The 72,089-nt window shown below is 39.0% G+C and overlaps 1 protein-coding gene across 1 annotated transcript; it reads right to left on the bottom strand.

The window, feature by feature from the left end:
- Positions 1–22,601: 22,601 nt before the first annotated feature.
- On the bottom strand, positions 22,602–26,449 carry Nr0b1 (nuclear receptor subfamily 0 group B member 1). The gene is made up of 2 exons (XM_038315667.1): positions 25,285–26,449; positions 22,602–22,846 (listed from the first exon to the last, which is right to left on the bottom strand). The coding sequence occupies exons 1-2, from the start codon at positions 26,447–26,449 to the stop codon at positions 22,602–22,604; spliced, it is 1,410 nt and encodes a 469-aa protein (XP_038171595.1).
- Positions 26,450–72,089: the final 45,640 nt, after the last annotated feature.

Genomic DNA, 72,089 nt, shown 5'->3' with positions numbered 1-72,089 from the left:
AGCATGGCCACCATGGAAAGGTGACCTTGGATACCAAGCTGATCTCAAGTGGCTGCCTAGACCCCTGGCATGGGCATGACCTTCAGTGGTCTCAGGAGTTATGGACATCAAACCTGGCTGCTATAGGGTCACAGAACTACACATGGCCCCCAGCAGAAACCCTGGCCCAGATGACACCGTGACCCCAGTTACAGTACTGGCCACTCAACTCAGCGTGGCCCTGGGGGTAGCATAGCCCTCAGGTACCAACATGGTCACAGGTTGTGGCCTAGACTCTGGGCATCCATTTGGCCTTTGGTGGAACCATGGGCCACTGGACATCAACACAGACCCTGGCTGTGGTAGGACCACAGACCCAGTCATGGTCCTCGAAACCAACCTAGACCTGGATATCACCATGGGCCCCAGTTGCTAGTGCGGGCCATTCAAATTGACATGGCCCCTGTGGCAGCATGGTCCTTGTTCACCTGCCTGGCACCAGCTGACAGGTGTCCTCTGCATGGCTCTCAGTTGTGACAGGACCCATAGACATCAACTGGTGCCTCATTAGCTGCTTTAGGGCCTTGGACCAAGATTGGCCCTTGGCAATAGCCCAAGTCAGGGCATCACCTTGGACTCAGGTGGTAAGCAGGCCAGTCACTTTAGCCTGTTTCTCATTACCCTCACCTCTTCAGACCTGCCTCTCTCACAATCTTATGAACCGCTCCACCACTCTTCTCCACCTCCCAACCCTGTACTCACTCACTATAATGATGTCTGACTGTCCAGCATCATAGGTGTCAGGTGGCACTTGGTTGAGTCATGGCCTGGCCAGATGCATGGAATGGCTCAGAGTTGTTGCTGTTACTGTGTAGCAGACTGGGGCTAGAGTCCCTGGACAACTCCTGTTTGAGTTCTGTCCCCTCCAGTCTCAAGTCATGGTGGGGAGTTGTTTCTGCTCTTCTTATCCTTATTTAAACATTACATAATGGATACACATATCAAAATATCACAATCTTGTGTATCATGTTTATATCTTAGATACCATTGAGAAGTATGTAAATGAAAAAGAAAAATGAATGCTGAAAACATATGAAATACTCCTGCAGTGAAGAGGGGAGCAGGCCTGCTTTTCATCCCACCCAGCTACCGCACAGCTAGCTTAGCCCCAGAATAATTACACAGAAACTGTATTCAGTTAAGCACTGCCTGGCCCATTAGTTTCAGCCTCTTATTGGCTAATTCTCACATCTTTCTTTAACCCATATTTAGTAATCTGTGTAGCACCACGAGGTGGTGACTCACCGGGAAAGATCTTTTTTTTTTGTTGTTGTTTAGTATTTTATTTTATTTTTTTCATGGTTTATTTTATTTTATTTTATTTTATTTTTTTTTGGTTTTTCGAGACAGAGTTTGTCTGTGGCTTTGGAGCCTGTCCTGGAACTAGCTCTTGTAGACCAGGCTGGCCTCGAACTCACAGAGATCCGTCTGCCTCTGCCTCCCGAGTGCTGGGATTAAAGGCGTGCACCACCACCGCCAAGCTTTGGTTTATTTTTTTATATTTAAAAATTTCCATCTCCTCCCCTCCTCCTCCCCCTTCCCTCCCCTCCCCTCTACCCATACCCCCCTCCCTCCCTCTCCAGGCCAAGGAGCCATCAGGGTTCCCTACTCTATGTTAAGACCAAGGTCCTCCCAACTCCCCCCAGGTCCAGGAAGGTGATCAACCAAGCTGAGAAGGCTCCCACAGAGCCCGTCCATGCAGAAGAATCAGAGCCCAGTGCCATTGTCCTTGGCTTCTCAGTCAGCCCCCACCGTCGGCCACATTCAGAGAGTCCGGTTTGGTCGCATGTTCCATCATTCCCATTCCAACTGGAGTTGGTGATCTCCTGTTAGTTCTGTCCCACTGTCTCCATGGGTGAACGCAACCCTCATGGTCCTGACTTTCTCGTGTTCTCCCTCCTTCTGCTCCTCATCAGGACCTTGGGGGCTCAGTCCAGTGCTCCAATGTGGGGCTCAGTCATTTTCTTCATCTATCGCCAGGTGGAGGTTCTTCTTATTAAGATCTTAACCTGCATCCGTCTCAGAGAGGAGAGGCATGGCGTCTGCCTCATTGCCTTTTTCCTCCCAGCAGTCTGTTCTGTCTACTCCACCTATCTAAATCCTGCTCTATCAAAAAGCCAAGGCAGTCTCTTTATTTGACCAATGAAAGTAACACATAGATAGAAGACCCACCTACATCATACTCCATTATAGATAGATGCTTATAGCAAAAACACAGATGGGCATTTCATTGAATAAATTGGATTTTTTAGGTTGAAATTGCAAAATAACTTTATTTTCCTCTTATCAATGACCTTCAGATGTTCTATATTGTATCCTTGCTTGGATAAATTCACTTAAGTGCATTTCAAGTTTGCTTTCACTTACCCTTCATTGGGAAGAGCTTCAAATCCAGGCCTTGAAAGTCCACCCCAGCCTAACTCAAAATCTGAATCCAAGGAGAAGAAGAAAAAGGAAGGGGGAGATAAAAAGAAAGTGGAAGCAGCTCCAGCAAGCAGTCTGCACTGTGCTTGGAGGCCTAGGCTTGGAACTCTTACACGTTCACTCACATGCCAGTATACTGGCCAAAGAGCAGTACAAGGCCAATTTAGTTCAACGTTGTATTATAAATGGCTTTGGTACTTGGACATTAAGGAATTGGGCACACAATGCAAGAAGTCTTCTGCAAGTGATATGTTGCTGCTTTGGTGGGATGCCCTCAAATCCATCACAGTAATCTTAGTATTTTCCCTGATGCTGCCCTTTCACAACACTTCATTTGCTGAGATTTACATGTTCAGTGTATTACTCATTAATCCAAACATCAGTTTTTGGGTTTTTCAAGACAGGATTTCTTTGTAGTTTTGAGGCCTGTCCTGAAACTAAATCTTGTAGACCAAGATGACCTCAAACTCACAGAGATATGCCTGCCTCTGCCTCCTAAATGCTGGGATTAAAGGCATGTGCCACCACCAATGCCCAGCAAAAAGTTTTCTTTTACTGTGAATGGTTGATACATCAAAATTGATATGTATTGTATCAAACTTTAGCTCATGTTTTATTGTCCCAAAGCAGATGAATTAAATCACACATTTGGGAAATATGAAAATAGATTGCTATGCAGAACCATATATGTGTGTATGTGATATATATATATATATATATATATATATATATCTCCACACCCCCTTTTCTCTTGGGAATGTAGATATTGTGTTCTATAGACGGCTTCCTACTGAATGTGTGCAAAGTATTTTTAGGGTCCCAGAGAGAAAATTTGAGATGATGACCAAGTCCTGCGAAGACCAGTCATAACCTTTGTTGATAGATGTTACTTGTCAAGTTTCAGGAGGCCTCTCCTGATTAAACCAGATCTAAATCAACCTAAAAATAACTCATAGCCTCTTATTTCCTGTGGAACCAAAGGAAAACCCCTTCTCAAAGCATTTTTGATTTCCATTTGACAAATACATTTTTGACTTTTTAAAAGTTAAGGCATTCTTAAAATATCTAGGCGGTTGTGGGACATGCATTTAATCCCAACACTTGTGAGGCAGAAGCCGTTGGATCTCTGTGAATTCAAGGCCAGCCTAGTCTACAAGAGATAATTCCAGGACAGGCTCTAAAGTTACAGCAAACCCCTCAAAAAACTATCAAACAAACAAAAAATATCTCAGCTGGTTTATTTTCACACTCCCTCTCTCAATTCCAGGTTTCTTAGTAGCTGTTTAGAGGTTTTTTTCATCTACACCTATTTACTGTGTATCTTTTAGCCTTTTTTGACCTTAACTTTAGACTGTTAAGCTATGCCTGGATCCTCCGTGTGCTCTAGCAGCTGGCTCTGTCCACTCTCAGGCCGAGTCCAGAAAGCCAAACCCGAAGCTTGCAGCTTGCAGCCAGGTTGGAGATGCGTGACCAGGAACTGCATTCAACTTTCCTAGAGCCCTAGAATGCTGATGCTTATGCTGTGGCAGCCATTTTTACTTCACTTTTTTGTTACTACTTAATGTATTGTCAGCTCAAGGACTTGCCAGTAGGCACAAACTTTTAAAGGAGCTAATTCTTTTTCAAGCTTTCGTGGCCTCTAGATAGCCCCAAGTTGGTACACCAAAATGTTGTAGGATATTTGACTTTTTTGGCTTTTTGAGGGGCCCAACACCCAGCTTCCAAATAAATCATGTGGAGGCTTATTCCTACTTATGAATGTCTGGTCTTAGCATGGCTTGTTTCTTTTCAGCTTTTCTTAAATTATCCTGACTACCTTTGGCCTCTGGGCTTTTAACCTTCCCCATTTCTGTATACTTTATTATTTTCTCTGTGGCTTGCTTTGTAGCTCTATTTCTGTATACCTTACTTTACTCCTTTCTCCATAGCTTGCTGTGTAGCTGAGTGGCTGGCCCCTGATGTCCTCCTCATCCTTGTTCTCTTGCACCTCTTTCTCTCTCATCCCAGATTTCTCCTATTTATACTCTCTGCCTTCTAGCCCCACCTATCCTTGCTCCTGCCTCACTATTGGTCATTCAGCTCTTTATTAAACCATCAGGTGTTTTTTAGACAGGCAAAAACCCCACAGAATTACAGAGTAAAACAAATGCAGAATAAACATAAGTCACATACCTTAAAATAATATTCCCCATCAGGAAGAAAGCATCATGTCAGGTCCTTCTCGGGAACTTCCTGGACCTGTGTCTTAAGTACATATGTCTTCAGCAACAGGAATTTTATTTTCAAGTGATCCTTTATTGAAGTAGCTCAGTCTGGCAGCCTTAGATGTCTTATGTAGCCAAGACTGGTCTTGAACTCCTGCCTCCAACTCCCAAGAGCTAAGCTTATGCAACCAAGCCCAGTTTTTCCTTTGTATTTTATGACTATCTGGGTATCACAATGCACTCGTGTTGTGTTCATCTGTGATACCATTATACTTGAAACCTGTACTCTGGACAGTGCCAGGACTTTAATATTAATTTGCAGAAAGTTCTTTTGCAAAAGATTGATGCTTCAACTATTGTTAATTTTAACAACATCATCAAACATGGTTGCTCCATAGTTTAAAGTGTTATTTTTCTTTATTTCTGTCTCATGGAGATTCTTTGAGGGCTTTTGATGATCATGGCAGAATCAAAGATAATTTCTTAGTTTGGACCTGTTTATCCGCAGTAGTCAATTTTACTGTAACTCTTAGATTCCTTCTTTTGCTTCCTACCTGAATGTGTCATCATAAACCTTGTTTTGCAGACAGACCTAGAGACCACTCATGGAGTCCACATTAGACTGGACACTAAACCTACCTCTGACGTAGCTCAAATATATTCCTTTGATGTCATCGGAGCACAATTTAGGCAGCATGATGAAGGCAACTTGTGTTGGATAAACTTGAATGCACGATGACTGAAGCAATGTGAAACATCTCCTCCTACAATTTTTAGAAGCTTAAAATAGGTATTAAATGTATAAGGATGAGAGATACCATCTGTTTGCTCCAGAAAGCTCTCTTTTCTATTAGTGATTGAAATTTCAAATTTAAGAATATTTCACATAGAATTTCAAAGCAAAATCATATTGAAAGTGATTACTGGTATTTTACTATTTTATCCTTTTCTTCTATATACTACAGAAATTTTAAGTTCTCTGTAAATGTGTACTTCTTTCATTAAACCATCTTTACTAGGTGCCGTACTTGTAGGGTGGTTATTCTACTCCACTATCTTTTAGGGAGGTTTTTTTTAGTTTCCACAATCTGTAGTTGCTAAATAGATATTCATAACTAGCTAAAATGCTAATACAAAATAACAGGTTTTTCAAATAAGCTATACATGTAGTATATTATTCAGTTGTTTAATTTATATGATCATCACATGAGGAATGATTGTGACAGGTAAGGATAATGTGTATCCTAGAATTTATACATGTAAAAGCCTGGATACTATGCCTCAACATGCATCACTTTAGGATGCTTTAAAACGTATTAATAAACTGAGTGATGATGGCACACACCTTTAATCCCAGCACTTGGAAGGCAAAGGCAGGTGGACCTCTGTGAGTTCTAGGACAGCCTGGTCTACAGAGCTAGTTCCAGGACAACCAGTGCTATTACACAGAGAAACCCTGTCTTGAGAAACCAAAAATGTAAAAATAAAACAGTAGTATATTTTACTCTCTCTGATTCCTAGGAACCTTTTCCAGGAAGATTTCTTCTAAGGACTCACTGAGAAAAGGGCCATTATGAGTTCATGATTATTTATCTTCTTAATTAATTATTAATTTTTAAATTAATTAATTTTTAACTTTTTTTAAGACAGGGTTTCTCTGTAACTTTGGATCCTGTCCTGGAACTAGCTCTTGTAGACCAAGCTGGCCCTGAACTCACAGAGGTCCACCTGCCTCTGCCCTGGAGTGCTGGGATTAAAGGCATATGCCACTACTGCCCAGCTTATTTTTTAAGATTTTAAAGAGCTTACCTGTGGCCTTTTGCACGCATTATGTTGTCTCAGTTTAGAAATAGTTTACTGCATTAAAGAGATAATACTGGATGACCCACAGCAGAATGGAGAAAAGATAGGTTTCCACAAAGCTGAGACTACAAAAGCCCTGTCAAGCAACAGACAAGGAGCAACACATTATTTGGCAGCAGTTTTCCAGGGATTCGGAGAGCAGTTTGAAAAATCAGAACTTGAGATATGCAATTCCCAGCCTTGATAGAGATTTTTATTTCAAGCATAGTGGATGTGAAACAAAGAGGAGTTTCATGATGCTAAAGTGCTCATAAGTCACTATTTGATATAGACACTCAGGTCCAAGTTGGTGGTTTACATTTCCAAGGGCTGTAATGAAGAGGTACAGAAGTTGAGCAGTGAGGACAATACCAAATCGATTCCACAGTGAAAGACTTTTGATGGTAAGTCAGTTAGCCTCTGCCATTTAACTGGGACTTTCTCATTAAAAACTCAACCCCAGCTAGACATTTTCATGTGCCATAAAACCACCTTTCATTGCATGTTATCCTATACCTGACAGTGTTACTATTGAGTATCTATAGCATATATGTAATTAGCACTAAGCTGATCAATGAGAGATATCAAGAAAACACTTGTAGCTAAAAGGCTCCTGCCCCAGAAGATTTATCTTAATCAGACCGTTAAAGGAAATCATACTACCTGCAGCTACCCTGGAATACTAACAGCTAACATGTTTGGATTGGCAAAATCTCTGAAGTTTTTCCTCTGTACCCTAAACTTTCCAGGCTTTTGAAAACTTAATGCTTATAGCATCTCTATGATGTAGATTCCATTATCATGTCTATTTTGAAAATAAGGATACTGAGTCATAGTGAGTTGGAAATACTATTGCTGGGACACTTGGGAAAGAAGCTACAAGAGGAATGGAGCTCATGCTCTCTTAATATAATTTCACTACTACAATTTACTAAGTCTTAGTGGACTTAAAATTCTATGATAAAATCATCACTCATTTTTGTATGTAGGTTATATAGTAAAGGATAAAGAACAGAAGACTTAGGGTCTGGGTTTGTGTAAGAACTTAGTCTTTTACTGAATGTGTTATCTCACACATGTTATATAACTATAAACATTCCTTTGTGAAAAAGTCAGTAACGGAGATACTACAATACCACTTTCAGGACTCAAAGCTTGTTAGCAGATTTGCATAATGCCAGTTCTAGTGACCATTCATATTTGGTTAACTAACCAAATGGCTGGATCTTCAGCTGATAAGGCAAACCACAAGATGGAATTATAAGCCAAAGGAAAGTAAAACTAAGGCAGATTTAGTTCAATTGAGATTGCCAAAAGGATCTCTATATACACTAAATACAAAGCATATCAACCAAATATTCAAATTTTGAGGAAATGTGCTTGCCAAAAATACCAGAGATGAAGAAAAATTTTAATGTGGAGAAGATTTCAGTTATAAAACCTGATCTTAGTAATGATATAACAGGTAAATCTTTCTTTTCACAGTCTCTGGAAGCTGGGGAAACTGACTCCAGGTTTCTAGTATTAAAAGGAAAGCCACTGTGTGTACATTGCCAACATGTCTTCTCAGATTTGAAGAAAGACACCAGAAGAAACTTGACACATCCCAGAAATTACAGCCCAGGAGCCAGAGAGGCTGTTCTCCTGTCAAGGGAAACAAAGACTCTCCTGCCTGACAAGTTGCAGCTGCTGCCTGCTCACTCTGCTCTGAGAAGACCTGGGAAGAGCTGTCCATGGGAGGCTTGGAGAGCTGCCACTATACAGAAGAGGAGAACCCAGCAAGCAAGATGGGCATGGCTCCTTATTTTATACTCCACAAAGGAGGAAAGCATCCCATCCTTTATTCAGTAGCCCTAAACATAGCATGAAGGCAGATAGTTCTGTGTGTAAACCTCTGAGGTTTTTCACTTTCATGATTTTGTAATGAAAAGTTTGTTTTGGCTTCATTTTCAAAGCAATTTAAAAGACAAATTACACTTATCTTGAGGAAGTATAGTCCCTGTTAACCTCCTTTCTTCCTCTCATTAATGGCAATAAAGCAATTTGATATCTTCCTGTTACATTAGTAAAATAACAAACACCAAAACAGAAAAAGGTGATTTAATTTACTCTTAGAATAATATTCTTTGATGTTATAAAAGTTTAAAAACAAAGCATAGGGAGAATGGTGGAGGACATGAAGAAATTATCTTTTAACATATAAAACTGTTTCTTAGAGAAAATATTATCTCAAATGACCTTCAAAATAGACAGAATTTTAATTACCAGATTAAATTTAAGGAAAATCAGGAAACCCAAGGAAAATATATGAAAAACATATGAATGAAAAAACATTAATTTTTTAAAAAAAGTATTAGATTTTCTTAAAAGATGATCTAAATTGTGACTAATATCATATGACTACCAGAAATATTTACTAGTTTGTACTAATTTGGTTTCAATAAACAAATAATAGAAAATATTCTTATTATTGCATATAAATTATACAGTATAATTAGTTTGTATTGACATTTTCAAACATGAATAGAACATATATGAGTAATAACTGCACTCCCTTAGGGTAACTGTTGCCTTCCCAACTATTGATCTCTTTCTGCTTTTCTAATAAATCCCCTTGTACTTTTGTGATGTACCTTTCTGTTTAGATTCCACGTGAGAAAGTTTTGTGCGATACTTGTCTTTTTTAAGTCTGTCTTATTTCACTTAATGAGATGATGTTCAACTCCAACCATTTTTGAAAAGTACATTGATTGATTACTTCTGAATGAATAATACTCTACTCTGTAGTGAATACACAATAATCTGCTATATAAGATTACCATATTTTCTTCATCTATTCATTTGTTGATGGGTGCTTAGGGTGAATGCATAATTTAACTATTGTTAATGCTGTACTCATAAGCATAGATATGCAAGTATTTTGTGTGTGTGTGTGTGTGTGTGTGTGTGTGTGTGTGTGTGATGTTTACATGTATGTATTCAGGTGGAAGCCAGGGATTGAAGTTGAATGTCTTTCTATCTATCTTGACTGTAGTTCTTGATACAGGTTTCTCACTGTATCTGGAGGCTGCCATTTTAGCTAGACTGCTTGGCCAGCAAGCCTCCGAGATCCTTCTATCTCTATCTCTGAGATGATAGGTGTATGTTGCCATGACAGGCTTTTTTTAGGTCCTGAGGATTCAAACTCTGGTCTATTGGCATGCATAGCAAGCTCTTTATCCAGTTAGCTATCAATCAGTCCATATTCACATTCACATATCTATATTATATGTTTGTTTTTATTTTTAGGGGTATATATCAGAGGATTGATGTAACTAAATCATATGCTAGGTAGATTTATATTTAGTTCTTTTACTGTCTCTATGCTATTTTTCATGGTGTCTAGACCAATTTGCATACTGCCAAAGAATGTGTAATGATTACCTTTCCCTTAGATCATTACCAGCATTTGTTGTTTCTTTTTAGTTTAGTATATAGAATTTCAGCATAGCCTGACTTCCTTCTCTCCTTCCTTCCTTCATTCCCTCCGTTCCTCCCTCGCTCCTTCCTTCTTTTCTTCTTTGTGGTTTTATTTTGCTCAGTTTTTTTTTTCAGACACAGTCACATTATATAGCCTAGGCTAGTTTCAGACTTACAACTCTCTTGCTTTAACCTCTCAAGTACTAGGATTACAAGCATTTACCAAACACAATGCAGTTTGAATGTAGTTTTGATTTGCATTTCTCTGACATCTAAAGATATTGAACATTTTACCATATGCATAATAATCACTTATATTTTTCACTTGAGACATGTCTGCTCAATACCACTGTCTAGTTACTTTTGAATTATTTGCTTTGTTAGTGGAACTTTTTTGTAACAGGAGAGGGCTACTTGTTCATCCAGCTGCCTGACTAGCTTAGCCCCAAAATAAACACACAGAAACTGTATTAATTAAAACACTGCTTGACCCATTAGCTCTAACTTCTTATTGGCTTCCTCTTACATATTAATTTAAATCATCTCCATTAATCTGTGTATCACCACGAGGTTGTGGCCTACCTACCAAGTTCCAGCATGTCTATCTCTGGTGGCATGTCCATAGCATCTTTCTGACTCTGCTTTCTTCCTCCCAGAATTCAGTTCCATCTTCCCTGCATACCTAAGTTCTGCCCTATCAGGCCAAGGCAGTTTCTTTATTCATTAGCCAATACAAGCAACACATAGAAAGAAGGACTTCCTACACCATTTCCCCTTTTCTGTTTAAACAAAAATGAAGGCTTTAACATAGTAAAATTCTAGCAAAAATACAGTTACAATATTTATATCTACTTTACCTTTTATCATAACAAAGGAAAACTATAACTATCTATCTATTCTTCAACTCCTTTAAAGACTCCAGGTGGATATAATATTACCTAAGTAAACAGGAAGTCCAGTGTAAGCAACTTCCCAAACTCTAGAATTGAAAGAGACATCTCACTGCCTGGACAGTTACCCAAAGTTTTTCTGTACCTTTGGGGCATCCATTTTTGGCCTTCAGGCCCATAGTACCCAGCAGGCTTTTTCATGAAGCAGGAAATTTCAAAGACAGTTCAGTCACTTTCTTCTGTATCCTACAAAATGTCTCACAGACTCTTTCATGGAGCAGGAACCTCGAAGGATCATTTCACCTTTAGGCAAGTTTGGCAGTCATTGCTCTGTGGGTTCTGCATGGCCATTATTTACAGCATACCATGAAGCAGTCCAGGCAAGAGCAGTTTCTTGCCCAAATGGCTAATCAACTCCATAATAAGTCTCTTTGATGCCCATCTTCCTCTTGAAGTAGATTGGTGCTGCCAGGAGTAGATGTATCTCATTGTCATGAAAAGTTTTAACTTCTTAAACATTTTAAATGCCATATTCTGAAAGTTTCTGAAAGATTTGAAGAATCCCTATCCATCTGAAATACTTCTCTGTACATCTAGAAAATCTAACATGACTACAAACTTGAGTATTATAGATGATTATCCATTAACCTGTATTTCTTAATTACACATTACATTTTTAAATGAACTGCACAATCACACTACCTTAATCAAGAGCAGAAATATAATATAACAAAATCGACCTTAAATTTGTATCAATAAACCAAGATCCATACCAATGCACATTATTCATATCTATATCATATCCCTCTTTAAATGTAAAAGAACATTTATAAACAATGTTTGAGAATATGGGCATAGTTTTGTTTATAATGCTTCCTGCTGTTTGAGGGCTCTGTTAATTAGGTCTTTCATGGTGTATTCTGTGTGCTAGGTTCATCTCAGTCAGCAGTTGGGTGAAATAATTTTTTGAAGGTGTTCACTGCAATCTTTCAGGGGCCCGTGGTCTATCAAACCATATTAGCCTATAAAAAATCCACAGGTTCTCATCTTCTGTCAGAACAAAAGAAGAATCTATTGTCCAAAGCAACATATCCTTAGACCCAAATTTGGAAGTCATGATACCTTTATAATATACATGCTGGTTTAGCTTAGCAGCCAATACAATGAAATATCTCTCTGTCCTTAGCTCCTTCACAGTCAAAAAATTCAAAGAAAAAATTATACATAATCCAGACTCTGTGAGTTTTCCATTTTTATGTGGCTTATTTTTCTTTATTCCTTTTCATCTATGACTCTCTGTACTCTGTCTCTTTAAAGACTTTTTTTAAAGCATTAACTTAATTTTATGACTCTCTATACTCTTTTTCTTCTCTCTCCCAAGCTTTTCGTACTACATTTATCCAACACTGTGACCCGTTTAGAGTTCTTTTATATCTGAATCTGTCCTATTGTGAATCTGTAATTCTTTACTGTCCAGCTAAGCACTTCTTAAAATCTTAAGTTGTACCATTATTGGAGGTAATACAGTACCACCTGTTAGCCTTCCCAGTCTAAAACTTAATCTGCACTATTACTATGATAATGGCAGAGCCTCTTGTGCTTCTGAACTTAGCACACTGCCCCACTTCTAGGCACACGGCAAGTCCATGTTGCCATCGCAAGCCGCAGCACTCTGCTCACAAAACCAGTTCAAATACTCTGTAGCTGAATCTCCTGCCTGAAAAGAGTCAGAGGTTGCACTGGCTTCCTGGCCCAGAAAGCCTGCATCTTTAAAAACATCACGGCTTTTTTTCTGCTGTTGCTGCTGCTGCTGCTGCTGCTGCTGCTGCTGCTGCTGCTGCTGCTGCTGCTGCTGAGTCAGTAAAATCTCTCTTAAAGGAGCTATGGCATGCCACCCGCAAACAGCAAAAAGCTGTTTAAACTCTGTATTTTTGTGTTTAAAATTAAGCTCTCTCAGTTTTTTAAGTGGATTTAGTCCATCACATTGGTGTCAATTATAACAGGAGAGGGCTGCATGTTCGTCCCGGCTGCCTGACTAGCTTAGTTTTAAAAATAATCACATAGAAACTGAATTAATTAAAACATTGCTTAGCCTACTAGCTCTAACTCCTTATTGGCTAACTCTTACATATAAATTTAACCTATCTACCTTAATTTTTGTTTCACCACGAGGTTGTGGCCTACAAGCCAAGTTCCAGCACATCTATCTCTGGTGGTTCCATGGTGTCTCTCTGACTCTGCTTTCTTCCTCCCAGAATTCAGTTCCATCTTCCCTGCATACCTAAGTTCTGCCCTATCAGGCCAAGGCAGTTTCTTTATTCATTACCTAATACAAGAAACACATAGAAAGAAGGACCCCATACACCAGCTTTTTATTGTTCCTGTTCATGATTTTTGTTTGTTCCTTATATATTCTGTATATCACCTGTGAGATACATAGTTAAGATCTCATTTTCATTCAGTAGGCTGTCTGTCACTTTGATAATTGTTTCTTTACATGTGCAGAAGCCTTTCAAATTTCAAACAATCCTATTTATTACTTTTTCCCATTATATGTTGCCAGCATCTTATTCAAATGTCTTTGCCCATGCCTGTATCTTGAAGTATTTAATTTGAGCAGTTTCTAAGTCTCAGGACCTACATTGAAATATTTTATCCATTTTGCCTTAATCTTGGTGAGAGATAGTTAGAGATAAGCATCTATTTTCCCAGAAGCACTTGTTTTAAAAGGCTGTCTTTCTTCCCCTATATTTTTGCCACTTTTGAACTGAATCAGAGACCATATCTTCATTGGCTTAATCCTCAGTGCTCTCTTGTATTCAATTGGTTGATATGTCTGTTGAGGGCCTGTTAGAGCCCATGGGCCCCAACATAGATAACTATTCTCCCTAACTGAACTGGTATGGAGCCACAAGGAATAACCAGACACAGCTTACACGGTCATCATGGAAGGGCATCTCAGGCTTCTCTCCTGAAGATCTCCCCGTGTTTATTATCAAACATCTCTTAACCCCCCCCTCAACCCAGGTGGATACCTCATTAATATTCTCTTTCCAGGGAATGTGCAGCTAGGGACAGCACCTGACATTAAGTCATCAGCTTCAGCCAACTCCTCTCCCCAGGTGATCTACATTTATAACAAAAGAGAAGGAGCAGCACATACTGGCTATTGTTGAGGCTGTCTGCAGGTCTATGTGACTCTCTTAGGTGGGCCTATGGCTTCAGAGCCTGGCTGCCACACCATAAAGAAATATGGGCCTACAAGGGCCCAGTATCATGCTGGATTTGTTATTATGGTTCTATATTGTAACTTAAAATCCCGTATGATACCTCCAGCATTTTTCTTTTTACTCAAGATTTATTTGACTACTTGGGTTTTTCTGTACTTCAATATGAATTTTAGAGGTAATTTCAAGACCAAGCAGATGGAGTGAGTATGTCATGGGACTTTTTTAAAATGCAATTTTCAAAATATTTTTTGCTGCCCATTTTTATCTATTTTGTACTTTTTCTTGATTTGGAGATTTATTGGTTTTATTAAATTCTAAGTATTCAACCAACTTTCCTTGAGACAAATTATCTGTTTTGGTAGTGATCTACAGCTTACTGATATTAACATGGTGGTAATGGGGGAGCTGGCAATTATAGGTGTGGCATATTCATTTTCTAGTTGACTTAAATAGTATGATGGGTCCATGAAAGACATTGGCCTACCCAATGACTCTGGGTAGATTTTTTCTTTTTAATACATTTTTAATTTGAGAGGGAGGAGTTGGAGGGGAGAAATGGAAAGGGGAATATGATGTAATTATGTTTCAATCTGCTTATTTTTAAAATTTATAAATTTAACTTGCTTACAAAGTAGCAGGTTTTCTTATGGAATTTTTGTGGGAATGATGAGGATACCTTTGGATCTTTGTAGATTGCTTTCAGTAATATAGCCATTTTCCTTATATTAATTCAGTCAATCCATTTGCACAGGTCTTTCCACATGGAGTTCTTTCCATCTTCTAATATCGTCAGTGATTTTCAATGCCTTATAGTTTTTGTTGAAAAAGACCTTTCTCCTTCTTAGCTAGGTTTATTTTGAGATATTAATGTTGAATACAATACTTTTCTCTTTTTTGTTTTTGTTTGGCTATTACACAGGTTTTTGTTTTGTTTTGTTTTGTTTTGTTAGCTCATGCATCAGATATAGATCCTGCTCCTACTGCCAGGTTCCTCATAGATAGTCCAAGTTTCACCACTGTCTCCCACATATGGAGGGCCTAGTTTGGTCCTATGGAGGCTCCATAGCTGTCTGAATGGAGGTTATGAGTTTGCATGAGCTTGGTTCAGCTGTCTCTATAGATTTCTCCCTCATGATCTTGACCTCCCTTGCTCATATACTCCCTCCTCCTCTCTTTGATTCGATTCCTGGAACTCGGCCTGGTGCTTGGTTGTGGATCTCTGCATCTGGTTCTCTCATTTACTGGATGAAGGCTCTGTGATGACCGTTGGGGCATTCATCAATCTGATTACAGGGGAAGACCAGTTCGGGCTCCTTCTCCATTATTGCTAGGAGTCTTAGCTGCTGTCATCCTTGTGGATTTTGGGAATTTCCTTAGCTTCAATTTTCTCCCTAATCCCACAGTGGCTCTCTCTATCAAGATATCTCTTTCATTGCTCTCCCACTCTGTCCTTCCCCCAAATGGACCATCCTGGTCCATCATGTTCCCTTTCCCACATCCTCTTCCCTCTACTTGCCCCCACCCCCAGCTTACCCAGGGCATCTCATTTATTTTCTCTTCCCAGGGAGATCTATCCATCTCTCTTAGAGTCCTTATTACCTAGCTTTTCTGGTATTGTGGATTGTAGCCTGATTATCCTTTGCTTTACATCTAATATCCACTTATGAGTGAGAATATACGGTGTTTGTCTTTCTGAATCTGGGTTATCTTACTCACGATGGTTTTCTTTTTTCTATATATTTTGCCGTGTTTGCTCTGCTATGTGTTACTTTCTTATTTTTGTTTACTTTTTAATTTTGCTTTCTGTAGACTACTTTGAATCTTTCATTAATAACTTAAAATATCTGCCAGAACTCTTCATTTTTCTTCTCTGAAATTGAGTATATGTTTTGATATAAAGGTTTTCTGACATAATGTTGCCACCATGAATTCATCCCATGAACATAATAGAAAAAAAGTCTACTTTGGCTCTGTCAGTTTTTAAAATATTTATAAACTTAATGAACAAACATTTGTCCAACCCTCAGATATTAATACTTTAAAACAACAAATGGTAATATTTTAAATTGTTATTGTAGTTAGAAATTATAATATAATTTCACCATTGTCTCCCTTTCTTTTCTTTCCTCCATACCCTCCTCCCATGTAAATCACCCTTGATCTCTTTCAAATTCATGGCCACTTTTTCTTACCCATATGTGTGTGTGTATGTGTGTGTGTATACATACATACAAGACAGAGATAGATAATGTGTATATAAATTACAACCTACCTGATCTATATAATGTATGTATATGTTTTTAGCGCTGACCATTTGGTATTGTATAACCAATTGGTGTGCTCTTCCCTGTGAAGATCTATTTCTCCCACTCTCAACATTCCCTAATTGGTTGTAGTTCTTAGTGTAAGGGTGAGGCTTCTAGAGCTTTCTGTCTTCAACATTAGCATATCCGTAGGTGTCCTTTTCAGGTTTTGTTTAATCAGTCCTGTTGATGAGACTTTGTGAGTGTAGCTTTTCAGACTTTCTAGGAGATATACTTTCACAGAAAACTCCCTGAACCTCTCTGGCTCTTTCTGTCCTCACTTCTGTAGCGTACCATGAGTCCCATGGGCAAATAGCCCATGACTATCAGCAAAGGTAGGCAGCAAGATATGACAGTAAGAATAGACAAGCAGAGGACTCCATGGTTAAGAGTGTTTGCTGGTACTCTGGAGGACTGGAGTTTGGTTCTCAGAACCCACATCCATGCTTTGCAGCCTCTTCTAACTCCAGCTTTGGGTATCTGACAGTCTTCTGGCTTTTGTGGCTACTTGCACAAGACACATACATGTAAGTAAAAGTTAATCATTAAAAATCAAGATTAGAAGTTCAAAGTATGGTGGAATGGATATGGTTAGAATCCTTTGGTGTCCCATTGTAGTTAATTATATTTATGAACAATCATATGAGAAAAAGTAGCTATTGAATTTCGTAGGTTCTACGTCAATAATGAGTGTGCTGCCCCACCAAGAAGATGGTAAATAGAAGTCAGGGATTGAGTGAAATGAAGTTAGGAAAAATAATAATATTTTAACTATCCTTCAGTTTAACTATGCTCTCTTATCCTTCAATTATAAATGTAGGTAATATGGCACAACAGTCTTGGCAGAGAATACCATATCAGGTCTAAGTATGCACAATCTTGCCTTGCATCTGGGAACTTCTTTGGATGTTCTCTTCTCCTTTCCTAACTCATCAAAGTGATTCACTGTGTCTGGACTATACACAGGTGGTTTGCACGGAGCACCTGCTTGTTTTCTGCCTATTTGGAATTTCGATACAAGACAGAGAATGCCAATGTGGTCAGCCTCAATAAACCACTCTAACCTCGGAATCTCTAGTGATTTCACTGGACAAACTCATCATTTACAGGTTGATGCATTTTTGTTGCCAGGGGAAGAGTTCGCTCTGTGTGACCCTGCAATGGGCAGGAGAGTAAAGCAGGATGCCTGCACGCGAACTCTTCTGCATTCTGCCTCTCTTTCCCTGATATGAGCCGGCAGCATATTCTCACACTTCTGTAATGAATCTCAGGTCCGAGTAGGAACAGCTGTGAAGCTCTGAAATTCTCCTTATTAACACATGCTAATGTGAAGGTGCTCGCAGGGATAACCACACAGTGATAACAGCACTGGTGGTTTGTAGAATGACCCTGTTTCTTTAAATACAGCTCCAGTGTCATTTGAGGATTGCCAAAGGGGAAGAGCTTGCTGAAACCCTGGGATATGAGGAGTAGTGCGGAACAGCAGCAGATGTAGTGCCTGTGGCCAGAGGTACAGTTTACTTATGAAATTAGAAAAAAAAAATAGAACCATGCCCTGGAAAGTTGGCACTCTGGATCCTTCAAATGATTTAGTACATAAAGAGTTAACTTCCCCTAAAGTAAGGGGACGAGGAAGAGAGTACAATCTGAATGATGAGTTTATCCTTTTTGCTCTTCTCTTTCTCTGTACACAAGGAAAGAAAGGCTATAGAAAATCTAGGCACCTTTTCAGTGGATGTCCCCACCCCTCCTTACCATTGCAGCTTGGCGTCATCACTGTGTCTGAGCCCTGTAAATGGCAAATGGACCACTAGTGACTTGAGTCAGCTTTCTTGAAGAAAGGTGATTTTCATTTACACCTTTGTATTTCTGACTATTGCATCTGAATATTTGATATAAAATGGCATATTCTTTTAATTTCCTACAAGTTACATGAGACATTTTAGTCAGAGAAAGCCACAAAGAAAAAATATCAGAAAAATATGATTAATAATAAAAGCAAAATATACTTTTTAGTCGTGTGTGTGTGTGTGTGTGTGTGTGTGTGTTGGTTTTTGTTTTTTGAGACAGGGTTTATCTGTGTGGCTTTGGAGCCTGTCCTGGAACTTGCTCTGTAGACCAGGGTGGCCTTGAACTCAAAGAGATCTGCCTGCCTCTCCCTCCCAAGTGCTGGGATTAAAGATGCGTGCCACCACTACCCGGAACATGCTTGCAATTTCATCATAATGATGTTATCTTTTAATTTACGGCATTCAACATCTAAGTATTAACTGGGGACTAGTTATATCTTGGAAGAGCACAGAGCACAGCCTACTGGAACACCTTACACTTGATGATTTCATGTTGTCACCAAATCCACTTCATGTGGATGTCTATCAACTGAGAAAGTGCATATGCTTTACGGAGAAAAATCTAAGTATTCAATAGCTTCATCAATTTTTAGCAGTCTTGGCAAAGGATAAAGGCAAAAATAGATAACTCCTAATAGCCACCATCTACTCATTGCTCATATATGTTCTGCCTTTAAAAATTCCACTTAATTTTATTTTATTCATGTGCTGATTCACTTCACTTAACATTTTCAAAGCTTATTTATGTACTACAAATGAATTATACTTGATCTCATTAATTTTAGGAGGTGGACCTTTTTCTGGAACTCAAGCTAATTTGACAGTGACTATGGTGCCCAGTTTGGCTTCAAATTTGCCATTTCCCATAGCTTCCAAAACTTTAGGATTACAGGTACAAGTCACCATTCCCAGGATAGATTTTCCTTTCCTAAAACACCAAATACTATTTTAGCGTGTGTTCCCACACTGTATCCAGTCATCATTAAACACAATTCCCTTGTTTTGTGCCACAGGTATCAGGGCTTTATAAGTATACTTAGTATTTTGTATATTAGAGGCACTATCAAACTGTAACCCACATTCAGGTGGAGGCACATTATCGAAACTCTGGAAGTACAGTTCAATGGCGTGTGACTTGTTTCTTTCTAGAAATACGCTTTTGTGAAATCAGATATGTGATGCTCATAGGCTCAGAGTTTTCTTCCCTGATATGCACAGTTTTGCAAGGGACAACTTAGACAACATAGATTGGTAGGGTAGACAGTAATTAGGACTTGACACCTGACTGTTTTTTTCTTATGGTGCCTAGTGTCCACGAATGCTGAAGAAAAACCCCTAGTTTTTCTGGATCACTGAATTTACAGATCCTATTTCCTGGCCTGAAACCTGGTATTGTCTACAATGGGCTAGTTCAGTTTCACCACAGAAGGGTGCTAAATGAAAAGCAGATATAGGCTCCATGGAAACAATTTGTCACTAGTTAGAGATGTTGCTCAGTAGCATCATATGATCAAAATGTCACAGATGCTAGAACTTTTGGTGGACTCTGAATAGTTCGCTCAACAAACCAACTGCTTTTCTAACTCGTGATTCCTGCTGAACGCTGCAATTTGGGGCAGAGTGCGTGACAACTCTATTCATGAGATGTGTCATATTCCAGTTGCACTGAAATGTTATTTGGTAAAAAAGAAATTTTCTGTCTTCCACACAGTTCATCTAAATGAAAAGGCAGGGTGAACAAAGCCTAAAACAGTTAAGAAATACCACAAAGTTAGGAGTATTGAATAGGACACTGATACTATAAAAACTAAAAAAAAAAAAAAAAACAAAGAAAAAAGATGTCTTAGAGGTAGGCATTGAGGAGTAGGACTAGGACATTAATGACTTTTAAAGTACTCTGGCAGGAAATTTATTTACCATGCTGCCTTTGTGAGCTGTGATCCTTATGAACTCTTGGGGATTATGCATTTTGCAGGTGTTTCATAATCATCATGCTATTCTCTCAGCCTTGGAAGATGCTTAGGTCAACTTCAATTTACTGGCCACAGATGAGAGGGATCAGGTGAGAAAAAGATTCAGAAGGAAATAAGGATAGAAGCTACTGGTTATCTTAGACGGAACTTGAAGTTGATGGGATTCACTTCAACTGCTAAGCCTGGGCTTCCTAACACATGCTGGCATCAATGTTACAGGTGTTCTCATACTACTGTGTAGTTCCACTGCACTGCTTAAAGACATCCTGACAATGGCTCATAGGGGTCGAATACACACAGGAAAAGAGTGAACATAGTTACCTGATTGCTGTGCATGGAAGGGCCTGCTGAAAAAGTAAGCTCTTAGCTGACAGCTGAGAACATTGATTTAGGAAGCATTCTCACTCTTTTCGAACTCCTAAGGGTGACATGGTGCCTAAATCAATTTTTGCAGTGATTCATACTGACCACTTTTTCTTCTATATGTTTGGAATTTTGTTGTATGCTAGGTAGAGGGAGCCTATATAACTAATCACAATCAAAAAATAAAGTAAAAATAACTCCCTTTCTGAATCTTATGTGGGGGAAGAAATATTGAAATATTGCAGATATGCTTATGAATTTCCATTGCTATGGGGAGAATATACCGTGGCACTTCCTGGGAGGTAGAGAGCAAAAGGAGGCATTCTTGTGAATTCTTCCACATTCTGCCTATATCCCTTTCCCCTTATTACCAATCTATACATCCTATTATCATTTGCATAATTCTTAGCACTGAATAGAACTATGTGCTGGGGTACATATTTTCTTATTACATTAGAAGTGTAGATATGTTGAAATTACAATTACACTGCCCATTGCTTTAAAATTACGTCAGATAGTACACCTGCTGCCAATTTCTTATCTAACATCTTGATAATAAGTACATATGTGTATTATACCTCATGTAAAATAATTATACATTTAAATATTAATATTGTTCATGGAGATGATTAATTTCCTTTGAAATCCTAAGTATTTCAGCTGTTACATTACTTTGAGTGCCTGACCCTGACAAGTTGCCAATAAGATTCACCAGATTGCCAAAGAGATCTTCACATAAAGATGTTTAAGACTCCTCTTGAGGAGGACACAGTGACATACACCTATAATCCCAAAGCTTGGGAAGGTAAGCAGGAGTAATTCCGGGAGTTAGAGACCAACCTGGGATACATTCTGAGTTCAGGCCAACCTTAGCAAGAGAGGAAGACCCTGTCTCAATTTTTTAAAAAGACCCCTTTAAATGAATTATTATGTTGGACCAGGTTAGCTGATTACTAATAGGCAATGTGTTTCTTCAAAGTGAATAGACTTATATAGTCTTGAATTTTATCTACGACAAGGAAGAAATAGTTCTATAGATTATATTTAAAGGAGTTGCTGGAGGCAGCTTCATAATTACATGTCAGGATTGTGTAATTTCATATTTACCAAACAGTGTACCTAAATGGTGGGATATAATTAGGGTTTTATGGTCATGTTGAACTTTCTGAAGTGATGATGCCCCCCTGACAGACTGTGGGTCTATTATGGAACTTTAGTCCAGACCCATAATTGTATATAGAGAAATTCAAAATTCAAGCTATGAAAATATTTTTTCACTTTCAGAACATAAATTACCTTGTGAGTCTCAAGTAGGAAAAAAGACAATCTTTTATATAGTTAATGGAGGTAGAAATGAGTCTAGACAACATAACTTTTCTTTGGCACTGACAAACTGTTTAATCTCATGAAGTTACTTATAAAAAACATACCTTCAGTTATGTTAGCCACATTAAAAAATTGAAGATGAAGCCAGGCGGTGGTGGCACATGTTTTTAGTCCCAGCACTCAGGAGGCAGAGGTAGGCAGATCTCTGTGAGTTCAAGGCGAGCCTGGTCTACAAGAGCTAGTTCCAGGACAAGCTCTAAAGGTACAGAGAAACCCTGTCTCGAAAAACCAAAAAAAAAAAAATATTGAAGATGCATACACCAAGAACACACTCTCTAATCAACTTAACGGTTAATACTTCAAATTTTATTAAAACTTGCTGTTACAAATTTGATTTGGCTGGGTCAATGGAAAGAGAAGTTACATTTGTGAAATTAGCTTGTTAGCATAGTACTGCGATCTTAGAGATATATGGAGTTATGTTATTGTTAGCAAATGTTTTCTTTTATAAGGAACCAGTGTGGAGCAGAGGGGGGTTTACATTGTCTGTAACTAAAGTATTTCTTCAATCGAATACAAATATACTATGCATGTAAAAAATACAAGAAAGTTTTGTTTTCACAATACTTAGCACTCTTCTGCCTACAGCTACCATTTTCTTCTTCTATGGGAGAGTGCACTTAGTGGCCCACATGCCTTCACAACTTTGCGCAGAGCATTTCCAGCATCATGTCATCCATGCTGACTGCGCCAATGATGGGTCTGAAAAAGAGTTCAGTGACAGCGTCAGTACTGATGAATCTCAGCAGGAAAAGGGCGCTATTCAGTTCAGCCGATCTGATCTGGTATTCTCTCTGCATCATCCTGATGTGCTCAGTGAGGATCTCCTGGGTTCTCCACTGAAGGCCCTGGATGTATTTCACGCACTGCAGGCCAGGCAGATCTGGAAGTAGAGAAATCTCATTATTTCAAATAGCTCAACACAGAGATCTTACGTTTTTATTCAACATTAGATTTTTTTGTCCCTTTCCAGTGCTCAAGCTTCTTGATTAAAAGTGTTTTCTGGGGGCAAGAATAACATGCTAAAAACAGACCTAAGTTTTCAGAAACAACACTTCTAAGAATGAAAGAACATGCACTGATTTCTGTTGAATATGCAGTAGGTGTGAGCACACACATTTAGACAACACTTGTGGTGAGCCAACAAAAGCACACTTAGAATATAACTGAATGCACCACAGCTTCAGATCGTGTTCTGTGAAAAGATAAAGAAACTGATGTTATTTCAAGAGAAATATAGCCATGAGAAATATACCAATTGATAATGATATGAAGTTTTGCCAGGTTACAACTATTTACCATTCTTTTCCACAATTATACCGACTCCTGTGTTTTGTATTATTGGATTCCAAGCTGATATTTACTTCAGAGGTTCATAATGAATTAAATGCTAAGGATTAATATTTTACTAACTGTGCTTTCCAAATTGGAAAAAAGTTTTAGAAATATGATTCTAATTCATGTTTCAAAGGGTCCTTATGGAGAAAAGTACTAACAGAAAAGTCTTTTTGAAAGCATCTCCTTAGTGGTACTAAAAGGTTAAAAGATAGACATAAAAGCATCACAGAGTGTAAGGTGATTTGAAAGTAACTTTGAAACAGATTTAGTTAAATGATGATATAATTTTCCTTCCTTTTGCTACAAAATTTAACAAATTCAAATTTAAAGCATGATGCTTTAAACATCAAAATCATGACAGAAAAGAAATATTCCTATTATAGGCACATATCAAATTATAAAAAGCAATACAATAAACACTTATCTAGATTACAATTCTAACAAGACAGTCTGCGTATTAACATCCTCTTTTCTATTCTGTCCTGATACCCAAGCTTTAATCTACATTTGATTGTGTGTATATCCCACTGACAAAGCTTCTCTAGGTCTACTTACGGTTTGCCAAAGCTTCATTTTGTGCAGGCACCCAATCACATTCCACAGCACAGTCACTGGCCCTCGCCTTAAAGTAACAAGTTCTTTTTCTTTGCATTAAAAAGTCTTTTTAGGGTACAAACAGAGGTTTCCTTATGATGTTCTCATTTGTACTGTTTTGGTTGGCCCTTCTTTCCAACTCCTCTTCACATCTTCCTGCCCCACCCTGCTACTTGTACCCTTCTACCCACACAAAACTTACCTTCAGTGGAGATAGATAAAACTGCTGGACTCCACAGTTTTAGCTCCTTAGCTTTTACTTATCTCCTTATGTTAAAACCTAGTTACATGTTCGTATATAATTTAAAACCTTGTGTATCTTTGTTATATATAAAGTTTTGAACATTAAAACAAGGGGATACAGAAAGGTAATAAGGAAAGAGGCCCCATGTTCTATAGACGTCACACTGTGCACAAATGTGGGTGCATTATTATTTAAAACATACAATTTGGTGGGATAAACTCCTATTGAGAGAGGACTCAAAAATAGAGGGAGAATGTGAGTGAGGAAAGAGGGAAGGAGGGAGGGAAGAGGAGGGAGGGAGGAGGGAGGAGGGAAGGAGGAGGGAGGAGGACTGAGGGAGGAGAGAGGAGGAGGGAGGGAGGAGGGAGGAGTGAAGGAGGAGGAGGGAGGGAGGAGTGTGTGTTAAGGGGAGGCAAAGGCTGTGAAACAGGGTCAAGGAAAGTGGGAAGCTGCTGGAAATACAGACTTCTGAAAGCTGAGACCTTGGTCTCCACTTTGAATCTCAATAGAGCAGGATTAACAGTTGCTGTAAAGAGTGAGAAAACTGTTTCTCATGTGGTCTCAAAAAAATCACCTGAGCTACTTGTGTTTTGCAGACTTGCAGAATCCGGGCTGTGCCAAACTACTAACTCCTGAAGAGGAGGAGCTTGGAAAGACTTGTCACACACACCCCACCCCACCCCACCCCACCCCACCCCCCACCCCCCACCCCCCACCCCCGCACACAACACAAGCTCTTCTTAAAGGCAAATTTGGAAAACAGGACTGTAAGCAGAGCTTGTGTGAAATGAGCAAAAACGGTTTGTTGTTTTTAAAAGTTATGTTACTAAACTTCAGGGGCCGCTAAAGAGGGAAGAGAGAGCTATGTCCCACGAAGGCAGAAACTTGTGTAGCAGCAGATAATAAAAGTAGGGGGCCAAGTAAAAAGCTTACTCCTCACCCAATCCATCTAGTATGGAGTTTCCAGCAGAAGCTCACCCACTTGGCAGGGTGTTCAGGATGTGTCCATCAGCTTCGCAGAGTCTGTCAGGAGGCATCACGTGGGCTCCAACATCCCTACAGCCACTGGAAGTTCCTAAGTGCCTGTGTGTAGGAATGGTGCTTTTCTGACCTGGAGAGACAGTGCACAAGGCTGTCATGCTTACCTGGGTTAAAGAGTACGGTCCCCTTCAGATAGGCATACTCCTTGGTATCGATGTTCAGACTCCAGCACTTGATAAAGAAGCTCTTTATGGCTTGGACTGCAGCAGCTGAGGGCAGGTGCTCAGCCTTTGCGGATAGCTGCTCTGAGGTCAGGTTATCTGCAGGCTCCGCGCCCTCGGCCTCCTGCTGCCTGGTGGTGAGCATCTTCTGCAGCACGCTGGGCTCAGAGATCTCCATCATCTCGAAGTGCAGGTGATCTTGGGCCAACTCAAGCATGAGTAGGGGTGCCCAACAGCTCCGCAACAGCACCAGCTGCTGATCCAGGGGCAAGATCTGGAAGCAGGGCAAATACTTGACGAAGCGCAGCGTCTTCAACAGGCCAGCTGATGCTGCCTCGCACACCACCTGTGGATTTTTGAGTGCCAACGGACGCTGCACGCCAGATGAGGCGTCCCACAAGGGGGCCCTAGGCTGCTCTTCCGGAGCGACGGGCATTTGATCCGCGCTCCCGGGCGTGCCAGAGACAACGCTGCTCTGCTGGGGCTGCTCTTCACCGCACACGTAGCTGCGGTACAGGACCGCCATGGCCTGTGCACTCTGCAGCCCCTCAGGGCCATGCACGCTCTGCGTACAGTAGGACAGCTGCCACCACTCGCCTCCGCGACGTGCCTCGGGAGCTTCCGGAGCCACGTGCGTCTGCTTGGCGCTAGTGAGCAAGCTGTACAAGATGCTGCCCTGTCTTGGGTGCTCCTCTCCGCAGAAGCAACAGCGATACAGGAGCGAGGGGGCCCGGCCAGCCGGCGGCCCCTCTCTGCCCACCAGGGGCTCGGCGCTGCCGCAGGCGCAACCCCAGCACGGAGCTCCGAATCGCACTCTGGGCGCCTCGGTCACTGCACTTGACTGCTTGGCGCTGGTGAGCATAGAGTAGAGGATGCTGCCCTGGCGCGGGTGGTTCTCCCCGCAAAAGCAGCAGCGGTACAGGAGGGGCATGGCTTGCCCGCCGGGCAGTCCCTCCCCACCCACGACGGACTGAGAGCCACAGGCGCAACCCCAGCACTGAGCCCCCAAGCGCACCTTGGGCTCTTCCGAAGCTGCCTGCTTCTGCTTTGCGCTCATCAGTAGATTGTAGAGGATGCTGCCCTGCCACGGGTGGTCCTCACCCGCCATGGCCCGAGGCTCCTGCTGCCCGTTCTGCCCAGTGGCCGCCGCCTGGGACTTATTTATACTGAGCGCGCACGCAAGCACGTCCGCCTCCTCCGCCTGGACAAGGGCGCAGAGGGGGACGCGCCTTTGCGCTTGAATGTGTGCGCTCCTGACCTCAGAAGTTCAAAGGGACAAACACTCCTTAGAAGCTGGAAATCCAAGGGGAGCTTGTGGACCCTCCCTTCCTTCCTCACTCTATCCTTTTCCCCCTACCTGGGGAAGAGTAGTGAACCTGGGGCAGCGAGTTAGGGCTCTGTTCTAACTCTTGCCTTTGGACGTCTAATCTATTCCCTTTATTGGGGGAAGAAGTGCTTAAACGGGAAAATAGTCCATTTCTATGGCATCTTTATGAACTTTTATGGAACGATCACAATTTGTATAACTTACATTTTGTAAAACGTTTGGAGTGTGAGCTCTCGTTTTCTAAGACCTTGAAAAGTGTAGACCCTAGACCAGTAGCGTCAGCATCATACACAGAGGCTAAAATGCTTTCTCTTCAGTCCCAGCCAAACGACCTGCATGTGAGTTTTAATGAAATCCATCCCCAGACTGCACATATGCACTTTAAATGTGAAAATTATTGGTGGAGCAGTCAATAACAAATGTTCAATTTAATTCAATCACCGATTGTGTCCTGGATGCTTGGGTCAAGGAGCTGGGGGCAGGGGTTTTGAACAGTATGCACTTGTAGCTGAATCGTAGGAACATAATAATCGCAAGGTTGTTACTGTGGGAACTTCTCATTCTTTTGTAGAAGCAGAAAGCTGATTACTGTCCCTGTTTCAAACCATCCTAAGATACTAATGACAAAAACAAGATTCAGAAAGCCTGAATGCTGGGCATTTGTCAGGGAGACTCCTTTCTTTAGTCTCACATGAGAATAGGGGACTCTCTTTTTTCAACCGTCTGGCTTTGTGTAACTTGCCAATTCTTATACCCACGAGCCCCCCAACTTTAAGAGTACCAGCCTTCGGCGTTACTGAACAGGAAAGGGAATTAGAACACAGCAATTGGTATCGGACCTCTCGCTCTGGTTTCCATTCTCTCTCTTTGTCTTCTGTTCCCTCCCGGTTCAGTTCTGTGGGGCCACCGAAACATAAGAAAATTGAGGACACCCTCAGTTTTCCCTGTTGTCATCTTGACAATTTCATACATGTGCAAATTTACTGTGATCATATTAGCCCCTATTACCTTCACTTAGTCACTTTCTGCTGATTTCCTTCTCCTCTTCATCCCAATTAATGTCCCTCCTACTTCCTTGTTTTTATTATTTATCTATTTATTTATTTTTATCTTGTTTAATGCGGATCTTGTATGGGTAGCCATAACTGCTTTGTGTTCAAGATGGCAATGGTTTTGTTTTGTATAAAAGAAAGAGTTTTGTAACATTCTTCTCTTACAGTCTTTTTGCCATAGCTTATGTAATGCACCCTATGTCTTGGAGGCTTGATATGGATGTCACATTTAGGGCAGAGTACTCAGCAGTTAATTTGTTCTCTGTCTTTGATAGGTCCTACGTCACAGAGGTTTAATTTCTTGCCCCTGCATCTAATGAACTCCATTTAAGTCCTGGTTCTGTTATTTTGTAGTTCCATGGTCTTAGGGAACATACTCCTTACTATTGCTATAAAATTTTTTACCACCAATGTAGTAGTTTAGAGCAACACAAATAACATAAATCTATCATATGACAGTTTGAGGAGCCAGAAATCTAAAGTCAGTTGTACTAGACTAAAATTGAAGCACCATTTATTTCTGGTGGTTCAAAGGAAGAATCTATTGCCTTGCCTCCTCAGGCTTCTGCCTGCATTCCTTGGCTCTTGGACACATCAGTCCCTCTTCTGTCTCCATATTAACCTCTGACTTTTTATGAAAGTTTGCGATTGTGTTAAATCCACCTACAAAATCCAGAAGGATATTGCCATCTTAAAATCCTAAACTTAATTACATCTACAAAACCTCTTTCACTCCATAAATAAATTCACAGCTTCTATGACTAGGGCCTGCACATCTATGGGGGCACATTGTTCAACCTACCATAGGAAAGTTCCTTTGCATTTATTCCTCAGCACTTTACATGTAAATAGTGGACAGTAGTATCTGGAATATAGTTCTTATATATGAGTTCATTTGTTTAAATAGTTAGAAGACTATTAAACATGGTAAGTCCCAGTTTTAGGACAGCAGGGCATACATTATGGAGCAAGAAGTAATACTGAACAGCACTATCATAACACTGTCTCTCTTGCTGAAGCTCCTCATTCTCTATTCCAGCGTTTGTTCCCACTTATCCTCTGTATCCCCATTTCCAGATTCAAACTACTCAGGGGTATAGCACACATAATAAAAACCCAGACACAGAAACTGGGCTTCAACCTGAAGGTCAGAAAAACAAAACAGCCACTGGCTCTTACCTCTCCCTCAGTCTGAAATGGCAATCCTGCCTCCAGGAGTCTCAGAATGAGGCTGAGACTGAGAACTGTCTCCTCCTGTTTTCTATTCCTCTTTGGGGCTGGGATTAAAGGCATGTACCACTGGGATTAAAGGCATGCACTGCCCAGTTTCTATGGCAAACTAGTGTGATTCCTGCGATTAAAAGTGTGTGTCACACTGCCTGGTGTGAAAGGCTGACCAGTGGGGCTGTTTTACTCTCTGGTCTTCAGGCAGGCTTTATTTATTAAAATACAAAGGAAATATCACTATACCTGGGTTGTGTGATGTACAAGAAGAATTGTTATTGACAATGTTAACTCATTGCCCATTCCATTATTGTCATTTTGAATATTCAAGCTCCTGCATTAATTATACTTGATATTGCTGCTTAACAATCTTTTTTCTTAACCCCCAAGCAGCCTAGCTAAAACACAGGCTACCCAAGGCTTTCACCTTAAGGTCAAAATGCTAGTTATAATTTTTTTCCAGACAAAGTTTCTCTGTCTAACTGCCTTAGTTGTCTTGGAACTCACTCTGTAGACCAGGCTGGTCTCAAACTCAGAGAGATCCACCTGCCTCTGCCTCCCATGTACTGGATTAAAAGTGTGCACCACCACCACCTGGCACTAGTTATAATTTTATTTTCTTCTCAGCCTCGGATGATCTGTTTACTTAGTTAAACGATGCTTAGCATTTGTCTCGCTTAATCCATATCAAAGATGCTTGCATACAAGGAATCTGTCACTCCATACCTACCAGTTAGTTTAATGTTCTACATAAAGTAGATCCTCAAAAATGTCCTTGTTGGGCAACTTTATCTTTGGAAAGAAAGAACATCATAATCTGAGAACATAAAGGCAGTCTGTTCCTACACAGTCGCTGTGTTGCTGACTCTTTAGGGAGGAAGCAGACATTGTTAGATTCATAGCTCCTGGTACAAATGTTGTTACAATCCGTACAGCAAAGCAAAAAGAGAACTGAGTTAGCAGTTAAAAATTAGGACTCCTTTGTTCTAAAGATATAGTGGGCTTTCAAAGTGTTCTTTGATTATTATTATTATTAAGAGATGTGAATTATATGGAGTCATGGCCTTCCTGAGAAAATTTTGTTAATGTACTTAATGTATTTTATCATGCCCACTCCCCATATTACACTCGTTTGCTGTCCTTTCTTCTCAATTTCATACAAGAAAGAAAATGTGGCAATCATCATGGCTTATTCTGTCTGACATGTTGATTTCACTTCCATTCTTTTTTTCTGCAAACAATATGATTTCATTTTTCTTTATTTCTGAATAAACTGCGCTGTGCATGTGTGCTACACCGTCTTTATTCATTCATCCAGTGATGACACTGACACTGGTACCATAAGCGTTATTATTACTAGTGCCATGGTACGCATGGGTATATGGATCTCTGTTTCACACTGAATTTGATTACTTTGGGATATACGCCTAGTAGTGACAGAGCTGAATTATTTGGAAATTCTATTTTTAGGTTGTTTTTTTTTTTTTTTTTTTTTTTTTTTTTTTTCAGGACCTCCATACTGATTCCCATAGTGGTTGAATTAATTGTCACTACCACCAACCCTTATAGGTTAGGTTTTTCCTGTAACCTTGCTGGCATTTGCTGTTTTCTTTCATTATAAGAAACATTATTACTGGATGAAAGAGAGCTTCAGGGTAGATTTAGCTTGCATTGTCCTGATGTCTAAGGACATGGAGCTTTGTTCACATATATTTATTGTGTTTCTTTTGAAAACTGTCTGTTTGGATCATTTTTTTTTCATTAATTAATTGGATTATTTGGAGCTTGGGTATGTAAAATTTTTAATTCTTTATATAGTTTAGATATTGAGCCACTGACAAATGCATAATTCAATTCAATGAATCACCCTTAGGTTAGCTTTCTCTGTCATGAAATTTCTATAAATCAATATTTGACATGATATTCTCCTCTGTCTCTGCCTACTTTGTTAAGCCTTTAAAAGACTCTTATGTCTTTTTCTCACTCTGACGACTTATAGAAACATTTGCTGCCCCTTTGTTAACTACAAATGGGAATATAGTAATCTAAATGTATATTCGTTTGTGTCTGATGTTCTGCGATTTAGCAGAGTAGTACATAAAACATTGCAAACTATTTTTTTCCTGTTTGTTTTGTTCTGAAACAGAATCTGATATATCTCAGGCTGGCCTCAATCTGCTGTGTAGTCAGGGATGACCTTGAACTTCTGATCCTCCTGCCTCTGCCTTTTGAATATTTGTATTATAGGCATGCATGACTACAATAGGTTTGAGCAGGACAGGGGACTGATCCCAGGGGCCTCAGGAATGCTAGGCCAGATGTCTGACAATTAACTTACAGCCCTGGCTGTGAAGTAATTGTAATATGTACACCTTAACTGAATGCCTTTCTAGAATTTCTTTCAGAATATTTTATTTTATTTACTATGTTTTAAAATAGCCTAGAAACTTAAACCCATTTTGTTTTACTTTAATCATAGAGAACTCTTACGTATTTGGTGAATGAGTCTGGATTTTAGGTTAGTGTATGTGACTGGAACTTGAGAGAAAGGTTAATTTGTAATGTGCTCATTGTTCCTGTTCTTTCTCAGTAGCTGAGTCTTCTAGTTTTTTTTTCTTGCATTTTCCCTTGAAGTGGTGATCTGATCTTCTATTTGCAACTCTGAAGGACTTTCTGAGCTCTTTGGATTGACTGTTTCTAAAGAGAGATTGCCTGTTTGTCCTTCAGAAGTATTCATCCTTGGAAATGTCAAGAGAAAACTGACTTCATATTTCCACTCTCCATTTTTTTCTCGAACAAATGGCCCTTGGGAAGCAAAATCATCCAAACACACCGGTGTGTTTTGCTAGCCTGCTGGGTACTACAGGATTAGCAAAGACATAACCTTCTAAGGCAGACATAGAATTTCTCATTTGATTTGTTCCATAGTCTCAGGCCACTATGATAGTAAGACAAAAGGACACTTATCAAATTAACCTGTCATATGCTGAGTCTGTCCCTAAGTGCAATTCAGATATCAACACCAACTCATTGTATGATGACCTTGGCCAGTTAGACACCTGCTTTGTGGAATCCATTATCTGTTCCAACTCAAGGTGGGAGTAAAGCTGTCCTGCCTGCCTGAACACAACCTTCGACTTCAAAGTCATGCAGCTTTCACTAAAGGATGTAGGAGTCAAGTCCAGGTGGGGATAAGATTGGATAAAATTGTAAAACTGACCTTTGCCGGTGAACTTTGTGACCTTAGAAGACAGGCTGATTTGAAATTTGATCCAGTTTTTAAACCTGGGCTTATCAGATTGGATGCCATCGACTTCAGTCCTTTTAGTAAATGGGTGACAGGGAATATCAGTGGTATTTTCTTTATTTTTTTCAAGGGGAGCATCATGTGAACAGTATTATAGAATTAGAGCAGTTCATAAAACCCATATTACCTTCTAGATGAGCTATCAAAAAAGTAATCAACCATTTTAAGAGTTGATTGCAGTTGCTGAGTTGGAATTAGAACTTTCCTAATCACTGTGATCCTGAAATATTCTAAAAGCAACTTTCTGTTTATTGTTGCTCTCAGTGATTGAGGGAGCCATTATTGAGCTAGCAAGAAACCTGGCTGTAGAGAAAGTCCCATGAATCCACAAGGATGACCCCAGCTAAGACCCTAAGCAATAGAGGAGAGGGTGCCTGAACTGCCCTTGCCCTGTAGTCAGACTGATGAATATCTTAAATATCACCATAAAACCTTCATCCAGCAACTGATGGAAACAGAGACAGAGACCCGCATCGGAGCACTGGACTGATTTCCCAAAGTCCAGTTGAAGAGTGGAAGGAGTGAGAATATGAGCAAAGAGGTCAAAACCATGATGGGTATACCCACTGACACTGTCTACCTGAGCTAATGGGAGCTCACCAACACCAGTGGGACTGGGAAGGAAAGAACAAGCAAACTAGTCCCTCTAAATGGGGTTGACAGCTGCATGGCTGGGGCAGACTGAGGGGCCACTGGCATTGGCACCAGGATTTATCCCTACTGCTTGTACTGGTGTCTGGGGGAACCTATTGTTTTTGGAGGGATACCTTGTTTAGCCTAGATATAGTAGGGAGGGGCTTGGACCTTCCCCAGAGCAATGTGCCTTACCCTCTCTGAGGAGTGGATGGCGGGAGGGAGAACTAGGATTGGTATGTATAATGAAAAGAGATTGTTTTCTTTTTCAAATGAATGAATGAATAAATAAATAAAAGCAAATTTCTAAATCAAACAACCACCAAATATAACATTCATCAAACTAGTTTACTTTTTACTAAATCTACTGATTTTTTTAAATCCATATTTATGCCAGATGTTGGTAAAAGTGTCTACTTTGGTGAACTTGACCAACTTACAATTTTGAAAATCATTGTCTCATTGACTTGGCTGTTTGCAAGGAGACCAATTCAACTGATAGGACAAAGTTAGAAAATGGTTACTCCATTGACACCCGGGGTTTCTGATAGCAATTTTAGTGACAGACTCCTGTTCTATATGAGGCTGTAATTCCTAGGAAATTTTGTTTCCCCCTCTGGCTTTTCTTAGCAACTTATTCTTCAAATCATTACATCTATGCTGCCTGTGAAAAGGCATATTGAAAGCACATATAACTCCAGAATGCAACAATGAGCGAAGAATTTCTTCCATAGTTACTTCTCCTTTAGTTTCATTAAGTTGCTCAGCCTTTATGCCTTTCACCTGATTGTGTGGTTTTTAACAATTAGGTCAATCTTTCAGTGTGTTGAATACTGATTGCCTGTCTTAACAAAATCAGCTTTTAGTTTAACTGTCAGTACTGTGGGGGCAAACACATTTTATTTGCTTGCTCAGAATATACAAAATAATGTTATATATCTTTAAGAAACATTAGCAGTACCTCAGAAATATGAATTGTTAGAACTAGATGGTGAGTTAAGACAGTAGCATTAGGTTTTCTGAAGTTATGTTTCCCAATTATACCAAATTTGTGCATTGAAAAGGCTCTATATGTTTACATTACAAATGTGCTTAACAGTTAGAGATCACTACAGTCCATGTAAGTCATTCGGTTTAGAATTAAATGCACTTAGCAGTCCTAGTGTCAACAATCTCATTATTTTCTTTGAGTAAACAACAGCAAACATGAATGAAAAAAATCACCAGATACAGTTCATTTTTTATTTTTATTTTTTTGCAGCAAAGCAAATTGTGGATAATGAAGAGAACTAGAAATTTCACTTCCAAGCTGATGTTTTTGCCATGATGAATACTTGGGTTGTAAAAAGAAAGAAAGAGCCAAAACTAATCCTAAATATCCCCAAACAAACTGACTCAGCTCAAGGTCTCAGAAACAAGTTTTGAGATCAGAACTGTGTAAACTTCCCTGAGAGGTGATTTCCAGAACAATAGTGAAGGTATGGGAAATATGAAATTGGAACCAAGGAAACACCAGAATGATAGTGTGTTACCATGGCCACTATTAAATGAAACAAAGGAGTTTCTATTGGTATTACAAGAGATGTATAACAGAACGCTTTCCAGAATTTTCCACCACAAAGAACACTGAATTATCAATAAATTTCTATTCCATTAGGTTAAAGGTCCTCTACAACTATGAACTTACAGTGGTGCAAAATAAGTCAGTACGAAGTAAGTCACAGTGGCATGTGAGAGACTAGTTAACCACCTGCAGTAGTAATCAGAGATCTAAAACAGAAGAAATTAGGGAAGGGATGAGAGGCATGCCAGGGAAAATTTGTGGCCTATGATCCAGAACTGGTTGCCAGGAGATGACTCCAAGTAGCTAGAGCACAGTTGATTCAAGTGATACAATAAGCGCTTTGGCACGCCTCTGCTGAGCTCGTGCACTTTTGAAAACCAAGTTGCTATGATACTCTAAGATATTCAGGTTTTTTAGGGAAGTGGGGCTTGAGGGGAGAAAGCAGGCAAGAACATTTACCTGTAACTGGATAATCATTTCCCCTGACTAACTCTTTTCCTTTCTCAATCCTCCTCCTCCAGATGATGAAAAGGACGGCTTGCAAACAATATAATAGTTTCCTGAACCAGCTCCAACTTTGAAAAATTCAGAGTTGAAGAATTTTTCAATACCTTGGGTCTATGTACACATTTTTGAGATGAAACTTTGCACAAACTTCCTCTAGACTTGGTTACACAGATTATGTGCTAAAATGTGATGTGGGAAGCCAGGCAGTGGTGGCTCATGCCTTTAATCCCAGTACTCAGAAGGCAGAAGCGGGCAGATCCCTGTGAGTTCAAGGCCAGCCTGGTCTACAAGAGCTAGTTCCAGGACAGTCTTCAAAGCTACAGAGAGAAACCCTGTCTCAAAAAACCGAAAAACATAAAAAACAAAACAGAACAAAAAACAAAAACAAAGCCAAAATTGTGGCGAAGCCCCCTGGCCAGCAGGGAAGAACGACCGCTGAGTCGAGGATTCTTCTCAAATCACGCTTTATTGGAGCCTCTTGGTTGTAGGGAGAGCAGGAAGCGAAGGGCCCAGAGCACTAAACGGCAGCCGCTTATATAGGGAGAGCGGACACAGGTCATGCCTGGATTGGCTACTCGCTCATCTTTCGATGCCCCCGGCCACGGGATTGGCCAAGATTACTGCGCACTACTGCGCATGCGAGAGGTTCCATCTACAGCCTTGTGATATATGGAGTTGTTTACTCGGTGGTGCAGGGGCTCGGCACCATCTTGTAATGGCGGCCAGCAAATCGGCTCCCTGCACAAAATCAACAACAAAAACCACCAAAAATCAAACAAAAAAAGTGATGCAGGAACCCTGATCCCCCATTTTATGTCCCCATAAAAGTATAGCCCTTACCATCTTAAAAGACCTGACTTTATTTCCAACTCTATCACTTGCTTTTTGTGCCCTTGTTATCTGATCTCCTTGACAGTCCTCAAATTATAGCCTCCCACGTCACTTCTTCTTCTTACTGTCATCAGGTCTTAGCTACTCTCTTACATATGCTCTTCCTGAACCCAAGTCGGAAGTGCCACTTCTCAACTCTTGATCCTTGCTGCCTGGTTCCGTCCTCAGTTTTCTTGGCTGCTATTACTGAGCACACATTGAATTATTTTTTGTTTAGTGGACTTTACTGTGAGAATATTCACCCTATGAAAACAGGGACTGAAGCACTCTGTTACATTTCTAGAACTAAGAACAGGTCCTAGAGTACGGGACATGATGGATAATGTGGCCTGATTATTCTCCCTGTTTTCTGTGCGTGGCTGAATTAATGGAATTTCTTTTCATTCTCTTGTTGACTGAGCAAATTCTAGTTATTATATGGACAATTCCATAGTTTCTCACCTAAACAATTATCAAGCACCCACACCTGCTCTTCCTCCATGTCTGCCCTCTCTTCTTTATGAGCCTTGTTCAGTGCTCTGTAAGGTAGAAATTACCTTTCTCAGCAAGTTTTACATTTTTTTAAAAAGTGTATTTTTGTTGTGTGTTTTATGGATCATGTTTTTCCTTTGGTAATTTATCAATGTAACTATATCCCCTTTCCATCTTCAAAACTGCATTCAAATCTCTGTTTAATAGTTATAATGGATTTATCACATTTGTACTATTTACTTTATCACCTCAATAGAATCTCATGAGAAGAGGGAAATATATATGTTCTATCTTCATACTTGAGACATAAGGTCCTGGATGACAGGTATTTGTCTTTCCATCTCTCATTCTCTCTCTCTCTCTCTCTCTCTCTCTCTCTCTCTCTCTCTTTCTCTCTCTCTCTCTGTGTGTGTGTGTGTATGTGTGTGTGAGACTGTGTGTGTGTGTGTGAGAGACTGTGTGTGTGTGTGGTTGTGTGTGTTAAATGTACAATAGAGCTGGGCATAATGGCATACACCTATAATTCATTCTCTTAGTTTGGGGGAAGGTTCTGTGACTGAAGGATCACAAGTCTGAGATCAACCTAAGCTACACAGCGGTTTGGGGCCAGCATAGACCAGATATAGCGACATAGTAAGACCCTGTTTCAAACAAATTCAAAACTTAAAATGAAAAGATATATGATTGCATAATACAAAGGACTGTTATAGGGGCATAGATTAAAGCAACCTCTGAATTCCACAAAATTTGAATGTTAGAAATTAGTTTTACAGGCCAGTAAAATGATGCTTCTGTTATCTTCTTATAGGTAGAGTTGTAATGGATGGACGATGTTACAGCGGAGGTTAGATTCTCCAAACTGATTCAGTAGTTAGTCAGCAATATTAGCATTTAATGTTAACATCCTACAAGCAGGAGAGAATGCATGCGAATGAGAACTGAAATATTTTATAATAATTCTGCTAAAAATTCCCAATCCTCGAAACACTACATTATATTCTGGTGTTTCTCTTGTATCTAGATTTTTGTGCAAGAAGAAAGTAGCTTGTGTATTACTGGAATCTTTTAAGTCTGTAAATAAGCTTTAATTTCATAATAAATGTCGTCTTTTCTGACAGCAAAGGTCATACCAAATAGACTCAACTTGTTAAATGGGCTGAACTTGTTTAGCATCTGTTAAAAGTTCACTTAAGGTTTTTATTATGATTATATATTGATTTGCTAGGTATCCTTTTAAAGTTCTTTGATTAAGGGTCAGTAGAGCATAGCCTTTCACATTTCAAGGCCATTAAGTCCTATTAAAAGGGTAAATTGTATAATGCATTGTTTCTCTCTGTGCAAACCTCAGCTGTATTTTATTAAAGTGGAGCATATAGTGCTTTTCATTAGCACTCACTCACTTACATATAATAAGAAAGGGAGGCCCAAACAAGTATACTTAAGTAAATTTCTAAATATAGCCCTTAGAGCCAGAGGAGGAAGTACAATATTCTGCCATAATCACAAATTATAGTATTTCATTTAAAACACAATATATTTTATACACTTTTAAAACTTCATTATATGAAATTCTCATAGAATTAATTAAAATATTAAACCACAAAAGTAAAATACCCTATGCAGAAAAAGGGACACTCTTACAGACTGTTAGTGGTGATTGCAGCTTAGTGCAATTATGGAATGCAGTATCCATGTTTCTCAAAAACATTATACATAACTACTATATGGTCCCCAAAATACCAGTACTATATATGTATCTATAGAAAATGAAATCATTCTATTAAAGAGATATTTATAATACTATAGTTATTGAAGCATTATTCCTTGTAGCCAATACATGGAATCAGTGAAGATGGTCATCAACACATAAATGGATGAAAGCAGTGTAGTACTCACACACTGGAATATTATTCATCATAACAAATAGTGAAATGCTATTAGTGGCAGCATGGATAGAACCAGAGGATGCTACAATAAGTGAAATAATTGAGAAACAGACAAACAAATTCTGTATGTTCTCACTCACGTGTGGAAACATGAATTTTGATTTTATAGAAATAGAGTAGAAGACTGGTTAAGTTTATGCATAATAGAGGGAGAGAAAAAATAGACAGAAATTAGATAATAGGTACCAAAACACCATTACAAAAGAATAAGTTCTGATATTTTACATCATAAAGTGAGAATTATAACCCCAAACAATTTATTATGGATTTTAGAAAGAGCTAGAAGACAGTATTTACGAGGTTACTACACTGAAGAGTGGTAAACTGCAGATGGAAGCGTTAATTGTCTGGTTTGATCAGTACATATATACATGCACAGAAATATATTCTATACCATCAATACATTAATTATTGGGCTAATTAAGTGTTCTAAAAAGCCTCTAAAATATAGATATTCATAGTACACTATGTTACATTAAAGTGTGAGGATCTCTCTGTAAACCTTGACTTTTCAAATATGGCTGACTTTTGGTATTATCTGAAGATCTTATAAAATTATTGAGGCTCTGGTTACATGAAAACAGGATATGCCCTGGACACAATTTGATAAGAAGCAGACCAGACAAGTAATCAAAATAAACAGCTACATTTGAGAATAATGGGTGTAAAAATAAAACCTAGTATTGTCTTTTTTGTATTATAATAATGTAAAGAAATAATATTTAGAATAAGAAGTATCTATAAAACAAAAATGAACCTTAAAATAATACTTGTAATTAATGGGAATAATATGTCCTATGCCTACATCTATATTGTTCAGCTTATCATGTTAGGAAAATGATAAGATGGGACAGAAATTGTGGTATAGTGAGTAACACTTGAAACTTGGGATGATGGACAGTTATACTAGACCCTAAGAAGTAACAGAACATAGGGTCTTCATAGCAAGAGTACACTATACAAAGTAGTATAGAAAAAGGTCATTACTAAAATCTCCCTTGGAAAATATAGATTCCAGGAAACAACAAGTGAATCTCTTGTGTTCTTCTAACTTGTTGAGAGCATCCGTATACTTACATATCACCTAAGGGAGTCATAAGAAATGGTAGGCCAAGTGCTATGACTGGCTTAGCTTGGATCCTCATCATTCCACCAATGTGGCAGCTATTACAAGGAAGGATGCCTCAGGTTACATGGTCAAGTCTGATGTCAACGAAACAGGGATATGTAAGCCTCCTAGTAAAAGAAAGGCATTCTCATGTTATCTAACATAGTACTACCCACACTGCAGAAAGTTTCTGTTCCTCATGAAATGAATTTGTATTATAGAAACTTACACTTAATTAAAAATGTATCAATGTGTTAAAATATTAATAATAGTCTACTATCAGCATAAATTGTGAAATAATGACACTTTCTTATATTAAAAAATTCATTCCTAAACTTTAACTTTAAAGCTGTAGACCTAAGTCTCGTGGTAGCACTATTTTAGCTCACACAGGGAAATACTGTAATCCATTGTCAGGACTAGTCTTTAATAACATGGGATAGCAGAGAAAGGAAAATCCTTATATAAAGTTCACCTACTGTATACAAGCAACTCATGGTTCAACTATATTCACCAGTCTTCTCTTATTAAAACTACAATCCTCATGTTCAGCTCTCCGATGATATTAAACCACCTCACAGAGTATGATCAATTGTTTTTCTCATTACTCCAAAGAAGGAATAAAAATATAATACTGAGATCAGAGTCAACTGGTCAGATGAGATGGGTCAAATTTTCACATCTTAAAATCAGGATTTCTAGCATCCCCCTGCTCAATACAAAAGAGTTTTCAGGTCCTGGTTCTGTTTTCCATTTTCCAGTCAAGTGAGTTAACAGGCTTTAACTTTTTTCTTTTCTGTATTAACATTATCTAAATAAGCACTTGATAGAAGAAGAGTCAACTCTGATTCATAAATGCTTACAAAAACAAATCGAGGAAAATAAACTACTACGGATATATTTCTTTGATTCCAAATGGAGCATAGTTGTACTTTGGACACGTTCATTTCATGATATATTAATTTCTTAATGTGTGCTGAATATGTTATTTAAATCCTATGAAACCTACCATTTCTTCTACTTTGCATGCTCCATGGATGGTTTCCTATGTTGTTCTGTGCCTACTAATTCTATGATGGGCTTCAATTTTCTTGTGGTTAAATAGGCAAAGGCTTTTGACTGTGCAGTAGTTAGTTATCTTTCTTCCTGCTATGATTACATGCACGTCTAGAAAAAATTAAGGAAGGAGAGTTTAACTTTAGGTCACATTCAGCAGACAGAGGCTTTCATGGAGAGAAAGAGATTCATACATAGCCCTGCAATGGGAACTTGCTGTGTGTGAGCAACTCAGGAAGCAGAAAGATGAGTTCAGCTCAGTACACAGGGAACCCTATGAGGTAGTGTTGCCTATATCAGGCTAGGTCTTATATCCTCAGCTAATTCTCTGTGGGTATTTCCTCACAGACATACCCATAGTTTGGTTGACTAACACCCTGCATGTTTCTTAGTCCAATTTGGTTGATAATTGAAATTAGTTGCTGCTGTGGGATATGAGCAGGTAACTACCATTGAAAATGGTTTAGACCTAAATAGATTACTTAAATCTTGACTGATGAAAGTAACACATTAAGCTTATAGACCTTAACAAACCTCAGATTCATTCACCATGTGCACCTTTAAATGTGAATTTTGAATAATGTCACTCTATCTGTCCAAGCGGTTGTATGAGCACATATATTCCTGCTACCATGCTAAATATTTTGTTTCTTCCTTTCAACTTATAAGTCTTGTAACTAAAGTATATATTCTCAAAAAAGACTCAGCAACATTTTTTACAATCATTTGTAAATTAGTCCCTGGGGGGAAGGAAGGGTCTTTTGGATGGCAGGTACAACTGTCCAAATCTTTAGAGTAGAAAAATTATGACATCAAGGAACGGAAAAATAATGAATGTCACTGAAACAGAATGTGACAAGGACAAAGTGAAAAAATTAAAAACCACCATGGCTAATTGCAAAGATATTTAGTTAATCACATGTTCTTAATTCAATTTATGGATGTTAGTTTGTATATATATATATATATATATATATATATATATATATATACACACACAGTATTATTGTATTATCTTTCCCTTGAGAGATATAAAAAATGTGGTTTCTATTTCCATCCATTTGCATGCAAAATTCAAGATGTCATTGCTTTTTACTGCTGAGTAGAATTCTAAAGTGTATATGTGCCACACCTTTTTTATGGTTTATTTTTTTATATTTAAAAATTTCCATCTCCTCCCCTCCCCCTTCCCTCCCCTCCCCCTCCACCCATACCCCCCCCCCTCTCCAGGCCAAGGAGCCATCGGGGTTCCCTACTCTATGTTAAGACCAAGGTCCTCCCAACTCCCCCCAAGTCCAGGAAGGTGATCAACCAAGCTGAGAAGGCTCCCACAGAGCCCATCCATGCAGAAGAATCAAAGCCCAGCGCCATTGTCCTTGGCTTCTCAGTCAGCCTCCACCGTCGGCCACATTCAGAGAGTCCGGTTTGGTCTCATGTTCCATCAGTCCCATTCCAAGTGGAGTTGGTGATCTCCCGTTAGTTCTGTCTCACCATCTCCATGGGTGAACGTACCCCTCACGGTCCTGACTTTCTGAAAAGGCCAGTTCCTATAGCCATACTGATGAATTTCTTGCATATCACCATAGAACCTCCACCTGGCGATAGATGAAGAAAATGACTGAGCCCCACATTGGAGCACCGGACTGAGCTCCCAAGGTCCTGATGAGGAGCAGAAGGAGGGAGAACATGAGAAAGAAAGTCACACCTTCTTTATCCATTCTTCTATTGGGGGGCACCTAGGTTATTTCAAGGTTCTGGCTATTACAAATAGTGCTGCTATGAACATTGTTGAACAAATGCTTTTGTAGTATGATTGGGCATCTCTTGGGTATATTCCCAAGAGTGGAATTGCTGGGTCCTGAGGTAGGTTGACTCCCAGTTTCCTGAGAAACTGCCACACTGCCTTCCAAAGTGGTTGCACAAGTTTGCATTCCTACCAACAATGGATGAGTGTTCCCCTTACTCCACATTCTCTCCAGCATAGGGTATCATTGGTGTTCTTGATTTTAGCCATTCTGAGGGGTGTAAGATGGTATCTTAGAGTTGTTTTGATTTGCATTTCCCTAATCGCTAAGGAGGTTGAGCATGACCTTAAGTGTCTTTTGGCCATTCGAACTTCTTCTGTTGAGAATTCTCTGTTCAGTTCATTGCCCCATTTTTTTTCCTCATGGTTTATTTTTTTTATATTTAAAAATTTCCATCTCCTTCCCTCCTCCTCCCCCCTCCCTTCCCTCCTCCTTCCCCTTCCCTCCCCTCCTTCTCCCCCTTCCCTCCCCTCCCCTCCACCCATACCTCCCCTCCCTCCCTCTCAAGGCCAAGGAGCCATCAGGGTTCCCCGCTCTATGCTAAGACCAAGGTCCTCCCAACTCCCACCAGGTCCAGGAAGGTGATCGACCAAGCTGAGAAGGCTCCCACAGAGCCCGTCCATGAAGAACAATCAGAGCCCAGATTTTTTAATTGGGTTAATTACCAAGGTCCTGATGAGGAGCAGAAGGAGGGAGAACATGAGCAAGAAAGTCAGGACCGTGAGGGGTGCATTCACCCACTGAGACAGATCTAACGGGAGATCACCAAGACCAGTTAGAATGGACTGATGGAACATGTGATCAAACCGGACTCTTTGAATGTGGCTGACGGTGAAGGCTGACTGAGAAGCCAAGGACAATGGCGATGGGCTTTGATTCTATGGCATGGACGGACCGGCTCTGTGTGAGCCTTGTCAGTTTGGATGCTCACCTTCCTGGACCTGGGGGGAGTTGGGAGGACCTTGGACTCCCCATAGTGTAGGGAACCCTGACTGCTCTTTGGACTGGAGAGGGAGGGAATGGGGGTATGGGTGGAGGAGTGAAGCCGGAGGAGGGAGGAGATGGAAATTTTTAATAAAAGTAAAAAAAATGTGGTTTCATCTCTAGAAAGAGCACAGAAAACACCTCAAAGAAATTGTTCTATCCAAGAGATGCTTGGTGCAATAATTAATTTAATTAGGGCACCTTGTAGGAGCATTGGTGACATTTAGGTGTATATACCGCCAAGGGATGCCTTGTATATATGTCTGTGTTGTGAACACTACCTATCCCCTATGATTTATGCTCCAATCCAAATGCCTATATATCTTAAGGGAAGGGTTCTTGTAAACCTCTTATGTGCTCCTTCATGAGTTCTCTCGCTTCCATGTCAGAACTTTAGTGGTTCCAATCTTGTACTGATCTTCTGTGAGTCATCACAGCTGCTGAGAGCTCAAATGGAGCATAGCCGTGCAATGCCTGGATGTTTTACAACACTATTAAAAAAACCTGACTCTCTTTTTTCTTACATTCATAGACATAAAAACATTTGAATTGACTATTCTGCAACAAGCAGTATGGCAGAAGAGAAATTATGGAGTCAGCCATGATTTTTAGGTTTCTACCAGACTAAGAGACTATACTTTAAGCATATACTTTCCTTTGGTTGGAGGAGCAAAATGCTTCAAATGCTGATATCATAGTAGCTTTAGATTTCTATATATCCATAATCATGCCACAGACATTCTGAAGAACAAAAAATCATATCTGAGTAGATTTCTTTTATCTGTTATAGTAATGTATCATTGCAATATTTTTGATCCAGTTTTGAATTCTGATTAATTTGCATAAAATATGTATGTAACAAAATAGTCAGATAGGTTAAATGCAGGATTTTATACCCTTTTATTCCTTTTTATAATAATTATTGAATATCTCTCAAGATATTACATAATATTTCTTCTTTCAGCGTATCCAAATATTCATTTTAATTACCCTCTCACATCCTTTTTGGGTTTTTTTTTGAGATTTTAATATAACTCCGACATTTTTCCTTCATGTTTTTGCTCCAAACTCTCCCACATTCCTCTTCCTGCTCTCCTTCAAATTAATATCTACGTTTCCACTAATTGTTATTGCATAATATATGCATTCCTACCTTCTTTTAAAAACTTAGTTGGGTATGGATAAATAAGTTTTTGACAACCAGTCATTCAGTTCAAAACAACAGTTCCTTTAACAGAATAGAATTTCTGTTCTGTTTTACCTACAATTGACCTGTATGAAAATTCCTGGCTCTTAAGTAATTTCAATATTTGTTAGGATTTAGCATGGGCACCATTCTATAGTTTCTCTCCGATACTGTTACCAGCCTTCCAGTCAAAATGACAGCTTTATCTCCACCCATCAAATCTCCTTTCCAAGAAGCAGGATGATGAATGACAAACTAATTAGCTGGTAAAATGTCTCTTAACATATTTACTAGTAATTTAATATGCCACCATTTTCTCTGCACCTTACTGACCTGAACTATTGTGGTATATTATTTGTGTTCTAATAAATAAAGCTTACCTGAAGGTCAGAGGCAAAGCAGCTATACCAATGAACCATACAGGCCAGGGAGTGGTGGCACATACCTTTAATCCCAGGACTCAGGAGACAGAGGCAGATGGATCTCTGTGAGTTCAAGACTACCCTGGACTACACAAGTTTGAATCTGTCTAAAAGAGAAACAGAGCTCACACAAAAGTGATACCGGCACTTGGGATCACACGCCTTTAATCCCAGCACTATGGAGGTGGAGACAGGAATGATATGGCTGGGCAGAGAGAGGAATATAAAGGGAAAGAGACAGGAACTCAGTGGAGTGTGGAATCTGAGGTTGGTGAAGAGCACTGCAGGATCAATCCTTTGCCTGAGCCTTGGTAGAAGTAAAAGCTCTCTAGTGGCTTGGCTGTTTTGCTTTTCTGATCTTCAGCTTGAACCCCAATATCTCTTTGTGTGTTTTTATTATTCATGCTACACTAAACCTAGTCATAAACATATAGCTGGCTTAAGGAAAACTGGGAACAGTAATTTATTTTATTCATTTTTTAATATTTTGACCGAATTGTTTTCCCAACTCCAAATCTCCCACCCTCCCTATTCACCCAATCTCTCTCTCCCTCTCAGCTAAAACAAAACAAAAAAATCAAAATAAAAATGAAAGACCAATAAGACAAATAAAAAAGCAGAAACTCCATGAAGTTTGTTTTGTGCTGGTCAACTACAGTCCTGGGCATGGGACTTGCCCTGGATGCGGCTTATTTCCCCAGTGAAGTGTCACTGGGGAAAACTGACTTACTCTTTTCCAACACGCATCAATTGGAAGAGCTTTTTGTTTAGGGGTAAGAATTGTCTCCAGTTCTCCCTTTCAGTTCTGCTTTAAACCTGTGCAGGTCTTGTGCATGCTGCCATACTCTCTGTAAATTCCTGTGTGCTTCAGTCCCGCTGTGCCTAGGTGATACTGTTTCCTTGGCGTCATCTACCACATCTGTTACTTACAGTCTTTCTGCCTCCTCTTCTCCATAGATCCCAGACCCCTGAGGGGACGTATTTGATAAAGATTTTAGATTTTAGGATTTAGTGCTCAAAAGTCTCTCGCTCTCTGCACATTGTTCAGTTGTGGGTCTCTGTGTTTATACCCACCTGCTGCAAAACAAAAGCTTCTCTGATGAGGGCTATAGCAATATGTCATTAGAAGTTATTTTATTGCTATGTTCCTTTAACACGATAATAGTAGTAGGTGGGAAAAGTAATTTTTATTCCTCCCAAACATGTGTTCTGAGAAGTTTTCCTGCTATATTGTGAGAGGAAAAGAAAATGAATTTTGGAGTAGACAGATATTTCTGCGGTAGAATAAGTTCTAAAAAATTTAAAGTAAGCGTTACTTTATTCATGAAGTGCTATGTGCTAGTTTCAAAGTCTTCACTGTATTTCTCTCCCCTGCCACATATTCTGTAGCTCCAAATACTCCAGATTTCCTTTGAATTTGTGTTTTGTGTCTCAACTGAAAAAGAAACCCTGTGTGTGTGTGTTATGAAAACAAGAAAATTCTTGATATTTGTGAAATGAATGAACAAAAGGGATTTTATATTAATTAAAATAAACCAAAAACAGAAAGAGAAATACTATATGACATAGTATTATAAACTATATATTATAAACTATATGACATAGTATTATAAACTATATGACATAGATTATAAACATTACTCATGTTTAGAATCTAGAAAACCTTAACAGAAATGAAAACTAACCAGGGTATAGTATTACAAATTTGTAATCCCAACACCAGTGAAGCTGAGCCAGGAAAATCAAAAGTTTGAGGCAAGCCTGTGCTCATAATGAATTCTAGGCTAATCTGAGCTACATAGTGACACCCTGTTTAAAGAAAGATGAATGAAGAATGAAGAGTGGACAGTCATGTTTTCCAGGGGCTTGAGCTTGGGGAAAGTGAAGATTTGGGCAAAAGGATTCAGACTTTCAGGTAGAAGATCAAGCTTTATAAACAAATATATAATATGATTGGTATAGTTAAGATTTTATTGTATATTTGGAATTTGGAGAGAAAATAGAGTCTACATATTCTCACTAAAACAAGGAGTTACTATGTAAGGAGGTAATTTAACTTTTTGTATAAATCATGTCACACTGTAAATATGTATCAAATCACACCATATACTTTAGTTATGTACAATTGCATTTGCCATATATACCCACAATATTTGGATAGGAATAAAGGATCAGATTGGAATCATTTCTTGCTCTTCTATTCTTTGGCATAATATAAGAAAGATTGGCATTAACTGGGAGCTAACCACTGAGTAGATTTCATTATTGAAGTTGCCTAATCACAAATTCTTTGTTGGAATTTCTTCAATAAACAATTTACACTCTTAGCATGCTTATTTAGATGTTTTGTCTCTTATTGAGTCAGGTATGGTTGCCTGTGAGTTTCTAGGATTTTTTTTTTCATTTTGTCGAAGGTATGTGGTTTATTAGTGTACATTTCTTTGTAGTATTTGCATGGAATTATTTTTTCTCTGATGTTGGTAGTAATGTCCTCATATTTACAGTTAGTAATGTAAAATTTCTACCTAGTATTCTTGGTCAGTCTACCTAAGCATAAAAATTTATGTTAATCTTTCAAAATATCAACTTTTGACATTGTTGACTCTAAGTGACTTGAAAATTCAGAGAAAGGTGATTTGAAGGGAGCTTAGAGTATTTCATAGTGCAATAAAATGGCTTATAGAGACGTGGGTTTTTCATGCATATTTTGATGTATTTTGCTTTGTTTTATTTTGTTTTGATAAAGGGTTTTGATGTGTGTCTTGGGGTAGTCTAAATTTCAGTATAGAGATGAAAATGGCACTGATTTCAAACTCTGGACCCTCCTGCCTTAGCCACCTGAGTGCATGTGCCTCTTATCTCCGTCATGGGTAAACAAAAAGGCAGAATGTTTTAAGCTCTTAGTAGTCATATAAACTTCTGTTGGTTTTTCTTCAAAAAGGATTTGTGTGGGATATAAGTAACCGAACATTTAGAAATTGGAATTTTCTATATATTCTCTAATATTATGTTATAAGAAATGTTTGTGGATAAGTAAATGAAAAGAAGTATTTTTCCATAGTCACTGATTCTTTGCACTTCAGTCATTTCAGGATATTTTTATTAACCTCCATCTACTGCAAAAAGAAGCCCGGGTTTGCAAATTATCTACCCACAAGGGTAAAAACACAAATCCTATTTTATCATGGAAGAAAATCACCCCAATATTGTATGTTTATGTCAAATGTGCCTCAAGACTTTGCTTTCACTGGGGCTGTTGTGCTCACTTAGAGTGCATTAGAGCCATTATGAAATCTCCAGCCATGTTTTCTCTTTTTAACAGAAATTCAAGGTTATAGCAACTACCTACAAAGATAGAATGTGAGTTGCACAGTAATCATTATTCCAAATAATATTTATTTGTTTGTGAATTTTAGATCTACTACAAATATATTTGCTATAAATATCTTGCAAATGAAGAGAAGAAGGAAAGGAAGAAAAACAGAAAAAGGGAGGGAGGGAAGAGAGGGCTAAAGGAGCATCTTTTCCCCATTATTCCCTGAATGCATTTTATTTTGAGCAAATCCACTCTTCATTCCTCCCTCCTTCAAATTCTCCTACAACCTTCTTCCAGCACATCTCCCCTTCATGTTCATATCCTCCTGTTTATTTATATATAATCTACTGAGTCCAGTCAGTGTGTCCAAATTCATGTGGGTGTATGGCTGTTCACAGTAGCATGGGAAAACTAGTAGGGTTCCCACCCCTGAAGGAAACTGATTTTTTCACCTAGTAGCTTTGTACTGCCTGCAACCTCTCTTCAAGGAGAGGGGCTCTTTGATCTTACTCCCATCCATGATGAAATATTTACTAGATTGATCTTGAGCCTTTAAGGGAGGTGGTATGAAGTAGACGTCTTGTTTTAGAATGAGAGCTCCATACTTACTGATTCTCTGCACTTTCATCATCTGTGGTACCTGTATTAACCTCCATCCATCTACTGCAAAAAAAAAAAAAAGCTTCTTGCTTGAAAGGGATTTATTTATTTATTTATTTATTTATTTATTTATTTATCGTTTTGAGAGTATGGGCATGGGGAAGTTTCCTAACTCTTGGCAGAGAAGTATTGGCAGCTGAATTGGTTACTGAGAAGAAAATCCCTCACATTTCAGGTCTTGACTGCTGGTACGATGACCATGTGTCAGGGAATGGCTCCACACCTAAGCTTATCAACGAAGCAGTAATTGGACGCAGGTGATTACTAGTAACAAAAACAAAAAGGAGGGTGTGCCGTTTTGAGGGAGTTGGGTGGCGGACTAGAGGGGAGAACTAGGGAGCATTGGAGGAAGATAATGGCAAATGGATTTAATTAAAATACAATGTATAAATTTACAAAATTTAAAGGAACAAATAGAATAAAATAATATAAAGTGATAGGCTTCTGAAGACAGTTATAAGAGTTCAATTGCATGAAGGCTTTAAGTCAGGCATGACCTACTTGGCTGTAATTCCAGTGTTTGGGAGATTGAGGCAGGAACACTGCACTCTTGAGTACAACTTGGCTTATATACAGAGTTCAAGGCAAACATGAACTACATAGTAAGGCATTGTCTTCAAACCAAAGTGTGCCACCTTTCCAATCAGTTATGTAAAATACATTGCGGGTATGCTGCTACGCTTTTTCTTTAAGTATTTGTTATCGTACACGGACATATGAGCTGCAAAGTTTATTTATGTTATTACTGGAAAGAAGCCTCAGTCTGACAGTTTTATTTTGATTTTCTTAAAGAACTAATAGGGACACAATCCAGAGGGCCAGTGGATTGCTGCTTTCATCCTAAAAGACAGAAGCATCATTTGTACCTGCAAAGGAATTTATGGAGAGTCTCTGGGTTTCACCGAAGTGGAGATCTATTCCAGACTGGTTGATATTTCTGAGGCTAATACGAAAAAGAAAAGATTATTAGGGATAAAGTACATCAAGGACACTTTGATGCAATCAGTTACTTCCAATAATTGCTTAGTGTAACAAAGTATTTGTAGATATATCATTAGAAAGAAATCAGTAAGCAATCAAATTGGGGCAGGAGGCTGGAAAGATGATTGTTATGGTAATTAAAATGCTATATATCTTTGGGAAACCCAATGTTTCCTGTTCATTTGGGCAATTAGTATTGAATGTTTGTCCTCCCAACATGATTAATGACACAGCTGCCCTTTCTGACTGTGTCCAAGATATCTATTTTTTAATCTAAGATATGGTTTTACTACTTCAGTGTATGTGTTCCAGTCATCTGTTGAATGTCATTCATTATTAAAAACTTATTTTTTAAATGAAATTAAAGGTACTCACGACAACATGACCAGTAATTTAAACTTTTTTGGTTAAATTGAAACCCATTATAAAATTGCTTAGGATATGTAATTGTCTAGGACTTTTTGTTAAGGCTTGATAGTTGATTCTTAGGGTGCATAAGACATTAAAATTACTAAAATTTTGCCTTCAATAGTTATGCTATTTTTTAATTTTTCTCTCTACCAAAGAGATAGTTTCACGTAAAGAGTTGTCATAAATAAATTGTACCAGGCTATCTACAAACTCCTTAAGTGTTAAAAAAAACCCCAAACTCTTATTTCATCCACAGTGCGCTCTCATAGCTTAGCATATGGTTTTGTACATATGACTTTCAATAAATATTAGATGGAATGAATCCTATTTGAAAAAGAACTTTAAGAGTGCTATATAAAAGATTGAGTATATCATAAGACAAGAAAGAGAAATGTTGATCTTAACTGTACCTTAAAGTATGTATGTCATTTTAATGTTTTCCCAACAGCTGAGGGATAATCAATCTCAAGAGAAAAAGCAAACTCTTTACTTCAAAAGAGACTTAAATGGCCACATAGATTTGGTGAAATAATATCCTATCCTTATGAATGCCTTATGATTATATCTTAGTTATCTTTTTATTTTTTCCAACCGAAAATATATTAAATATAAGTGTCTACAAAATCATGGAATTATACTATCACCTGTATCACTTAGTGTTGCTGTAATTTTAATAATTATAGTTATAATTATATGCAGTATTTATTATAAATGACTTACTATTTACTATAAAATGCAAAGATTCCTATACAGAGCCAAAAACCTATTCTATTGGCAATAATGATATTTGTTTTCATCCCCCCATCTTTCAAAACACATGTCTTTGATCCACAGGAGATTAGATTAGAGTCTGCAGTTGTTTTATTTCCTGTTTGGCATTCTTTTATCTATAAGCCTGCTTCTATAAAGGCTGAAAATCTTTGTATTTTTAGTTTTGACAACATATATATTTTAATTTATACACAAAATTCCATTCTAACTAGAAACTATGTGTAATTGATAGCAACTGAGAGGAAAAAAATCAGTTTTCTTTCATGGAGTGACAGTGAGTAGATCAACCACATTCCAGGGAAGAATTCATACACAGGAATAGTGGCCCAGTACAAGACATCATTTGTTGTTGTCATTTTCTGTGTGTCTTCCAGGCCCTTCAGTGGAAGAATGGATGAAGAAACTGTGGAATATATACATGCTAGAATACTACTCAGCGGTAAAAAACAATGACATCTTGAATTTTGCATGCAAATGGATGGAAATAGAAAACACTATTCTGAGTGAGGTAACCCAGACCCAAAAAGATGAATATGGGATGTACTCACTCATAATCGGTTTCTAGCCATAATTAAAGGAAATCGAGCCTATAATTTGGGATCCTTGAGAAGATAATAAGAAGGTGAACTCCCAAAAGAAGATATAGTAATCCTCCTGGATATTGGAAGTAGACACGATCGCCAGGCAAAAATTGGGAACTTGAGGGTTGAGCGAGACGCGGCCAAGGGAAGATGGGGAGAGAAAAGCGTGAAAGGGAGAATGGGGGGAGCTCGGAGGAATGGGATGCTTGGGATACAGGAAGGGTGGATATGGGAGCAGGGAAGCATATATCTTAATTTAGGGAGCCACCTGAGGGTTGTCAAGAGACTGGACCCTAGAGGGGTTCCCAGGTTTCCAGGGAGACGCCCCCCAGTTAGCTCCTTGGGCAGCTGAGGAGAGGGAGCCTGAAAAAGCCAGTTCCTGTTTATTAATTTTTTTTATCTTTTTTTTTTCCTCATGGTTTATTTTTTTTATATTTAAAAATTTCCATCTCCTTCCCTCCTCCTCCCCCCTCCCTTCCCTCCTCCTCCCCCTTCCCTCCCCTCCTTCTCCCCCTTCCCTCCCCTCCCCTCCACCCATACCTCCCCTCCCTCCCTCTCAAGGCCAAGGAGCCATCAGGGTTCCCCACTCTATGCTAAGACCAAGGTCCTCCCAACTCCCCCCAGGTCCAGGAAGGTGATCGACCAAGCTGAGAAGGCTCCCACAGAGCCTGTCCATGTAGAACAATCAGAGCCCAGAGCCATTGTCCTTTGCTTCTCAGTCAGCCCCCGCTGTTGGCCACATTCAGAGAGACGGGTTTGGTCGCATGATCCATCAGTCCCATTCCAACTGCTTGCATATCACCATAGAACCTCCACCTGGCGATAGATTAAGAAAATGACAGAGCCCCACATTGGAGCACCGGACTGAGCTCCCAAGGTCCTGATGAGGAGCAGAAGGAGAGAGAACATGAGAAAGAAAGTCAGGACTGTGAGGGAACCTCCACCTGGCGATAGATGAAGAAAATGACTGAGCCCCACATTGGAGCACCGGACTGAGCTCCCAAGGTTCTGATGAGGAGCAGAAGGAGAGAGAACATGAGAAAGAAAGTCAGGAACGTGAGGGGTGCGTTCACTCATGGAGACGGTGGGACAGAACTAATGGGAGATCACCAACTCCAGTTGGAATGGGACCGATGGATCATGCGACCAAACCCGTCTCTCGGAATGTGGCCAAAAGTGGGGGCTGACTGAGAAGCAAAGGACAATGGCGCTGGGCTCTGAGGGAGCCTTCTCAGCTTGGTCGATCACCTTCCTGGACCTGGGGGGAGTTGGGAGGACCTTGGTCTTAGCATAGAGTAGGGAACCCTGATGGCTCCTTGGCCTTGAAAGGGAGGGAGGGAAGGTATGGGTGGAGGGGAGGGGAAGGAAGGGGAAGAAGGACGGGAGGGAAGGGGGAGGAGGAGGGGAGGGAAGGGGGAGGAGGAGGGGAGGAGATGGAAATTTTTAAATATAAAAAAATAAACCATGGAAAAAAATAAAAAAAAATAAAAAATAAAAAAAAAATTTAAAAGAAGCTATACTATAATAATAGTAGCATGACACATAGCAAAGGGATGTAGACTCTCTCCTCAGACTTAATTATAAATAAGGGTATTTTTCAACCAAGTGTGATGACACTGTCTTAAATATGAAGAAAACTGGGACAGCAACAAAATATAATTTGCCCTTTCCAAGCCTGATATGGGATGTCATTCTGTATATGTGTTGCTGTTATTGGTTAATGAATAAAGCTGGTTTGGCCTATGGCAGGGCAAAATATAGCCAGGCTGGAAGAGATGTAGATAGCAGATAGGAGAAACACCATGTAGCTGCCGAAGGAGAAAGATGCCAGAACTTACTGGTAAGCCACAGCCTCATGGCAATACACAGATTAATAAAAATGGGTTAATTTAAGATGTAAGAACTTGCTATAAATACACTTGAGACACATAAGCCAAACAGTGTTGTAATTGGTATAGTTTCTGTGTGATTATTCAGGTCTGGATGGTTAGGAAAGGAATGAACTGTCTCTGCTTACACAAATCTCCCAAATCTCTCAGGCTACCTGATCATTGTGAAAGGAATGCTTTGAAAATAAATGCGCTAAAAGTAATATTTGAACTAAGAATGATCGAAGTGAGGGAAAATGATATTTGATACATAAATGGGATAGATTATAAAGAATGTCAGAAAGGGTAATTCAGCATTCCCAATTGTTGAAAAGGAATTTTCTGGTAGATAATGCTCTGCTTGTGACTACTTCAGAGTCTAAGTCATTTGAAGACAAGGTAGAGCTAAAACAAATGATATCGAATGAAATGATAGTGAGTGATAAAGACGGACATGACTGCTGTGATGCAAGGGCTAAAGAAAGTGATCTAACGTTCATTCCTGGCATGTAGCAGAGCACGATAATTAAAGTTGCAGACTACATTCAAAAGTGGACAAATTGCTCAACTTAGTCAAACCTTAATATTATCATCTGCAATACAAATATATTATTGTGTACCCCATAAGATTGTTATCTGGTTTAAATGAAATGATGTAAACAATTCTCAGGACACGATAGCTTTTAGTAAGATTTCAGTAAATGTTAACTGAAAAGTATAAGCAATGATAGCAGAACTAACCAGTAACAATGTGAGAGTTAATTTGATTTTTTTATTTTTTTTGTTATTATTTTGTGAATTTGATTTTTAAAAAAGAACTATGAGATCCATTTTATTCAATGGATCCAAATAAATGTATCTCAGAGAGTGGCAAAGAAACCTATCAATGCAGTCAGGAAACTCTTACTAGTAGTCTTGGAGGACTAACCTAATTCAGTCTGTGTTCTGCACAAAATGCATGCATAGGTAAACTTGTTGTTGGCACTTTACTGAGGCATACAATCTTAAGAATCAAGAGATAGATAAAGGAGTAATGAGACAGAGAATGAAAACAAAGATAAGGAGCATGGTTTGTAAGTGGCATAATGTCATTATAAGCTATCTACGTTATCTTGCCAGACCCAAGAACAGCAGTGCTCTCAGACACAATCAAGAAAGAATGTTTGCCTGCATCCATAATCATACTCTTTTCCCTTCCCACTCACTCTCTCTTCCTCTCTGCTCTGTCTCAGTGTCTGGCTGTCTCTGTCTGTGTCTTCTTTTAATCTCTGAAAAAAAACTGGTTTTAAGTACCCAAGAAATACTGCTTCATTCCATTCCTTGTGCTCTCTGAATGTCACTGTGTGTTGTATCTCTACTGTCACTGGAGATGGAATGTGTGCCTTATTTCAATCTCTATCTCTATCTCTATCATCTATATCTATATCTATATTTATCTATATCTATATCTATGAGAGAGAGAAAGAGAATATGTGTGTGAGATCTTTACTTCTGAATACAGTATGCACCTTAATCATTGTGCCATATATATTTCTCTCTCTCTACACAAACATACATACACACATACACATGAACACATGACCTAATGAACAGGGGGTTGAATGGTTATTACGAAACACAAAACCTTTGGAATTTATTTGTAAAGATTTAGAAAGAAATGTGCTGTTACTCATTTAGCTTTTTGTTGCCTAATATATTCACCGCCACCAATATATGCACTACACCGCACTTCACATGTGCTAATTCTAAACTGGGATGCACTGTAAGTATAAGACATATATTGAATTTTGAATAATACTTAACATGAAGAAATATTATGAAATTATTTCTTAATATTTAATTGGTTACTTGTTGGGTTTGAGGTACTTTGATTCATTATTTTTAAACAGAGCATAACATTAAACTTCTTAATTTTATAAATTAATGTTGTATTATATTTTTAGAATACTATAACTATATAATTTCACTTGTTTATTTTATTTTTAATTGAAAGTTGTCTATTCAAAAATATGTTTTACTAATTTGGTTCTTTATCAAATTAAAAAGGGAGTGATTAATTTCTCAGAGTTCCTGTACAGGATAAAATCGCCTCATTAGTTCACTCTCTCCTAAGAGTGACACATCAATTCATTAACATCACAAAAGGTTCATAACTGCTATATTGTATATCAAAAATGTTTTATAAGGCTTTTATTTTTCAGTTAAATGTTTAGCTGAAATAAAAATTATATTGTATTTAAAGAACACTCATGATGTAATTTCCTTTCTTGAAAAATTCAAAAACTGTTGTTTGAAGTCTCTTTCTTGACTGCAATGTAGTTCAGAACCACCTGAGTGGTGTAGTTTAGTGAGAGTACTTGCCTAGCAGGGGCAAGGTATCAAGTGCTACTCTAGCACCAAGAAGAAAACAACCAGCCTACCTGAGAGTCTCTGTTTTTCCAAGCTTTGTTTTTAGTGCCGAAAATATGCTGGAGATGGAACAGAACACCATAGAGTTCTCCATGTTTTTGACAAGTGTTCAAGCGCTGAACTTTAAATTATTATCCATAGTTTAGACATTTTAAAAAAGATGGCTTTGGGAGACCAGGTATGGCGCACCATACCTTAAATCCCAGCAATCAGGAGGGAGAGGCAGGTAGAACTCTTTCAGTTCCAGAGCATTCAAGGCTTCTTAGTGAGACTCTTTCTCAAAACAAAAAATGCACTGGGAAGCATATGCACTCAAAGGAAACCCCTTAGTATTCTTGCATTAAATTTAAATGTTTTTTTTTATTTGAACATAAAAACAGAAAATATTAAGAAGTGGGCAAAGAACTTACTCAGGCACTTCACAAAAGAGGTGAAAGAATGACAAAGCTTGATAGATAACCCTCAGGAAATTGAGGGTTGTAAGAACAGTGATATAACAAAGCGCAGCCATTAGGAAATAAAACAGTCACTAAAATGAAGGTACTAATGCAGAAGTTGTAGAAGGATTCAAATAATCATTTCTTCTTTATTTTTTGCTCTATTTCATTAAGATACATGGCTACCAACCTGACAAGCATTTAATACACAAGTGCGCTACAATGGCCATCTCAGATTAATTCATTCTTTAACCATTTTAAGCACTTTTTCTAAGTTTCCTAAATTTGTTCAATCCCTTTCTTTCCAACTATAACACAAAGGCAACAGAAAGATTAGATTCAAGTGTCTCAGTTTCTCATGCTAGGCACATAAGACATACCAGCAAACTCTAGATCCATGCTCTGCTCTACTGAGAGCAGAAAAGGCAATCTATAGCTCTTATTGCAATCCTCCCAGCCGTAGTTTTGAGTCCATCTCAATCATCTGAGGAACTTTTTAATAGTTTCTCTAACTGTTCAGATCCTCCTGGAGCCTTTGCCTGAATGTTTAAGATGCTCAGGTTTCTTGTTTCATGAAAAATATTTTTATCAATTAGTTGATTTATTTTCCCAAGCCCAATTATGCTTCTTCTCCCCCCCCCCCCCCGCCACCCGTCCTCTCCTCCCAACGCCTCCCCAGCAACCTCCCCTCTTCCTCCCATCCACTCTTCCTTTCTCTTCAGAAAAGGACAGACCACTCAAGGATATCAGCCTGCCATGCCTGATGGAGGAGAGTTATCTGTCTATGTTTCTTTCATTGGTTAATTAATAAAGAAAACTGCCTTGGCCCTTTAAGAACAGAAAATTAGGTAGGTGGAGTAGACAGAACAGAATTGTGGGAACAAGGAAGTAGAGTTAGGGAGAGACGCTTCAGGCAGTCGCGTGGTGAGTCTCCATGCTGCTGCTCTCCGAGATGGATGCAGGTTAAGATCTCTCCTGGTAAGGCACACCTCGTGGTGCTACCCAGATTACTAAATATGGGTTAAAGGAAGATGTGAGAATTAGCCTATAAGAGGCTACAGATAATGGGCCAGGCAGTGTTTTAAAAGAATACAGTTTCCGTGTAATTATTTTGGGTAAAGCTAGCCGGGTGGCGGGACGCAGCCCCGCCGCTTCACACTACAGATTGGCGCTCCAACGTGGTCACTAAATCCACTTAAAAACCTTGCCCGCTTGGGAAAAAAAGTACTGAGACCATGCCAATGGCTCACTGCTCCCTTCCTGCACCTGGGCAGATGGCGGAATCAGGCTTAGGCGAGCGGGACAGCATTTGCGGATTCCTGCCGCCATAGAGAGAGAGGTGTTTTCAAACTGCGCGGTGCTCTGCGCCTCAGATTCGGCTGTGACTTGGATTAAAAGAGTTTCTGTGCTGCACGCTCAGTCTCAGAATTAAACTGCTGAGTGCGGCTCCAATGTCGACTGCTGTGTGCCTGGAACTGTGTGCGGCTCAGGGGCACCAAATGACTGAGGCAGGAGCGGCTTTGGCTCTGCTCCGCCATGCTGAACTGTGCTGATCTCAGGCAGGATCTATCGTAATTACCACAATAACTGCGCAGTTAAGGTTTAGACTTGGCTGGAAACAGGCAGTACCGTATTACCTATAAGTGGCGCAACTTAGGTTTTTAAGAAGTGCTTAACATTTTAAGAAATGCTCCTGGATAGTAAAAAATTACAGATTCACAATAGGACAGATTCAGACATATAAGACCCCCATATGGGTCACAATGTTGGATGACTGTACGTAGGCTTGAGAGAGAGAAAAAAATAAATATATAGAGAATAAAGTTAATGCCTTAAAAAAGGGGTAAAGTCTTTAAAGAGACAGAATAAAGTAAAGTGATAGAGTGAAAATAAGCCACGTAAAAATGGAAAATTCACAGAGAGTCTGGATTATGTATTTTGTTGTGTTTTCTTTGATTTTTTTGACTGTAAAGGAGCTAAATACAGAGAGACATTTCATTATATGGGCTGCCAGGCTAGACCAGAATGGACATCTTAACGGTATGACTTCAGGATTTGGATCTAAGAACATGATGCTTTGGAAAAGAGTTTCTTCTTTTGTTTTCACAGAGGACGAGACTCTGTGGATTGCTTCTATCCCAATATGGTATGATAGACCACGCCCTCCTGAAAGGTTGCTGTGAACATCTTCAAAAAATTACTTCACTCAACTGCCAACTGAGAGGAACCTAGCACACAGGTTATACCATGAAAGAGCTAAATAACAACGCCCCCACTCAGCAGGAAGCAGTTTGGAGAGAAAAAAACTGCGCCCATTTTCCCAAATATTGCTTATAAATGTTCTTTTACATTTAAAGGGGGAGATGATATAGATATGAATTTGCATTGGTATAGATTTTAAGGTCAATTTTGTTATATGTATATGTATTTCTGATCTTGATTAAGCTATTGTGATTGTAGTTCATTTTAAAAATTGTAATGTATAATTAGGAAATATAGGTTGTTAATGGATAATCATTGATAATAGTTAAGCTTGTAGTCATGTTATTAGATTTTCTAGATATGTAGAGATATATTTCAGTTAGATAGACATTCTTCATATCTTTCAAGGACTGCAGAATATGGCATTTAATGTTTTAATAACTTAGGGTTTTTCATGACAATGAGACACGTCTGCTCCTGGCAGCACCAATCTACTTCGAGAGGAAGATGGGCATCGAAGAGGCTACTTATGGAGTTTGTTAGCCATTTGGGCAAGAAACTGCTCTTGGCTGGACTGTTGCATAAACTGGACACAAAGAACCCGCAGAGAGAGGACTGCTGAACTTGCCTAAAGGTGAGATGGTCTTTCGGGGTTCCTGACTCGTGAAAGAGTCTGCGAGACGTTCTGCAGGACACAGCAGAAAGTGACTGAACTGTCTTTGGAATTTTTCTGCTTCATGGAAATGTCTGCTGGATACTGTGGGCCTGAAGCCCGAAGATGGATGCCCCAACGGTACAGAGGAACTTTGGGTGACTGTCCAGGCAGCGAGTTGTCTCTGTCATTTCTAGAGTTTTATAAGTTACTTATTTCTTGTTTACTTAGGTAGCATTATTGCCTTCTGGAGTCTTTGATGGAGTTGAAGAATAAATAGATAGTTATAGCTTTCCTTAGTTATGATAAAAGATAAAATAGATTTAAATATTGTAACTGTAATACTTGCTTGATAACTGTTTTGTTATATGTAATTTTGCTATGTTAAAGTTGAAGCCTTTCTTTTTTGTTTAAACAGAAAAAGGGGAAATGATGGAGGAGAGTTATCTGTCTATGTTTCTTTCATTGGTTAATTAATAAAGAAAACTGCCTTGGCCCTTTAAGAACAGAAAATTAGGTAGGTGGAGTAGACAGAACAGAATTGTGGGAACAAGGAAGTAGAGTTAGGGAGAGACGCTTCAGGCAGTCGCGTGGTGAGTCTCCATGCTGCTGCTCTCCGAGATGGATGCAGGTTAAGATCTCTCCTGGTAAGGCACACCTCGTGGTGCTACCCAGATTACTAAATATGGGTTAAAGGAAGATGTGAGAATTAGCCTATAAGAGGCTACAGATAATGGGCCAGGCAGTGTTTTAAAAGAATACAGTTTCCGTGTAATTATTTTGGGTAAAGCTAGCCGGGTGGCGGGACGCAGCCCCGCCGCTTCACACTACACATGCCTAGTGTTACAGTAACACTAGGCACCTCCTCTCTTAATAAGCCTCAACAAGGCAACCCAGTAAGAGGGAAGGGTCACAAAAGCAGCTAACAAAGTCAGAGGTAGGCCCTCTACCCTCTGCCAGGAGTTCCACAAGAAAAACAAACCACACAACTGCAACACATGTGTAGAGTCCTAGATCAGTCCCATGCAGAATCCCTGACTGTCAGTTCCGTCTCTTTGAACCCCCATTAGCCCAGGCAAGTTGATTCTGTGGGTTTTCTTGTGCTGTCTTTGACTCCTCCAATTCCCACAATCCTTCCTCTCCTTCTATAGGATTCCTCAGTTCATCGTAATGTTTGGCGGTGGGTCTGCATCTATTTTCATCAGTTTCTGGGTGAAACTGCTCTGATGACAATTGGGCAGGACAGCAATCTATGAGTATAGCAGAATATCAATAAGAATCATTTTAATGACTTTTTATTGCCAGCTGTATTTGGTTCTATCCTATGTCTCTAGACTGTTCAGCCTCTATGTCCTGCCCTTCTAGGCAGCGTCAGGGGTGGGTACGGTTCTCAATCTTGCCCAGTCATTTGTTGGCTACTCCCCCCCCATCTCTGTGCCTCCTTTACCTCAACACATCTTGTAAGCAGGAAAACTTGTAGGATGAAGGTTTCATGACTGGTTTGGAGTCCCAATACCTCCACTGGAAGTCTTTCCTGGTTAGAGGAGATGGTCAGTTTAGGCTCCATATCCTCCACTGCTAGGAGTTTTAGCCAGGGTCATCCTTATAGATTCCTGGGCGTTTCCATTGCACCAAGTTTCTAGCTCTTCCCAGATGCCCCTGATTCCAGTTGTCTTTGCCAGTACTCCCTCACTCCATTCTAACATGCCTGATCCTTTCCATTCTCATGACTGCCGCCCCTCCATCCAGCTCCCCCTCCCCATCTACCTGTGATATCTATTATTTTCCCCTTCACAGTGAGATTCATGTGCGCCCCCCACCGTGAGCCCTCCTTGTTACATAGCTTCTCTGAATCTGTGCACTGTAGACTTTATTAAGGCTTTATTAAGACTGTATGGTGTATAATTCTATCAACATATAGGAACTCTCTGAGGGGTGGACTTGTTAGACCTTACCTCACCATGTGAATTTCATTGTAGAGGTGCCACCCAAATTCAAGAAACATGCAAGACATGTATTTCAGGCAAGACTGGATCTTTGCAGTCATAAAAAAAACCAAGGTGTCTAGTGAAAATAAGGCGGAGAAAATTAAAGGGGAGTGGGAGAGTGGAAATACCCAGATCACGTAGAACTTTGCAATTCATCACAAGGAGTTTAGATTTTAATTTAAGTATATGGAACTAAGAAATTAATGAGCACTTATAAGTATGGAAACAATTCATCTGATTCATGTTTTAGAAATGTCACCCTATGCTGTAGGAAGGCAGGTCTGAAAGAAGGGGTAAACAGAAAGTTAAGGCTATTTTGCAAATTGGTGGTACAGTGGTGTGGTGGGGTTTTATGAAAGCAGATATTCACAATATATTCTGAAGTAGTCAACATGATTTTATTATGGATGAAGGAATCTGTAATAAAACATGTTTTCAAGTTCTGTGCTCAAAATTGTAGAAGTTTCATCTCATTGCAGTAGAAATAAATGAGAAGTGGTCAGGTTAAGGGTGTATTTTGAGGCTAGAAAACAGAGGCCGGTACTAGTTTGAAATGGGGTTGAAAGAAGAAAAATATAAAGAAGTCTTCAAGGTCTTCATTCTGTACAAATAGGCACATGGAATTTGTATGTATAAGGAATATAACAGTAGTAAACAGAAGGTTTTAGAGAGTAATTAAAAGTTAACTCTTTTTACTCTGAATAGAAATACTTAGCAGGGCTGGAGAGATGGCTCAATGGTTAAGAGCACCGACTGCCCTGCCAGAGGATCTGGGTTCGATTCTCAGCACCCACATGACGACCAACAACTATCTGTAACTCCAAGATCTGACATTCTCACACAGACATACATACAGGCAAAACACTAATACACATAAAATAAATAAATTATTTTATAAAAAAGCTGGGTTGTGGTGGCATATGCTTTTAATCCAGCACTCAGGAGGGCAAAGGCAGGCAGATCTCTGTGAGATCGAAGCCAGCCTGGTCTACAGAGGGAGTTCCAGGACAGGCTCCAAAGCTACTGAGATACACAGAAAAAACCTGTCTCAAAAACAAACAGACAAAAACAAATAAATACCTAGCAGGCAATTTTATATTAATATGGTATTTGGGAAAAGAAACTGTAAATTCTGAAGCCCACAATATCAGCATCTACAGAATACTTCAAAGTAACTAGACTTAGGGGATCAATAAATAGAGTATGGTTACAAGAAAAAAGTGGAGAAAGACTATACCAGGACACTGTCATTTAGAGGTAAGTAAGAGGAAAATTAGTTAATAAATAAAATTGAGAAAGAAAAACAAGTAAGTAAGGAAGGAAGGAAGGAGAAAACCCTGAAATTCAAGGTGAAGAAACTTTGTCACAGAAGAGATGGTCAGCACCTGTGTCCAATGTTGCTTGACTAAGAGGGCAAGGATGATAGGGATCCCAAAACCGATACTAAAGCTGATTATTATGTAGGTTATTGGCAGCCTTGATGAAAATAATTTTAGAGTAGAGAGACTAGAAGTTTGACAGAAGATGAGTGTAAAGACTGACATATCACATTTATTCTCTTCTATAAGGGGTGGATTAAGACAGGCATGACTTCAAGTGGGTGACTTTAAGTACGCCCAAATATAATATAGTGTAGCCCTGATAAAAGTGTCTGAATAATTACCATGTTCCAAGGACACATTGTTAGGGAGCTCTATTGTAATTAATGTTTTAAAATCAATAAAAGTTATTTTCCATCTTGAAATATAAATTGTACGTATTAAATGAAGAAGCAGAACCAAGTTAATATTTAATTCAACGTGAGGATAATCTTTGAGGTCAATTCCATACATTTAAATGAAGTGAACGGCTAGCCCCGAATTAAGCTTAATAACTTTACATCTTTGAGAGGCATCTCTAAAATCACAATAGCTGATATAGCTATCTTCAGAGCTAGTCATTTAATGCGTGGCATTGACCTACTTTCCTCTAATTATTTAAGAATTAGCTGTTCAGTTGAATATTGTCCTTCCAATATGAAGAACAGGAGTATAATTTGTTGCAATTTTAAGTCAAAATTGTACATTTTGTCCAACAAAGCAATCTCCCGCAAGTAAATGTAAAACTACACAAAATCGCAGCCTCTTTAAAATGCATTGTTTCTCCAGTATGAAGAAGTTTAACTGCCCATTGATTACTGATTGTTCCTAATTTTTAAATGTCAGACAATGTAATGTCTAACAACTTAAGTTATAATTTACAGCTAACAAAACCACGAGAAATTGTAAAGGATGATGTGTCACGAGAAATTGTAAAGGATGATGTGTCTTTCCCTTTTCCATCAGTAGTAGAGACTAAACTTTATCACCTGTCTAGCTGTCCTAGATGATATTAGATTTTTTATGGTTAAAAACCTTTCTTTATCTATTGCCAGGTGGAGGTTCTATGGTGATATGCAAGAAATTCATCAGTATGGCTATAGGAACTGGCCTTTTCAGGCTCCCTCTCCTCAGCTGCCCAAGGAACTAGCTGGGGGCATCTCCCTGGAAGTCCAGGAACCCCTCTAGAGTCAAGTCTCTTGACAATCCTCAGATGGCTCCCTTAATTAAGATATATGCTTCCCTGCTCCCATATCCACCCTTCCTGTATCCCAAGCATCCCATTTCTCCTAGCTCCCCCCATTCTCCCCTTCACGCTTTTCTCTCCCCAACTTCCCTTGGCCCTGTCTCGCCCCACCCTCAAGTTCCCAATTTTTGCCTGGCGATCGTGTCTACTTCCAATATCCAGGAGGATTACTATATGTTTTTCTTTGGGTTCACCTTCCTATTATCTTCTCAAGGATCCCGAATAATAGGCTCAATGTCCTTTAATTATGGCTAGAAACCGATTATGAGTGAGTACATCCCATGTTCATCTTTTTGGGTCTGGGTTACCTCACTCAGAATAGTGTTTTCTATTTCCATCCATTTGCATGCAAAATTCAAGATGTCATTGTTTTTTACCACTGAGTAGTATTCTAACATGTATATATTCCACAGTTTCTTCATCCATTCTTCCACTGAAGGGCCTAGCGATAGATGAAGAAAATGACTGAGTCCCACATTGGAGCACCAGACTGAGCTCCCAAGGTCCTAATGAGGAGCAGAAGGAGGGAGAACATGAGAAAGAAAGTCAGGACCGTGAGGGGTGCATTCACCCATGGAGACGGTGGGACAGAACTAACAGGAGATCACCAACTCCAGTTGGAATGGGACTGATGGAACATGCGACCAAACCGGACTCTCTGAATGTGGCCGACGGTGGGGGCTGACTGAGAAGCCAAGGACAATGGCGCTGGGCTTCGATTCTTCTGCATGGACGGGCTCGGTGGGAGCCTTCTCAGCCTGGTTGATCACCTTCCTGGACCTGGGGGGAGTTGGGAGGACCTTGGTCTTAACATAGAGTAGGGAACCCTGATGGCTCCTTGGCCTGGAGAGGGAGGGAGGGGGTTATGGGTGGAGGGGAGGGGAGGGAAGGGGGAGGAGGAGGGGAGGAGATGGAAATTTTGGTGCACGCCTTTAATCCCAGCACTCGGGAGGCAGAGGCAGACGGATCTCTGAGTTCGAGGCCAGCCTGGTCTACAAGAGCTAGCTCCAGGACAGGCTCTAGAAACTAAAGGGAAACCCTGTCTCGAAAAACAAACAAACAAAAAAAATAAACCATGAAAAAATAACCTTGCTTTATTCCCCTCCTCAAGGGAACCTACCCAGGACTACAGCATTAAAGCAATATGCATCCTGTCTCCCTCCACCCAATAGCGTGTTGACCTCTTAGAAATTAGTAAGTTGCTACATACTAGTGCTTTTCACCTCATAGTCTCTCTCTTATAGCACCAAATTAGTGTTATTTGTCCCTTTAGGTGCCACAATATGTCTTACGCTATCATCAGTATTGTGCAAAAAAGTGATAGGTCAATAACTTTCTGAAACACAAATATTTTGATTATGATTTCCATGGTGTTAAATACCCTCACTATGAGTAATTTTAGTTTATTAATGATTCTAATCAGTGTGTAGAGATTCACACAGTCAGCTATCAGTTACCAGGAGGCCCCCCAATTTAGCACATTACTGAAATGATGTGTGCCTAGGCTACAATAGTGAAATCACAATGCATAGTTTAGAAATGGTGCGACAACCTATTCAAACAGAGACTGAAAAACAACAAATTGGGAAAATATCAAGACAAGAAGCACGGCATGGTACAAACATCATGATTAAAATTTTAGAGTATATGCAACTTAAGTAAATTAATTAAGTCTAAGAGAGGTAGTGAATAGAGATAGATGCCAAGTGAGAGAGAATTCCTTTGGTTTAGAAAGTCTATGAAGAAAAACGTCAGTATGACCCTTTTTTATATTGTGTACTAACAATTCACAAGAACATGTGAAATGTGATTTAATTTTGTGCTTAGGATAAAAATAAAACTCTTTTATGAGTACACAGCATTAGCTGTCTCTCAAACACTAGGAAACACTTCACCTATTCAAATAGCACCATTTTTATTGCTTCAGTCATAGCTCTGTGGAAAAGTAGGGTGGATCTTGAGACACCAACGGCTTGTCATTGTGTGAATTGTTTTCATAGTGATGAGTGAAAACATTCAAGTCATGTTGGCCAGTGAAATGTCATCTCTAGACCCCTCAGCCAGCTCAACATAGAAACAGATGTCTTCTGTTGCCAACATACAAGTTTTTTAATTAATCTGCGTCCTTCAACAGGGGTGTGCGTGTGTGTATCTCTCTGTGTGTGTTTTTGTGTGTTTAACTTAGACACAGAAAATCATGTGTTATTTGCAAGAAAATGGTTGGAATTAGAGATGATTATATTAACCAGAAGATGATAAAGAAGGAGACTATGAGGAGTGTGAAGAGGAGGAGAGCATACATATGTTCAAATTACATGATCCAATAGAATGAAAATGTCAGTATAAAACACACCCATTGGTATAACTAATAATATACCAGCAACTTTTGTAGGGGTGCTAATTTTTATTGTTTTTACTGAGTTATATACTTTTCTCTGCTTCCGTCCCTGCCTCTCCCCTCCTCTTCAATCCTCCCCATGCTCCCAACTTACTCAGGCGATCTTGGCTTTTTTTTAACTTTCCATGTAGATTAGATCCATGTATGTTTCTCTTAGGGTCCTTTTTGTTGTCTAGGTCCTTTGGGATTGTGAATGGTAGGCTGGTTTTTCTTTATGTCTAAAAGCCACTTATGAGTGAGTAGATATTTTTGTCTTCTGGGTCTGGCTTACCTCACTCAATATGATGTGTTCTAGATTCACCTATTTGCCCACAAATTTCAAGATATCATTATTTTTTCTGCTGTATAGCACTCCATTGTGTAAATGTACCACATTTTCCTTATCCATTCTTCAGTCAAGGAGCATTTAGGTTGTTTCCAGGTTCTGGCTATGGCAAACAATGCTACTGCAAACATAGTTGACCACAGGTCCTTGTGGTACGATTGAGCATCCTTTGGATATATACCCAAAAGTGTTATTACTGGGTTTTGAGGAGCGTTGTTTCCTAATTTTCTGAGAAATCTCCATACTGATATCCAAAGTGACTGTGCCAGTTTACACTCCCACCAGCAATGCAGGAGTGTTCCCTTTACCCCACATCCTCTCCAGCATAAGTTGTCATCAGTGTTTTTGATCTTGGCCATTCTTACAGGTGTAAGATAGAATCTCAGAGTTGTTTTGATTTGCATTTCTCTGATGACTAAGGTTATTGAGCATTTCCTTAAGTGTCTTTCAGCCATTTTAGATTCCTCTGCTGAGTTTTCTGTTTAGGTCTGGACCCCATTTTTCAATTGGATTATTTGTTCCTTTGATGACCAATTTCTTTTCTTTTCTTCTTCCTTTTCTTTTCTCTTTTTTTGAGACAGGGTTTCTCTGTGGCTTTGGAGCCTGTCCTGGAACTAGCTCTTGTAGACCAGGCTTCCCTCGAACTCACAGAGATCTGCCTGCCTCTGCCTCCTGAGTGCTGGGATTAAAGGCATGTGCCACCACCGCCCAGCTGATGACCAATTTCTTGAGTTCTTTGTATATCTTGGAGATCAGCCCTCTGTCCCATGTGAGGTTGGTGAAGATCGTTCCCCATTTGTAAGCTGCCATTTTGTCTTGCTGACCATGTCCTTTGCTTTACAGTGGTTTCTCAGTCTCAGGAAGTCCATTTATTAATTGTTTATCTCAGTGTCTGTGCTACTGGGGTTATATTTAGGAAGTGGTCTCCTGTGCCAATGCGTTCAAGTGTACTTCCCACCTCCTCATCTATGAGGCTCAATGTGGCTGGCTTTATATATTGAGATCTTTGATCTATTTGGACTTGAGTTCTGTGCATGGTGATAGATATGGGTCTATTTTCATTCTTCTACATGTTGATATCCAGTTATGCCAGTACCATTTGTTGAATATGCTTTCTTTTTTTCTATTTTATATTTTTTCCTTCTTTGTCAAAAATCAGATGTTCATAGGTATGTGGATTGATATTTGGGTTTTTGATTCAGTTCCATTGGTCCTCCTGTCTGTTCTTATGCCAATACCAGGCTGTTTTCAGTACTGTAGCTCTGTAGTAAAGTTTGAAGTCAGGGATTGTGATGCCTCCAGAAGTTCCTTTATTGTACAGAATTGTTTTGGCTATCCTAGGTTTTTTGTTTTTCCATATGAAGTTGAGTATTATTCTTTTGAGGTCTATAAAGAATTAATTATTTTGATGGGGATTTCATTGAATCTGTAGATTGCTTTTGGTAAGATTGACATTTACTATGTTAATTCTACCTACCCAAGGGCATGGGAGATCTTTCCATTTTATGGTGTCTTCTTCAATTTCTTTCTTCTAGGATTTAAAGTTCTTGTCATACAAGTCTTCCACTTCTTTGGTTAGAGTTACTCCAAGATATTTTATGATATTTGTGGCTATTGTGAAGGGTGATGTTTCTCTGATTTCTTTCTCAGCCCATTTATCATCTTTTATAGCAGCAACTTTTAAAACCATTTAAGAGAAGCATTTCTAGGAATATTTAAACAATATACTCTCAGAATGAGTATAGTGGAACACACTTAACATACCTATCATGGGGAGGCTGAAACAGGAAGATTGCAAGTATGAGACCAGTATGAGCTACAAAACATAACCTTTTCTCAAAAAGTATTGTTGACAACATAATTCAATGCCAGAGCTCTTCCGTGCAATGAATTTGAATGCTAATAACACACACACACACACACACACACACACACACACACACACCACATTCTTGTCAGGTCTGGGAAAACACCTATAATTTCAGAACCAGAAAGCCTAAAGCAGGAGACCGTAAGTTTAAAGCAACTATGGACTGCATAGCAAGACTCTGTCTAAAAACAAAGTACAATGAAAATACTTAGCCAACAATGTCTTCCCTGCTAGTCTGTTTTCTATAACCCAGAATAAGGATTTTGAGCTGTGCTATTCAATTTATTAACCACAATTTACACAAAGCCACTTATAAGTTAAATTTAAGTCAATTAAGCTTAATTACAATTAAAACTTCAGTTAACCAGGCACGGTTGACAGATTTCAAATTCTAGTTCTCTGTTGTTTGTGAGTTAATAATGCTGAATAGCGCAGATAAATAATGTTGCCATCATTACAAGGTGTTCTTTTGAATGGTGCTGACCTAGATACACAGAACGAAAGTTTTACTTTCTAGAAACTTTGTCTCAGCTGAGCTACCAATAATCATCAGGCTATTGTGTATTCAAGGCTTTGCTCTGACAATGACCGATAGGCAAAAGCCTCATGATGTTCTTTCAAAATCAGAACAATGGCTTTATTAAAATATAAAGACATCTTATGAATTTCCCCCAGTGCAAAAATATGTGGTAGCGGGCTTAAATGCCTATCAAGGACTAGAAGAAGGGAATCTGTTGTTTTAAAAAAAAGCAAGGTAAGACAATGGTAACCAATTTGAACAACTAAAAAGGGTATTGCTGTGGCTATTCGAAGACATGAGAATACAAAAAACACTCCTGTTTCTTTCATGAATCACTAGCCTCCTGCTCAGTGGAATGCTGTTTCCTCACAGTAGGGAGATTGCACTCTGTATCCAAAAATTGTTTTTAACAGTGGACATTATATTCACTTCTTAAACTCTTATTATTGACCTAAACAGAAAGTCATTGGAATACAGAGAACATAAATATATAGGTCAGAACTCTTAGAACAGTTTTTGTTACTGACTCATCAGAACTTACAGATCTAGAAAATATCAGAAATTACTGCTTCTGACATACCGTAAACAAAGAACTGAACATTCTGGTTTCAGCTTGCAAGACAGTTTACAGAACACATAAGCCCAAATATGCTTCTGTTGTTTTAGTATGTTTTACTTATAAATCTTCTTAGCATAGCAGATCATGGCTATCCTCTAGAAATGAAAGTCAGCTGACAGCACGCCTCTACGTATCGCCTTGCATCCCATTTCACTTGGAAGGCACTTCAATGTCCTCATAGTGGTCCATAACGTCTTCAATTATCAATGCTGATAAATGCCTTACCCTCTGCTCTGGATCTATCAACTCCAGCTGGACTGATGTTTTTAGTTCTTTCGCAAACAAGTCATAAGCACATGTGACCCTCTGCCAGCGCCATGGCCTCAGCTATGAAACTTGCAATGTTTTTTGACCACTTATCATTTGTTTAACTCTGTTGTCTCCATGTCTTGGTGTAAATTTAATTTTATTATTATTTTTTTTTAAGTTTCACTTTCTTAATGAGTTTGCTTCTACTTTCCTTTATAAACATGAGGGGGTAATTCTCCAGTTTTAACATGATTGCCCGGCAGTTTTCAGGTACGAGAATTGTCTGGCTGTAGAGTTGAAAAGGCCCTTGGTAGTGATGTAGTACAGTAAAGCCTTTATATAGAAAAGTAAGCCGTGTCCCAGAGAACTTAAGTGACAGTGCAAGGTCAGCCAGTTAATTGGTAACAGAGGTAGAAATGGAGGTTAGGTTTTCAGAGTCTCAATCTATTCGTATAATAAGTTTCTTTTAATACTACGTCTTTTAGAAAGAATACGCCATTGTCTCTGACAGTTACAGACGAAAGAGATGATACCCTATCTTCAACTATAACAACATCATCACAGTAAGTGAACAGACTAATGAACAGCATTAGACTGAATAAACACAAATTCAAAATCTTCCTGAAACCATCGCCTTGCATGATAACTGAAAAAAAAGAATATTTGAGATAGAATGAAATAATGCCTTAAACAAATCCTCACCAAACTAAAGTTTTTATAGTATACTACTTTCTTCAGAATAGATATTATGTGGATCAAAAAATGCTTATCCCAAATAAACTAAACTCTCATCGGTTCTTTGTATTCCTTGTCGCTTGGGCTCAATATTATTCCCTTCTTGGCATCTGTAGTCTTAATGTCCTTTTTTTTTTTTTAGAAACATGGATCTTGTTTGGTCCAAACCACTTTTACCACCTTTATCTTTGGTTTATTAGAAGCAACCATATATCATAGCCTAGGGAAAGAAGATAAAATAGGGCATCTTTCTTGCATATAAATCATGACTTGTGGATCATCTCTGTTAATTAAAAAATCCTCACAAGGCTAAACTCAATATGATGGAAGTTTAGGACATCCTTGATAAAGGACAAACCAGGAAGGAAAAGTATTTAAAATTTCCATAAGACAGAAAGTTGTATTGGTTTACTTCATATCACAGCTGTATAGATAGTGCCAAAATTCTCTATGTCTATAAAATGACACTAATATGAGCATGCTGAAACATTATTGTAGCTAGATATTTTTTTGGTGAGTGGTATTTCTTTTTTCAATATTGTCTGGCAATGTAAAAAACCTAGTATAAACTGGAAATACACATTCTTGATTATGGAGTGTGACTTCAACAAGGTCAGCAAAATATAAGCAGAATTTTCACCATCCCATTTCAGTGACATATTCAAAAAAGAGACCCATTAGCCTTGAGTTTGGTTTGCATGGTTATTTGATACACCTGATGCATAAAAGAGAATGGTTAGTGTGAGAGCCTTTTCAAGGTGTGAACACGTATTTATTTTAGGGTTGTAATTACTTATGCTTCTGGTTGGTGCCAGTCATGCCAATAGGATTATATTCCAGAAATTGATTTTTCCTCCAATGAGTAAATAATGAAGTAATTTAACCTCATCTTCTTCCTAATCTAAAACCTTTCACTTGCACTGTGAAGAAAGGCAGCTGCCTTCACTTGAGACGTGCTCGTGCACAAGGCCAATAAATATCTTCAGGCTTTAGATGAAGGTCATGCAAAGCTGATCAGTCAAGAAATGTGTACAGTTGAAGTGCATCTTCTGTTTCTTGCAGCCATCAATCTTGGCTTTCAGGGATATTGCCACCTATGTTAAAGGGCAAACACAATACTACATTAATCATGGGCATGGCTGTAGACCTGAGAATTACTGTTTCATTTATTTTAATTTAAGTGTTTATTCAGATGCATGCATGAAAAACAAAGAGCACTTAGAAAAAATGCAAATAGAAAGGGACAAGGGAAGAAGTGATGGCTCAGATTGTGAGTGATTTGATCCTTGTGTCCTATCTTTTATAATAGCACAAGCTGTGTCTTCTTAAAGGAAGCTGACATATGTAACAATCACAATTAGACACAAGACATTGCTTTTCATTGTCATAAACAAAATCTTGCAGTGCTCAACTTAGTCCTATTTTCTTTCTTTTTGATTTATGTAGCTAATAATGGTAGTATCTAAAAGGAATACTTATTTATATGTATACCAGGAAGAGCACTGACTTGTGCCTTTTATTATCTCATTTTATCCTTTCAGAAAAATGAACATCACTAGTATAGGTTTCAAGAGTAAAATCAGACCACCAGAAGCCCAAATCTAAGAGCCTGGCTATGCTTTCTGTTAGGCAATGAAAGCCATAGTCCAGCATGTCATTAATTTGCTGC

This window comes from Arvicola amphibius, chromosome X (assembly GCF_903992535.2).
Source record: "Arvicola amphibius chromosome X, mArvAmp1.2, whole genome shotgun sequence".
Taxonomy (NCBI): Eukaryota; Metazoa; Chordata; class Mammalia; order Rodentia; family Cricetidae; genus Arvicola; species Arvicola amphibius.
This window is presented reverse-complemented; position numbering and strand designations above follow the sequence as displayed.

Excerpts from the sequence above, each read along its gene's own strand:
- Nr0b1 (XM_038315667.1), bottom strand. The coding sequence starts at position 26,449 with ATGGCGGGTGAGGACCACCCGTGGCAGGGCAGCATCCTCTACAATCTA. Across the intron at positions 22,847-25,284 it reads GACCGTACTCTTTAACCCAG|ATCTGCCTGGCCTGCAGTGC; the intron begins GTAAGCATGACA and ends CTCTACTTCCAG.